This window comes from Trachypithecus francoisi, unplaced genomic scaffold, assembly GCF_009764315.1.
Source record: "Trachypithecus francoisi isolate TF-2019V2 unplaced genomic scaffold, Tfra_2.0 Lachesis_group12, whole genome shotgun sequence".
NCBI lineage: Eukaryota > Metazoa > Chordata > Mammalia > Primates > Cercopithecidae > Trachypithecus > Trachypithecus francoisi.
This window is the reverse complement of record NW_022681457.1, coordinates 111,268,981-111,340,815: the sequence shown is the minus strand read 5'-3', so window position 1 is coordinate 111,340,815 and position 71,835 is coordinate 111,268,981. Positions and strand designations below refer to the sequence as shown.

At 46.3% G+C, this 71,835-nt stretch overlaps 1 protein-coding gene across 1 annotated transcript; it reads left to right on the top strand.

Moving 5' to 3' along the window:
* The first annotated feature begins 18,943 nt into the window (after positions 1–18,943).
* Positions 18,944–55,535, top strand: PDPN (podoplanin). Its single transcript, XM_033228287.1, is given in 7 exon segments — positions 18,944–19,199; positions 19,201–19,471; positions 44,460–44,593; positions 48,023–48,152; positions 51,837–51,875; positions 52,756–52,867; positions 54,323–55,535. Coding segments are annotated over 7 exon segments (711 nt in total). The 5' UTR covers positions 18,944–19,181; the 3' UTR covers positions 54,330–55,535.
* The last annotated feature ends 16,300 nt before the right edge of the window (positions 55,536–71,835 follow it).

Below are 71,835 nucleotides of genomic sequence, written 5' to 3'. Positions count from 1 at the left end.
CTTACCCACCTTCTTCCCCTGAAGCTAGGTGACCAAAATAAACTTGCAGTTTTGCTCCTACCCTTGCCTAGTCGCTGGTTCCTTTGCGCCCGATCTGGTGGTCTTAGAAAAAAACAAAACAAGGCCCATTCTATTCTGTCATTTCATAACCTCTTCCTTGTATGTTACAAGCCGCTAGCCCACCTCTTAGAACCTCTCATTTCCTTTCCATCGTGGAAATCTATCCTCAAAGAAATCACTTCTCAGTGTTCCATCTGCTGTTCTACTACTCCTCAGGGATTGTTCAGGCCCCCTCCCTTTCCTACACATCAAGCTCGGGGATTTGCCCCTGCCCAGGACTGGCAAATTGACTTTACTCACATGCCCTGCGTCAGGAAACTAAAATACCTCTTTGTCTGGGTAGACACTTTCACTGGATGTGTAGAGGCCTTTCCCACAGGGTCTGAGAAGGCCACCTTGGTCATTTCTTCTTCCTTTCTGTCAGACATAATTCCTCGGTTTGGCCTTCCCATCTCTATACAGTCCAATAACAGACCAGCCTTTATTAGTCAAATCACCCAAGCAGTTTCTCAGGTTCTTGGTATTCAGTGGAAACTTCATACCCCTTACTGTCCTCAATCTTCAGGAAAAGTTAAAATGGACCGATGGTCTTTTAAAGACACACCTCACCAAGCTCAGTCTCCAGCTTAAAAAGGACTGGACAGTACTTTTACCTCTTGCCCTTCTCAGAATTAGAGCCTGTCCTCAAGATGCTATAGGGTACAGTCCATTTGAACTTTTTTTTTTTTTTTTTGAGGCGGAGTCTCGCTCTGTCGCCCGGACTGGAGTGCAGTTGCCGGATCTCAGCTCACTGCAAGCTCCGTCTCCCAGGTTTACGCCATTCTCCTGCCTCAGCCTCCCGAGTAGCTGGGACTACAGGCGCCCGCCACCTCGCCCAGCTAGTTTTTTGTATTTTTAGTAGAGACGGGGTTTCACCGTGTTCGCCAGGATGGTCTCGATCTCCTGACCTCGTGATCCGCCCGTCTCGGCCTCCCAAAGTGCTGGGATTACAGGCTTGAGCCACCGCGGCCGGCCCATTTGAACTTTTATATGGACGCACTTTCTTGCCTGGCCCCAGTCCCATTCCAGACACCAGCCCTCTGGGTAATTATCTTCCAGTCCTCCAGCACGTTAGACAGGAAATTCGCCAGGCTGCTAATCTTCTCTTGCCTACTTCAGATTCCCAGCCACATGAAGACACCCTAGCTGGAAGATCAGTTCTTGTTAAGAATCTGATCCCTTAAACTCTACAACCTCGATGGACCAGACCCCACTTAGTCCTCTATAGTACCCCAACTGCTGTCCTTCTGCAGGATCCTCCCCACTGGGTTCACCGTTCCAGAATAGAGCTGTGTCCGTCAGCCAGCCTAATCTTTCCTCTTTCTCCTGGAAGTCGCAAGTACTCTCCCTACTTCCCTTAAACTCACTTGCATTTCTGAAGAACAGTAATAACCCTCGTGAGCCTACTATGTCCCTTCATTCTGTTAGGTCTGTTTGTCCTTACCCTACTTTTTGCAACAGGGTTTTACGCAGTCATCCCCACTACTTGGATTGTGCCCCAAAAACTTGTCATCCCTACTAGCTTCTGTCTAGTTATACTACTATTCACCATTCTCAACTACTCATAAATGCCCTGCTCTTGTTTACACTGCTGGTTTAACTGTTTCTCCAAGCCATCACAGCTGATATCTCCTGGTGCTATCCCCAAACTGCCACTCTTAACTCCCTCTTAGAGTGGATGGTTGATCTTTGCTGGCAGGGCACCCTCCAATACTTTCACCCTGATAAAGTTCTATTCCTTAGTTTTATACTCAATTTTTTTTTTTTTTTGAGATGGAGTCTCGCTCAGTCCCCCAGACTGGAGTGCAGTGGCGCCATCTCGGCTCACTGCAAGCTCCGCCTCCTGGGTTCACGCCATTCTCCTGCCTCAGCCTCCCGAGTAGCTTGGGACTACAGGCTCCCGCCGCCACGCCCGGCTAATTTTTTGCATTTTTAGTAGAGACGGGCTTTCACCGTGTTAGCCAGGATGGTCTCGATCTCCTGACCTCATGATCCTCCTGCCTCGGCCTCCCAAAGTGCTGGGATTACAGGCATGAGCCACCACGCCCGGCCGTTTTATACTCACTCTTATTCTCGTTCCTGTTCTTAAGCTACCCTCTACCTCTCCCCAGCCATCTCCACCACACTATCAATCTCACTCATTCTCTCCTAGCCGTTTCTAGTCCTTCTTTTTTTTTTTTTTTTTTTTTTGAGACGGAGTCTCGCTCTGTCGCCCAGACTGGAGTGCAGTGGCCGGATCTCAGCTCACTGCAAGCTCCGCCTCCTGGGTTTATGCCATTCTCCTGCCTCAGCCTCCCAAGTAGCTGGGACTACAGGCGCCCACCACCTCGCCCGGCTAGTTTTTTTTTTTTTTTTTTTGTATTTTTTAGTAGAGACAGGGTTTCACTGGGTTAGCCAGGATGGTCTCCATCTTCTGACCTCGTGATCCGCCCGTCTCGGCCTCCCAAAGTGCTGGGATTACAGGCTTGAGCCACCGCGCCCGGCCTCTACTCCTTCTTTAACAAACAATTGCTGGCTTTGCATTTCTCTTTCCTCCAAAATCACCAAGGTCCCAATTTACTGCTAAAAAAAAAAAAGGCGGGGGAGGGGGGCTCTGTATATTTTTAAATGAAGAGTGTTGTTTTTATCTAAATCAATCTGGCCTGGTAAATGACAACATAAAAAAACTCAAGGATAGAGCCCAAAAACTCACCAGCCAAGCAAATAATTATGCTGAACCCCTTTGGATACTCTTTTTTTTTTTTTTTTTTTTTTTTGAGACGGAGTCTTGCTCTGTCACCCAAGCTGGAGTGCAGTGGCCAGATCTCAGCTCACTGCAAGCTCCGCCTCCCGGGTTCACGCCATTCTCCTGCCTCAGCCTCCCCACTAGCTGGGACTACAGGCGCCCGCCACCTCGCCCGGCTAGTTTTTTGTATTTTTTAGTAGAGACGGGGTTTCACGGTGTTAGCCAGGATGGTCTCGATCTCCTGACTTTGTGATCCGCCCGCCTCGGCCTCCCAAAGTGCTGGGATTACAGGCTTGAGCCACCGCGCCCGGCCTGGATACTCTCTAATTGGATGTCCTGGGTCCTCCCAATTCTTAGTCCTTTAATACCTATTTTTCTCTTCTTTTATTCAGACCTTGTGTCTTCCGTTTAGTTTCTCAGTTCATACAAAACCGCATCCAGGCCATCACCTATCATTCTATATGACAAACGTTCCTTCTAACAACCCCACAATATCACCCCTTACCCCAAAATCTTTCTTCAGTTTAATCTCTCCCTCTCTAGGTTCCCACGCCACCCCTAATCCCACTTGAAGCAGCCCTGAGAAACATCGCCCATTATCTCTCCATACCACGGCCAAAAATTTTCACCGCCCAACACTTCATTTTGTTTTGTTTTTCTTATTAACATAAGAAGACAGGAGGCCGAGTGCGGTGGCTCACACCTGTAATCCCAGCACTTTGGGAGGCCAAGGCAGGCAGATCACGAGGTCAGGAGATCGAGATCATCCTGGCTAACACGGTGAAATCCCGTCTTTACTAAAAATACAAAAAAATTAGCCGGGCGTGTTGGTGTGCGCCTGTAGTCCCAGCTACTCAGGAGGCTGAGGCAGGAGAATGGCGTTAACCCGGGAGGTAGAGGTTGCAGTGAGCCAAGATTACACCGCTGCACTCCAGCCTGGGCGACAGAGTGAGACTCTATCTCAAAAAAAATCCTTAACCCAGTAACCCGTGGATGGCCCAAATGCATTCAATCTAGTGGCAATTGCTTTGCTAACAGAAGAAAGTAGAAAAATAACTTTTAGAGGAAACCTCATTGTGAGCAGCTCAGTAGTTCAGAACTATCCTAAGTCAAAAAGCAAAAAGGTAGCTTACTAACTCAAAAATCTTATAGTATAGGGCTATTCTGTTAGAAAAAGATGATTTATCATTAACCACTGAAAATTCCCTTAACCCAGCAGGTTTCCTAACAGGGGATTTAAATCTTGATTACCATACAAAGGTCTAACCAGACCTAGGAGGAATCCCCTTCAGGTCAGGAAGATAGATAGTTCCTCCCGGGTGATTGAGGGGAAAAAAAAAATGGGTATTCAGTAATTGATAGGGAAACTCTTGTAGAAGCTGAGTTAGGGAAATTGCCTAATAACTAGTCTGCTCAAATCTGGGAGCTGTTTGCATTCAGCCAAGTATTAAAGTACTTACAGAACCAGGAAAGAACCATCCATATCTATTCTAAGTTAATTTAGACTAAACAAGGTCTTATTAAGAGCAAAGGATAATTGAAATCCCAAACTTGGAAGGTTTTCAACAAAAGTAAAGTTTGCTAAAAGTTAACAGCGTAACATGTATTATCCTAACGTCTAAACTTATGGCCTTAGGCGGTCTAGTCCACAGGCGTGAAGGAAGTCCACTTTAGAAAAGAATGGTTATCTTTAGGAAAAGAAAAAAGAAAAAAGTGGGGGAGGAGAATTTATGTAAAAAGACTATTATATGGCAAATTCTTGTCCTAAAATAACTGGTTGTTAAAAAAAAAAGGATGCTTGTGACAAGTCAGAAAGTTAAGGCATGTCGAAAAATTATCTGTTAAAGTCATGGGAAAAAAACAGGTTATAAAAGGAAATTTATGGAAAAAATGTTGTATAATTTCAAAGTAATTAGGCCTCCTAAATGTAAAACCATTGAAGAAACAGTTTATGTGCAAGGTGTGTAAGGAAAGTAAAATACACTTTTGGTAAAAAGATGATAAAGGAGGCATAAGAATGTGAATTTTTACCTACATTATAAGGTTAAAATATATATATTTTGTTTTAAAAGTCTAAGCAAGTTTTAAAACGTTAATTGTAAAGGAAATTCTGTGTGTAAACATATTAGCTAAAGTTAAAGAGGTATCCAGTTTTTGTGAACTGGACGTTAAAATAAAAGCACAACAGGTTTTTCTTAAAGCACTAATCTACTCTTTTAACAAAAATTATGAAAAGGTTAAAAAGAGTCTATAAAAATCTTACATTATGGTCAGACATTAAAAATTGGATAAATATGTCTACAAGGTTTTATTAAAATTAAGTTTAACATTAATAACACTAATATAAAGGTGAAATTTGGCTTATGGTCAATTTCTTAAAAATTATATACTTGGTTTATCTTCCACTTTCCTTTCCCTCCAAACTAAGTCTTTTAGCACAGGTACCACCCCTAGAATTTCCGGTAAACCAGCACCAGCCTGAAGATCACCTTCTCATCAAAGGGTGGAAAGAAAAAAACTCGAGCCAGCCTGAAAAGGACCCTACCTTGTGCTGCTAAACCCCAAGACTGCTGTTCATATAGCGAAAAAGGGATGGACTCATCCCACCTGAGTCAAAGCACCACCCCTCTCCAAAGTCGTGGACCATAGTGCCAGGGGAAAACCCTACCAAACTGAAGATAAAAGAAATTTAACTCTTTCACCTGTTCTATTACTCTTTCTTTCCTTGCTCTATTGCTGACCATCTAGTTATTAACATAACCAAGTCAATTTCGCCTCAAACTATTGCTTTTTTTTTTTTTTTTTTTTGAGTTGGAGTCTGGCTCTGTCACCCAGGCTGGAGTGCAGTGGTGCGATCTTGGCTCACTGCAAGCTCCGCCTCCCGGTTTCAGGCCATTCTCCTGCCTCAGACTCCCGAGTAGCTGGGACTACAGGCGCCCGCCATCATGCCTGGCTAATTTTTTGTATTTTCAGTAGAGACAGGGTTTCACCATGTTAGCCAGGATGGTCTGGATCTCCTGACCTGGTGATCCGCCTGCCTTGGCCTCCCAAAGTGCTACGATTACAGGCATGAGCCATCGCGCCTGGCCCAAACTATTGCATTTAATGCTTGCCTTGTTATATCCTGTTGGGACTTGCCAAGTCAAAAACAGCTCTCTACTTCAGAAAAGTACCTCTGGCCCTGCTGACTCTCGTCAGACTGGGCGTTAGTAAATTGGAACCATTTAATCCAAGGAGATTTCAATAAAGACCCCATCGTCAACCAGGAGTCTTGCCCCCGATGTAAAGCTTTTATGCCGTAGTTGGTCCAATGTTTTGTGGACCACTAAAGAGCAAGGATAGACTGCCCCAATCAGTTTTTGTAATTTCCTAAAACCATACATTCATTTTACTAAAGGGACAGCTCCCGTCAGCTAAACCAGTGCAATCCTATACAGGCTATTTCAAGCCCCCAAAGTTCTCCTCTTTGCTTTTTTTTTTTTTTTTTTGAGACGGAGTCCTGTTCTGTCGCCCAGGCTGGAATGCAGTGGCTGGATCTCAGCTCACTGCAAGCTCCGCCTCCCGGGTTTACACCATTCTCCTGCCTCAGCCTCCCCAGTAGCTGGGACTACAGGCGCCCGCCACCTCGCCCGGCTAGTTTTTTGTATTTTTTAGTAGAGATGGGGTTTCACCGTGTTAGCCAGGATGGTCTCGATCTCCTGAGCCTGTGATCCACCCGTCTCAGCCTCCCAAAGTGCTGGGATTACAGGCTTGAGCCACTGCGCCCGGCCAGTTCTCCCCTTTTCTAAGCTGGTTCCCTTCTTTCAGCCAGTTTTGTGGCATGAGGGCTGAGTTATCAAGAACAGACCCTGCTGGATTCTTTAAAATGCGTTTCATTGATACCCCCACCGCCTGCACCTGCCTCTAAGCCTTCTCCCAAAATCTCTCACAACAGAACCATTGCTCCTCCTCCATCTAATGACAAGGCCAAGATAGCAATGGTAAAAGTTAAAGACTTAAAACAAACTTCGGCAATTGAGACAGGATACCAAGATGTAAATGCCTGGTTGCAATGGATCAAATATTCCGTCCACACATGAAACAAAAGCAATTGTTATGCCTGTGCGCATGGCAGGCCAGAGGCCCAGACTGTCCCCTTTCCACTAAGGTGGTCCTCCAGTCGACCAGGCGTAGGCTGCATGATAGCTCTTTTCCAGGATTCTACAGCCTGGAGTAATAAGTCATGCCAAGCTCTCTCTCTGTTATATCCTGAAATCTGGCACCCTGTGGGTCAGCCCCTGAGGGCCATCCAGCCTCCATCACCCACCACTAAGTTCCCTTCGTGTCTCTTACGACAGGGAGGAAGCTTAGCGTTCCTTGGGGACCTGAAGGGATGCAGGGAGCTGAAGAATTTTCAAAAGCTCATCAGTCAGCCCTTGTTCATCCCCGAGCCAATGTGGTGATATTGTGGTGGACCTTTCCCGAACACTGCCGAATAACTGGAGTGTCACTTGTGCTTTAGTCCAATTGGCTTTCCCTTTCACCCTGGCATTTCATCCACCAGAGGAAGGAAAAATAAGCATCGTAAAGCAAGAGAAGCCCCTTGTAGGTCTTTCAACTCTTACATCTATTTAGTTACAATTAAAGTCCCACGGGGAATACCAGATCAATTTAAAGCCCAAAATCAAATAGCTGCAGGATTTGAGTCAGTATTTTGGTGGGTAACAATTAATAAAAATGTAAATTGGATAAACTACATCTATTACAACCAACAGCGATTTATTAACTACACTAGAGATGCTGTTAAAGGAATAGCTGAGCAATTGGGGGCCACTAGCCAGATGGCTTGGGAAAATAGAATAGCCTTAGACATGATATTAGCAGAAAGAGGAGGAGTTTGCATCATAATTAAAACTCAATGTTACACCTTCATCCAAAACAACGCCACCCCTAATAAAAGTATAACAAAAGCATTGCAAGTTCTGACTGTTCTATCCAATGAGTTAGCTAGCAACTCCGGGGTAAATGACCTCTTTACAGGATGGCTAAAAAAACGTAGCTAGTAAATGGAAAGGAATAATACCCTCAAACATTTTTTTTTTTGAGACGGAGTCTCGCTGTGTCGCCCCGGCTGGAGTGCAGTGGTGCCATCTCGGCTCACTGCAAGCTCCGCCTCCCAGGTTCACACCATTCTCCTGTCTCAGCCTCCCGAGTAGCTGGGACTACAGGCGCCTTCCACCACGCCTGGCTAATTTTTTGTATTTTTAGTAGAGATGGGGTTTCACCATGTTAGCCAGGATGGTCTCCATCTTCCTGTCCTCATGATCCGCCCACCTGGGCCTCCCAAAGTGCTGGGATTACAGGCGTGAGCCACCGCGCCCAGCCATAGCCTCAATTCTTACTTCCCTGGCAGCTGTAATAGGTGTACTTATTCTTGTCAGGTGCTGTGTCATACCATGCATCAGTAAATAAATGCAGAGGCTCATAAAAACGGCACTCACTAAAACCTCCTTTAACTGCCCTCCACCTTATGCAGAGAAGCTGCTCCTTTTAGAAAAGCAAGCGAAACAACTAAGCCAAGATGTGTTTAAAAAAAAAAAAACGGGCCGGGCGCAGTGGCTCAAGCCTGTAATCCCAGCACTTTGGGAGGCCGAGACGGGCGGATCACGAGGTCAGGAGATCAAGACCATCCTGGCTAACACGTGAAACCCTGTCTTTACTAAAAAAATGCAAAAAACTAGCCAGGCGAGGTGGCGGCGCCTGTAGTCCCATCCACTCCGGAGGCTGAGGCAGGAGAATGGCGTGAACCCGGGAGGCGGAGCTTGCAGTGAGCTGAGGTCGGGCCACTCCACTCCAGCCTGGGCGACAGAGCGAGACTCCGCCTCAAAAAAAAAAAAAAAAAAAAAAAAGAAAAGAAAGCTGTAAGGAAATACAAGGGGAGGGATTGTTAGATGTGAGTTCTACATTTCTTTTCAAAAATTAATATGTCAGTGTGTTCAATTCTTTGCCTTCTACTTTTAACCTTTCTTGTGACAGACTGGATTAAGAAAATGTGACACATATACACCATGGAATACTATGCAGCCATAAAAAAAGATGAGTTTGTGTCCTTTGTAGGGACATGGATGCAGCTGGAAACCATCATTCTCAGCAAACTATGGCAAGAACAGAAAACCAAACACCGCATATTCTCACTCATAGGTGGGAAGTGAACAATGAGATTACTTGGACTCGGGAAGGGGAACATCACACACCGGGGCCTATCACGGGGAGGGGGGAGGGGCGAGGGTTTGCATTGGGAGTTATACCTGATGTAAATGACAAGTTGATGGGTGCTGACGAGTTGATAGGTGCAGCACACCAACATGGCACAAGTATACATATGTAACAAACCTGCACGTTATGCACATGTACCCTAGAACTTAAAGTATAATAAAAAATATATATATTTTGGGGGCTTTGACATTTAGGATAATAAATAAATAAACTTTCTCATAAGGCAACTTTTTTCCATTACCTGCTCCACCCTGAATCATTCTGATCGCCTGCTCCACCCTACATTCCAATCACCTGCCCCACCCTAAGTTATTCCAATTGCCTGCTACCTGCTCTGCCCTGACTCCCACCAAAGCACTCAGTCCGCCATTCTCTTTAAATTAGCCAATCGGGCTGGGCGCGGTGGCTCACGCCTGTAATCTCAGCACTTTGGGAGGCTGAGGTGGGTGGATCACGAGGTCAGGAGATGGAGACCATCCTGGCTAATGCAGTGAAACCCCATCTCTACTAAAAATACAAAAAACTAGCCGGGTGAGGTGGCTGGCACCTGTAGTCCCAGCTACTCGGGAGGCTGAGGCAGGAGAATGGCATAAACCCGGGAGGCGGAGCTTGCAGTGAGCTGAGATTGCGCCACCGCACTCCAGCCTGGGCAACAGAGTGAAACTCCGTCTCAAAAAAAAAAAAAACAGTCTAACTTTATTTTCAATTCAAAATAACTTTATTATTATTTGAAGCAAGGTCTCCTCTGTCGCCCAGGTTGAGTGCAGTGGCATGATCTCAGCTCACTGCAACCTCCATCTCCTAGGCTGAAGCAATTCTCCCACCTCAGCCTCCTGAGTAGCTGGGACCACAGGCGTGCACTACCATGCTTGGACTACTTTTGCATTTTTTGTAGAGACAGGATCTCACCATGCTGCCCAGGCTGGTCCCAAACTCCTGGGCTCAAGTGATCCTCCTGCCTCAACCTCCCAAAGTGTTGGGATGACAGGCATGAACCACGGCGTCTAGCCCAAGATAACTTATTATACACCTTCTTGAGAATCCTAACAGCGTCTGAATTCTAATTCTAACATGGATACATGGATAAGGCAGGGAGCCTTGGCCATGAGCTTGTCTCCTGTTCGAAGTGGTTGCTGCAGCCTCCACGGTTTCTTGTCATTCTGCCTTTGCTTTGGTCTTTCAGGGCTCTCTCGGCAGCAACACATCTGAGTCAAGAGCCAGGCTTTGGAAGAGGTCAAGTCATAAAATTAAAATTGCCACCACTCTCACCGTCTGAATTCAGAATAACCCAGTGTGGGTCAAAATATCCCAAGTGTTTCACACTTAACAGAATACCCACACGTGTGGAAAAGAGAGAACGCTCTCCTGCTGCCCGCCGTAGGGAACTCTGGTTAAGGGAGGCTGCGCATACACCGGTATTTCAAATTGTCCCTTAAATGCCCTTAGAAGGTTTTTGACATCCCTTAGGCAATGCACTATTCTACGATTAAGGAGGACGGAGAAGTTTGTCTTTTTTTTTTTGAGACGGAGTCTCACTCTGTTGCCCAGGCTAGAGTATGGTGGCACTATCTCGGCTCACCGCAACCTCCACCTCCCAGGTTCAAGCGATTCTCCTGCCTCAGCTTCCCGAGCAGCTGGAATTACAGGCATGCGCCACCACACCCGGCTAATTTTGTATTTTTAGTAGAGATGGGGTTTCACCATGTTGTTCAGGCTGGTCTCAAACTCTTAACTTCTGGTGATCCACTCACCTTGGCCTCCCAAAGTGCTGGGATTATAGGCGTGAGCCACCCCACCTGGAATCTCTTGTTGAGGTCCCGAATCTGTTTTAATCACTGTTCAGGAATCTAATTCAAATATTCAGAAGTTTGTCTTTGTATAGCCAAGTGGAAGAAGAAACAACGGGATAGGGAAGTAGATCTGTGTTGAAAAGAACACACATGTTAGAATTTGGAAACTGATGCCCTTTGAACTTTCCTGTGTGTGTGTGTCGCCTGGGAGGGTCATGATGCCTCTAGTGGTCATGCTGCCTTCCCGCTTGGAAGACTGCTGCTCTACTCCGTTGACTTTTATTTTTTCTCAGAACATTCGGCACAACCTCTCCTTACCTTTTTTATTTCTGCTCCTATCATCTGTCTCCCACACAGAATGCAAGAGGCTCAGAAACCAGGACCTGGATGTCTTGTTCCCTGCCATATCCATGGAGTCTAGGACACTGTCTGGCACACAGCTGATATTCAATAGATAGTTGTCAAATAAAAGAATAAGTAATCGGTGTGGTAGCTCCCTGCTGTTGGTGCCAGTAATAAATATGTGATCAGGCTCCTTGGCTCTGCTAAAGAAAACAGTTAAATATCTCCAGTAACATCTTCCAGAAACCCCCTCGTGTCTCTCATCCATCTCCAGAAACCCTAAACAGGCTGCTCCCATGTAAGGAGAGTTCCGCCCTCTCCAGTGCCCAATTCCCCCTCGCTAAAGGCAGCTTCGAGGCAAGAGCTCTGGAAATCGGATGCTAACACAAAAGCTGTTTTCTTCCAACTTTATTAACTTTTAAGCCTTTTCCTGTTTTCCTGTCATGGCCAAACCCACCTCTTGGCAGCCACTGAAGTCTGAATATTTGCATTAGATTCCTGAACAGTGATTAAAACAGATTCAGGACCTCAACAAGAGATTCCAAAATACCAACAAGATCCTGACTATTCCAAAGGGATTGCACCCATTGGAGGGAGGCAGAGTAGGGGCTCACCTAAGGGCCTCATGGCCTCATCTCTGAGGAGGGCACCGTCTGTGCCGGGGAGACAATTCCAGGCTGGGACGGCATGAGGCTTGTGGCGGTGGTGGTTTGCTGTCATCACCTCATCTGGCAGGATGAAGGGAGAAGCTGCTCTCATCAAGCCTCCAGCAGAGTGAGGCTCCTGGGTAGCTGTTACCAGGGTCGCGCGGAGACCTTACCACCATCATTTTCACAAGCCCAGTTTCCACCCAGGGAAATTGAGCGAAAGAAAGGCTGGGACTGGGATCTGCAAGTCCACCACCCTTCCAGAGGGCAGGAAAGTAAATACCAGCCTCCCTCCTGCCCTCCCAGACTGTCCCTGAGTGACTTCCCCGTCTCCCACACTGAAACACATTCATTCAGACTGTTTTCCAAGGAGAGTACTGAGTCTTCATAAGCAAGGGCTCTCTGAACACACCAATGAAAGGAGCTTTCTGTGTGTATTGGTCTGAATTGTAAAAAACATCAACCTCCCCAATGCTTGTCTGTCCATTAAAACTCAGTATTGGCCGGGCGCGGTGGCTCAAGCCTGTAATCCCAGCACTTTGGGAGGCCGAGACGGGCGGATCACGAGGTCAGGAGATCGAGACTATCCTGGCTAACACGGTGAAACCCCGTCTCTACTAAAAAATACAAAAAGCTAGCCGGGCGAGGTGGCGGGCGTCTGTAGTCCCAGCTACTCGGGAGGCTGAGGCAGGAAAATGGCGTAAACCCGGGAGGCGCAGCTTACAGTGAGCTGAGATCTGGCCACTGCACTCCAGCCCGGGCGACAGAGCGAGACTCCGTCTCAAAAAAAAAAAAAAAAAAAAAAACACTCAGTATTTGTCTAAAAAAAAAACAAAAAAAAACCCCACTCCAACTGTATGCTCCCAGCCCGTTAAAGAAAGACCTTGGTGACCATCAGAGATACCTGACTCAAATTTGATGCATGGGTCCAGCCAATTTTTTGTTTTGGATCGAGCGATGGGTACTTTGTAAATAAGCAATGTGCTGTTGTGAAGAAAAATTACCAATGGTCTGAGTGAGTTCCTTTTTTGCATTTCTTTGGTGCAGCGTGGAGCCCAGCATCAGATGTGGAGTAAATAAAATTGGGTGTCTTGCCTTCCCTACAAAGGTCACGTTCACCCTCTTGACCAGGTCGGTGCTCTTGGTTCTCCTGGAGCGTGTGGTGCTCACTTTGTACACATGGTCCAGCAGCCGGGCCCAAGGCTTCCCCAGGATGACATACAACACAGGAGCCTGTTGATCCGCAGAGTTGAATGGTTTCCTTTCTGCTTCATGCAAAAGCCCCATGCTTTTAATAGACCAGTGGAAAACTAAACGTCGCACCTTGTTCCTTGTCCTGAGATGCCGCAGGGTCCCGCCACAGCCACAGAAGATGCAACTGGTGAAGACTCAGCCTTTCCCTACCAAGTGAGTGGGTAGAGCTGCCCACTGAGGGGACATGTGACATCTGTCAGATAAGAGGACAGAGAGAGGGTGACTGGCTCAAGCCAGACTCAGGAGACATCACAGCCAGCAAATCCTGTTTGATCAAACTGAAGTATGAAATGGATGGGACGGGTGCAGTGGCCCAAGCCTGTAATCCCAGCACTCTGGGAGGCTGAGATGGGCAGATCATGAGGTCAAGAGATCGAGACCATCGTGGCCAACATGGTGAAACCCTGTCTCTACTAAATATACAAAAATTAGCTGGATGTGGTGGTGTGTGCCTGTAGTCCCAGCTACTCGGGAGGCTGAAGCAGGAGAATCTCTTGAACCCGGAAGGTGGGGGTTGCAGTGAGCCGAGATTGCACCACTGCACTCCAGCCTGGTGACAGAGCGAGACTCCGTCTCAATAAATAAATAAATAAAAATAAAGTATGAAATGGGTAAAATGTGTCTTCAGCAGTCCCAGGCTTTCTAGTTTTGTGCACTTACTCCTTGGCAGTATACAAGAAACGAGTACCCATGGTACCTCATCGAAATATCCTCCTGGGAAAGGGAGAGAACCCCATATACGTCAGGGTCTGCGAGACTGACTGTGCTGTGTGTCCTTCCCAGGTGTACTGGCAGCCTAAAAGGGATCCTTAGCTATCAGTGAGTTTGCAAGGAGGTTTGCAAGGAGATCTGGGGAGGTGCTGGCAGGGCTCTCTCAGCAGCCCCCCAAAACACAGAAGTCACTTACTTATCTTTGGCTGATTGTACATTACATGTCATTGACTCCATCTCCAGCCTCAGGCTGGGCTGAGGTTCTTTCATGGTGAGGGTCTTCTGGCAGGCTAAGGAAAATTACAAACTTAATTCTCACAAGTATTTATGGAGCAGTGGTAGAGGCAGAGGCCAGAGACAGAGAGAGAGATAACTCCCAAAGCTAAGCTCCTGGCTTTGGGAGCTTAGGATATCATCAAAGGGGGCAGAGAGACAGCATAGCTGGGAACCTTTGGGCTCAATCCTTTAATTACAGTGGGGTGGGGTGAGACAGCCCTATTGTTGGGAAGAGATCCAGTTCTGCAGGGGTACAGGGCAGGGGCTTCAAATGTCAGATATACACAGATTTCCCCAGAAGAATGCCAGCAAGGGTGGGTCCAAGGGGATCAATTTCCAATGCCTCAATGTTCTTAAGTTTTCTTCTATTTTATAATTTTGTTTGTTTGTTTTTGTAGAGACAGGGTCTTGCTATGTTGCCCAAGCTGGTCTTGAACTCCTGGCCTCAAGCAATACTCTTGCCTTGGCCTCCCAAAATGCTGGGATTACAGGCATGAACCACTGCCCTGGCTCCTAAGTTTTCTTTTCTTCTTCTTCTTTTTTTTTTTTTTGAGACGGAGTTTCGCTCTTGTTGCCCAGGCTGGAGTGCAATGGCGTGCTCGGCTCACTGCAACCTCCGCCTCCCAGGTTCAAGTGATTCTTCTGCCTCAGCCTCCCTAGTAGCTGGAATTACAGGCATGTGCCACCACGCCTGGGTAATTTTGTATTTTTAGTAGAGACGGGTTTTCTCCATGTTGGTCAGGCTGGTCTCGAACTCCCAATCTCAGGTGATCTGCTTGCCTCGGCCTCCCGAAGTGCTGAAGTGCTGGGATTACAGCATGAGCCACCGCGCCCAGCCCTCGCTCCTAAGTTTTCTACTGAAACTTCTGGGAGAATGCAGCACTTTCCCAGTAACCCATCCCCCATTTACAAACAAACAAACAAAAAAAGCAGATTCTTATCCATCCTATATCTTATTATGGAGCATTTCCTGGGGTGAAAAAAAATCTCTTTAGTCCCAGGTTGGCAGCGTGAAACTGTGTTTTTCCTTGTGTCATCCAGAAAACCACCAGGATGGCTCATATTAGAAAGGCTAATATTAGTGGCGATGTCAGTTTACAAACGAGGAAGAGACTGTCTCCAGCTGGACCAAAGGTGCTCTCTTCAAAGACAGCAGGTTGAGTTTTCCGCCTTCCACGGCCTGTGTTCACATTTAGCAGGTTTGCAGGAAAGGCTGTCCGTTTACATCAGGGAGCCAAGTGCACGCACAATGGGTAAACATACTTGTAACTTACATCCCATGTTCACTTTGGAACGGGGTTTTAGTTAAAATGAGGTGGCATTTGGTTCTTTACATCAAAATGTGAACTATAGGACACAAAGAGTTCGCATGCAGCCTCTCTTAACTGCTGAAACTGGCTTGAGGTGTGCAGTAGCTTATCAGGAGAGAATGTTTGTAAGGCTGGTCCTCCGTACAGTCAGAGCTGTAGTGGTCTGGGTTATAAATCAGAATTTTGTTCCCACTCAAACCCTTAAGTGTGTTCCTTTTTCCTGGGCCACAGAGCTGCCTTTCCTATCAGAGATTCAGTTGGGGATATCTCAGCTCTGGAACATTGCATATTGATTTTTAAAGTTATTATTATTATTATTATAATAGAGTAAGGGTCTTGCTCTGTTACCCCAGCAGGAATGCAGTGGCATGATCATGGCTTACTGCAGCCTAGACCTCCTGGGCTCAAGTGATCCTCCCAACTCAGCATCCTGAGTAGCTGGGATCACAAGTACGTGTCACCACACCTGGCTAATGTTTTTTTTATTTTTTATAGAAGCAGGGTCTTGCTGTGTTGCCCAGGCTGGTCTCAAACTCCTCGCCTCAAGTGATTCTCTTGCCTCTGACTCTCAAAGCACTGGGATCACAGGTGTGAACTACTGTGGGTTGGGGGGCTGGTGTCCCATTGTGTGTTGAGAAGCATCTTCCTGGCCAGATCAGCCCAGGCATCCTGAAGCAGCTCAGCCAGGTGTTCTTTGGACGATGCAGAGGCCTCGGGAAACACAGATAGCTTGAGGAGACCCTGACGTGTCATCTCCAGCATCCGCCAGGGTGGAAGGTCCCAAACTGGCAGCTCTGGTTCAGCTCCTCATTCCACTGCAGATCCCCCCACTTTTGGGGGTCCTCTTGCTTCCTAAAAGCAATTTACAGATGTTTCCCACCCAGTCCTGTAAGGCACAGGCACAGTACTAATAAAAGGCTCAACTTCTGCTCTGCAATAGAAACGCATGACCGCACAGCTCCCACCTTGTAGGATCCCAGACAATTTGCATAGTGGCCTCTAAACCCACAGTCCTCAAAGCGAGGACCCAGGACCAGTAGCTTCAGCATCACCTGGGAACTTGTTGGAAATGCAAATTCTTGGGCCCCACCCCTTACCTATTGAATCAGCACTGTGGCAGTGCAGCCCAGCAGTCTTGCCTTCCAGGCAAACAAGCCCTCCAGGTGAATCCACTCTCAACCTCACTTGTGTAGGAAATGGGTATCACGTTCCAAAGCCAAGGGTTGTTTTGGGGCTGAACGGAGATAGTGCATGTTTCCTGGCAGGAAGGTAAAGGCCAGTTTGTAGCAGTTGCTGTTATCTCACCAGTAATGCATCATGGTTCACGGCTACGGCTTTCCGAGCTCAAGCTGTTTGCCAAGAATGGAGGCACATACTATCCTTTCCCTCTTCCCCTCAGCTGGGCGGGGTCTCATGCTTCCAGATCCCCTGTGCTTCACTTCAGCTCCTTTAGCTAACGAAGTCTCACTGCCCCTGTTTCTTCTCTCGTGACCTGCTCGCTCTATCTGGTATCCAGGAGGGCAAGTTCTTTCTTACCTCTGGTGTTCAGGTTCCCCCTCCCAAGACCTAGCCTCTCTCCCTAGATTTTCAGACCAACAGCACCCAGACCAATCCACAAACTCCTTCATCCTGGTCCCTCTCCCCACCCCAGGACCCCCAGCTGAATGCAATTCCTTATTACCGCCCACTCCTCCACCCTGATCAAAAGGTCATGTGCCCAACCTTCTAGCTTCTAGACACATCCAGGGGTGCGGGATAGAAGGCAGGTGCCCTTGAATCGTGACCTACCCTCAGCATCCCTCTAAATTAGTTGCATGTAACCCAATCGCCCCCACCTAGGTTTCATTGTGTTTCAATCTTTTTTTTTTTTTTTTGAGACGGAGTCTCGCTCTGTCGCCCAGGCTGGAGTGCAGTGCCCGGATCTCAGCTCACTGCAAACTCCGCCTCCCGGGTTCACGCCATTCTCCTGGCTCAGCCTCCCGAGTAGCTGGGACTACAGGCACCCGCCACCTCGCCCGGCTAGTTTTTTTGTATTTTTTTAGTAGGGACGGGGTTTCACCGTGTTAGCCAGGATGGTCTCGATCTCCTGACGTCGTGATCCGCCCGTCTCAGCCTCCCAAAGTGCTGGGATTACAGGCTTGAGCCACCGCGCCCGGCCGTGTTTCAATCTTTTAAATAAAGCAGGCCATCTTTCTTTCTGAGTGTGACATTGGAGTTACACATATGCAAAATAGATTTGCATCTATTCTCCATCTAACAGGCTCAACAGACAATGCACAGTTCCTCCTGTCAACAGACATTATTGACACTAGAGTCATAAAATGCATCTCCAAGATGGGGAAGTCAGTTCAAGAAAGATTATGTGTATCACTAGTTTTGTCTTTCCATTTCCAACCCCTTGGCTCTACGGGTGTTGCCCCCACCTCTCATCGTCTTGGTTCAGGTGCTCAGCTCCTGTTTGTAGCCCCAGGACACGACGTTACCAGGGAGATCTTTAGAAATGCAGAATCTCTCCCTACCCCACAACAGAATTGCACCTGGGAAACCAGCGCCCCAGGTAGATCCGGCTGAGAAGCTATGATGAAGGGTAAGGTTTACCAAATGTTCCTGGGGACAAGTTCTACTGCGACACTGGTTTAAAATAGGAATTCCCGAAAGGTCTGATTAATGAGTTTGGAGTGGAACCCAGGAAACTGGGTGTTTAAAACAATCTCTCCTGCGATTCTTAGAAAGTAAATTTATAATGGGGAGGAGTCAAAGATAAGCGTCTGAAAACAATTTTCACTCAGTGTGGCGCTTCGAGACAGCCTAACGTTCTTTTGTTAAAAGGAATTTGTGGCATCTGGGAGTGGAGCAGAGACCACTTCCCAAACTCCTGTTCTTCTTCTTCTTATTTTTTTAATTCCAACAATTCAGAAGGAATTAAAGTAAAAGACGTAAGTTCTCTGGTTGCTGATATCTGGTACCTGAGATCAAGGCAAGATTGCTTAAACCAGCAAAGTGAGGATTATGGGCGCAAACTCAGGAATAAAGAGGGTGAGCTCGGCCTGGAAGGGGACACAGCTTTGGCGACCAGATGGGTCACCGCTTGGCCCGGCCTAATCCAACTGCGCACGCCGGTGGGCCACAGCATTGCAGCGCTGGATCTCCGGGTCGGGAGAGGCGGATGGAATTCAGCCTCTGTTTCAAAACTGCCAAAGCCACCCGCTCTGCCAAACTCCCCCACCAGCCAGCTCTGGGGCAGCCCCCCGGAGCCCGCCCGCTCCCGTCCCCGGGACAAGGGCGCAATTGACCAGCGCGGGCCGCCTCCGGCCCACCCAGATGACGGCCAACTTTTTTTTTTTTTTTAAGCCATCAAATTCAATATTTACAGGCACAACCCCATGCTTAGTTCTAAAACTACTGGCCACTCAAGGAACAGTTTACTTCTCACTAATGCCCATAACAAGAAAAACAGACTTGTGCCTTACTCTTAAAAGAAAAAAAAAAAAAAGAATAATAAATACAGGTTTTAAAAAATTTATATATAATTTTTAAAACCCCGTTTGTTGCATGTGGTCCCTTTCCCTCCTGTTGCTGAACAGAAGAAAAGCCTATTTTGCCAGGGCCCACAGTCCTGGCGGCCCCCGCAGCTGCGGCCCTGTAACTTTAAACCTGGCCTGAGATCATCGTTTTGGCGCCGGCCAAACAGAGCCCGAGGGCGGGCCTAGCGCGCCCGGACGGAGACCACCTTGCGGCCGACCCCGCTCCCCCGCCTCCTCGGGAGAGATAAATGCTGACTCCGCTCGGAAAAGTTCTCAGCTGCAAAGTTTGCTGTCCGGCTGCCTGGGGTTTGGGAAGCTCGGGCACCCTCCCGCGCCGTGGCTCCTGCTTCTACCCCGCCGGCCCCCACCGTCGCGCTCCCCAGGCTGGGCCTGTGGCCGCGGCGCTTTTTAATCTTCCCCCAGCGCAGAAACTTGCTGCTCGGCCCCCAGGAGAGCAACTCAACGGGAACGATGTGGAAGGTATCAGCTCTGCTCTTCGTGTTGGGAAGCGCATCGCTCTGGGTCCTGGCAGAAGGAGGTAAGACCCAGCGCAAGTGGCTTCCTGCGGTCGCTGATGGGGACGAGCGAGCAGAGACTTGCTGGAATGCCCGGGCCTGGTATTATTCGAGGTTGTCCAGGGGAGCGCGGGGGAGCTGAGGGTGTGTGCGTGCCAGGCGGCTCAGCGCCGGAGGAGGAGAGGCAGCGGCTTAGCTGGTGCCAGGTCCCAAAGACGCAGCTGCGCGGGTGTGCAGGGAGGAGCCCCGGAATCCACAGGCGGCGAGGTGGGCAGCAGAGGGGGCCTCCCTCCGAGTCGGCAGCGCCAGAGAGATCCGGTGGAAGGTTCACAGTAGGCAGCCCCGCTTGCTGGCAGCAGTGACTGGGGTTTCCTTACCATAGGGCGGTGTGTTGGAGGAATACGCACGCCTCGGGAGAAGCTGGCCCCATAGAATCGGGAGGGACGTTCAGGAGGGCTGGGGCCAAGAGGAGGGTTCCCCCCTCTCCGGTGGCCCTGGTCCCCCTTGAGACTACCTAGTCTGGTGCCCTGCCTGTTGGACGCCCTCAGCACCCCATCACTGGCCTGGAAGACGCCTCCTTTATCCTCTTTAGAGAGGATGGTGTATGTGGAAAGGATCCAAGTGGAGGCTTCCAAGCGGTATGAGTGCATAAAGATTGAGGTTTAAGTGGGTTTGAGCCACGTGTTCATCTTGGGCAACAACAACAGTGGCTGAATGCCTGTTGCTGACTCCTTAGACTTTAAATGTATTGAATCCCATGTTGGGGTGGGGGCGTCCACAGCTTCTATTCTCCGTTGTCCTCTTCTGGAGCCTTACCTCTTCCTGCTGGGTTGATGTGTTGGTGGTCTCCGTTGACATCTGTCAACATTTTGTTTCTTTTCTTCGGTTTTTATTTTTATGTTTCCTCAGTAGAACACATGTTCTGAAGGACCCAGCTTACATCCAGCCTTGATTCCCCACCGCCAAAACAATGCCTGGCACATAGTAGTTGCTCACTAAATGTTGGTTGAAGGAATTGTAAGCTAATTCGTGATCTTTGGGGCTGGAGGTTGCTGAGCTGTGCTGTGAAAAGTAAACATTTTCCAAAAATTGAGGATTAACGTAGGCCTAGGCCCAGAGGAATACTTCTTGGAGAGGGAGTGGTTTGCAGGAGGGGTGCTCCTAACCTGGGCTCCTACAGTTGTCCACACAGACAAAAATACCCAATCTCAGGGAAATGATAGAGTGTATTTACTGCTCTGTGCTGGGCTGTCTGCTTCAAAGGACAGAGCAACTCTTTTTATAGGGGCCATGGGTTATTCGTGGCAGTCCTATCTTTGGAACTTCTCTTTCCACTGGAATATATACAGTTCTGTATTTTCAGTTACATTTCCTTTCTGGCGAGACAATGTGCAAATGACACCGTTTTGTGCTCACCAGGGCAAAGTGGGGGAGTGCCCTCACTTCAGCATGTCAGCCCTGCTAAAGAAAAAGCGGCTGGGTAACATCCTTTGTTTTTGCCCAGGGAAGCTTTAGCTGTGATTCTCTTCAGCCAGCTCCTGAATGTCAAAGGTACTCCTAAAAGATGGCATTAAAACCGAAAAACCATCGTTGGTGCTGGAAACTCCACTACTAAAGAAAGAAGTGGTATGGGGGGCTGGCCGAGTGAGGGTGGGTGCTCAGTTGCCTGGCTGCCAGAGGAGCAGAGTCCCAACAGGGTTTTTGTCTGAGAATAATGAGCGAGGCGACTTGAATATGGATGAATAACATTACTGAGCGAGGCTATGGTTGGCTTTTGTTGGGGAGCTGGGCTGGGGGGTAATTACGGTGATGAATTTTATGATCCTTTTCATAAGATCCTACACCCTACTGGGTTTCCCTCCTCCAGCGTTATAATCTGGTTCAGTTTTATAATCTGGTCCCATGTGTCATCTCTTTGGGTGTTAGTGGATTCAAAGGAGGTCTGTTGTCCACACATCTGGCGTTTTCTTCCTTTGTCAGGCCCCACCCTCATGCTGAACTTTCATCGGGAAGGCACGTTTTTGGGCCCTCTTCGTTGGACAGTTTATTTTGTGAGATTCTGCAAGCTGCTGCTCGCTGCTAACCCACATGTGCTTTTCCGGGACCAATCCACCCAGGATTAATCATGCGGCCAACAAATTTCCCTGTGATTTCCCCGAAACGCTTGCCAGTTTGGAGGCCCTGAAATCCTCATGAGTTGTTAAGAGTTTTTGTTGCACTGAAGGCACTTAATAAAGATCAGGTCTGTTAGAGGCTTTGTGAGGGAGGCCTCTGCATTGCACTGGTGTATAAGATCCAAAATAGCATTGAATATAGAAAAGCATAATTTAAGAAGTGTGTCCAGGCATGAGAAGACTGAATCTGGACGTGGCCGAAGGAACTAAACCCCTGACTTTCTTTGGCTTCTGTAAAATAAGCAGCACGCGAGTGACTCTACACTGTAGAATTATAAGGACCCCAAGCCTTGGTGTGACAGTGGAGGGTCAGACTAAGAGAAAAGGACAAGACCATCCTTCCATTCCCATCGCCCGCCACGTGCTAGGAATGTTTCTAGCTACCTCTTTGGATCCTTGTAACACCTGTAAATTACACGCTCTTATCTTGGAATATACCAGAACTGGGTTTGAAAAATAGGTCTAACTTCAAACCTCAAGCTCTTTTTACTACACTACTCTGCCATTAAAAAAAAAAAGAGAGAGAGAGAAAAAAAGAAGGGCTGGGCACAGTGGCTCATGGCTGTTATCCTAGCACTTTAGGAGGCTGAGGCAGGCAGATCATGAAGTAAGGAGTTCGAGACCAGCCCGGCCAATATAGTGAAACCCCATCTCTACTAAAAATACAAAAATTAGCTGGGCATGGTGGTGTGCGCCTGTAGTCCCAGCTACAGGCTGAGGCAGAAGAATTGCTTGAACCCGGAGGCGGAGGTTGCAGTGAGCCGAGATCATGCCACTGCACTCCAGCCTGGCAACAGAGCAAGACTTCGTCTCAAAAAAATAAATAAATACACAAAAAATAAAGAGGTTGAGCTTGAAATTAAAGGTTAACCTCACTTTAAGCCTCTTAACCATAAAAACAAAATTTTCTAAAGATACGAAAATTCTTTTCCATTACATGCTCCCCATAATATCCTTTTAAGAATGAAATTGTCACAATACATTAAAATAGGATTTATTAATTCATTCTGCAAATAGTTATTAAGTGTTTCCTCAGTTCTTGGTGTGTTACTAGATGCAGAATTTGAACTACATGCACTTTTGAGAGAGGCACACCTCACATTCTAAAGTGTGCCCTGCAGTCCTCACCAGCAAAGCAATGAACATGCACTTTTAAATTCCATCGGCTTATCTGAATATTTGTCATATTTCTGGCTTTGGAGAGCAGGCATGCCAGGTTATAACTTGTGGAAATATGACGGGGGGAGGAGGAGGAGGGAGCAAGAACTCAACTACTCAGGATTACCCTGGTGAAATTCATGTGACGAATCTGAATCGGATCCTGTAGGGCTCTTCCAGGAAGCCTTGCCACTCTTGGTGCCCCAAAACCTCTCAGGGAAATACCCGGTGTGCACGTTTTATTGAAGAGAATCAACTGATGGGGAGGGTGCTGGACACTTCCAAGTAGACAGTTATTGCGATGAGTCTTAGGATTCTCATTTGCTGGGCAAGAGGTAAAGCTCCGTGATGAGGCATTTTATACAGGGACTGTGAGCTAGAGCCCTGGTGGGGAATAACTGTAGTTCTGCCAGTTCCATCCAAGGCAGGAAAACAAGGTGACTGTTTCCGTCCCACATGTCTAACCCCAGCGCCCGTTCACCGGCCCGTTGGCAGCCAGCCAGCTGATGGCAAGTGCCCCTGAGTGTCGGCCGAAAGAGGTAGGAGGGCTCACCCTCCTTTTCATCTGGCTGAGTGTCTTTGACTTGAGAATTGCTCAAAGATGGATTTGTCCTTTGAGGTGGATCAAGCTAAGTGCAGGGGGAAGTACGCAGGTATGGCCAACTCGTTCATGTAGCTTTTTGAGGAGCTGAACGCTGACATTGTGAGGCAATGCTAAATTTAATGAACCAGTTCCCCCCCCCCCCCACCAAACACACACACACATCCGGAGAAAGATGTGCTCTTGACCCCTGTCCAGAGGGGCCAGGCCACAAAGTGTCCCAGGCAGTAGAGGGAAACCAACCCTGAGCCACTGGGGTAATAATCACCATTGTTAATGTTTGCAGCATGTACAAATGCCAGTTATGCAGAGTGTAAATGGGAAGCAGGAACGGGGCATGGGAGAATATTTTTAACATATTGATGAGGACAGGGCACTTCCCACAGTGCATCAGGGTGTCTCCATCCAGGAGAACACAACACAACTCGTATTTAAAAAGCTGCGATACAGCAAATATTGTCCTGCCCAAAAGAGAAGGGAATCCATTTGCCTAGAAGAGGAGAAGAAAGAGAATTTGCTGATGTTTAAACTTTCCCTGCCCAAAGAATTAACTGATTTAACAAATATTTATTATTATATCTATAATTATATATAAATTAACAATATATAATATATAAATATACAATTATATACAAATTCATATATGTAAATGTATATAATTATATATATAAATTCATATGTAATACATATATAATTATATATAAATTCACATACAAATATAATTATATATAAATTTGCATAAATACATAATTATGTTTAAATTCATATATAAATATATATAATTATATATAAATTCATATATATATAAATATATACGTGTGTATATATATTTTTGAGACAGGGTCTCACTCTGTCACCCAGGCTGGAGTCCAGTAGCACTATCTCGGCTCACTGCAGCATTGACCTCCCAAGCTCAAGCGATCTTCCCTCCTCAGCCTCCTGAGTAGCTGGGACCACAGGTGTGCACCACCACACCCGACTGTTTTTGTATTTTTAGTAGAGATGGAGTTTCACCATGTTGCCTAGGCTGGTCTCAAACTCCTGAACCTGCCTTGGCCTCAAAGAGTGCCAAGATTACAGTTGTGAGCCACCGCACCCAGCCAGCAAATATTTATCGAATAGCTACAGTGTAAGTCAGGCAGTGGGGGACAAGGCAAACCCTTACCCTGCTTATAGTTAGTAGGGAAGGTGTCATGTGTGGTGTCTGGGAGTATTCTGATCTCAATCAAGGTGGTTCTATGATGAATCAGAGATCTCTGTTTTGTCACAGTCTGGAAATTTATTCCACCTAACAACTCCATCCTTTGCTTTTGTTGTAAATACAAAAAATAGCATCTTGGAGGTATCTGACTCCTGAGACGGGCATGCCTTGGACAGCAAATATGCATACAAAGCGTTTGAAAACAATTTCCTGTTCTAAATAAACTATTTGGTTTTCTGGCCTCTTGTGAGCTTGGCTAATGGGAAGCAGTTTGTTCGGAGTCAAATCTCCCCATAAGATTAAATGTGAATCTGTAAAGCTAAGGGATCTAGATTCTGAATGGCTGATGTTAATAGTGTTTGGACAAACGGAGGCAAGATGGCGCAGTTCCGAGTTCTTCACCGTCAACTTTCCCACGCCCGGGAAAGACACGGGTCGACTGCGCAGGCGCAACCCGACCTCCGACGGAGAAGAACCGGAGCCCGCCTAGCCACGCCTACCGCCCAGCCCCCGACGCGCCTATGTCCCGCCCACAGCCCGCCCACTCCCGGGCCCAGGACATAAAAGCCACTCCCGGCGGGCGCGCGGAGCGAACTTCCTCGGCCCCTCCTCCTGCGCGGGACCCAGGAACCTCGCCCGAGAACGCCGGAGCGAACTTCCTTGGCCCCTGCTCCTGTGCGGACCTAGGAACCTCGCCCGAGAACGCCGGAGCGACTTCGTCGGCCTCCACCGCCGGAGACCGGTGAACCTCGCTTCCTCCTTCACATTGGCTTGTAAATAAAGTTTTTTTGCCTTGCCTACTTGCCTTTTCTCTGGCATTTGCTCTGGAGGTCGCATTAAAGCAAATCAAATAGCACTAACAATATAATAACAGCTAGCGCTTAGTGTGTGTGAACCCCTTTCTAAGCCCTGTTTCATTCAGTCCTCACAACAGACTACTCGGCTGGAGCTTCTTGTATTTTACAGAGGAATTAAGAGACTCAGTGAGGTTCAGTAGCCCACACACAGACACAGAGCTTGTAAATGGCAGCAGTGAGATGTACACCCAGGCTGCTCAACCCTAGAGCCCACAACTCTAACCACTTAGCTACACAATCAGCTATGCTTGGAATAGCTTGAATCCATGCCACTGAGGACACCCAGAAAAGTGAGAGGTTGACTCCTTCAAGTACTTACTACCTTACAGCAGCAAACCACTTGAATTGATTGAATGATTGATTGAGTGATTGAGATGGAGTCTTGTTCTGTCGCCCAGGCCGGAGTTGTGATCCCAGCTCACTGCAACCTCCCCCCCCCCCAGGTTCCAGCAATTCTCTTGCCTCAGCCTCCCTGGTAGCTGGGATTACAGGCATGTGCCACCACATCTGGCTAATTTTTGTATGTTTAGTAGAGACGGGGTTTCACCATGTTGGCCAGGCTGTCCTTGAACTCCTGACCTCAAGTGATCTACCCGCCTCAGCTTCCCAAAGTGCTGGAATTACAGGCATGAGCCACCGCGCCCGACCACCACTTGCTATTTTTACAAACATGATTTTTTTTTCCAGCTTATATTAACTTTGTTTGTTGCATACATAATGCTGATGATGAGTATACTCAATGCTGGGAGTACCGAATCAAGGATGCTGTCCCTCTCCCCTTAAGCATTTACAGAGCACACACATTAAGTTAGAGAGGAAGCATATGCTGTGATTGCAGCTTGCAGAGAGAGGCAAGACAGGTGTGTGTTTTCTACACATGTAGAAAGAACATACAAGGCAACAGATAAAGTCGTGTCCTGCGTGGCACATGCTGTTGTCTGTTGCTAGGGATTTAGAGATAAGAGAGAATCTTGGAGTTGGGAGGAGCTGGAAAAAGCCTTGTGAGGAAGATGCAGTTTGACTTTGGCTGTGAAAAATGGTGGGGTCGTTGGACCAGGTGGCAGGGACAGTTGGTCTAGGCAGAAGAAATGGCTTGAGCAAATGTGTGGAAATTAGATTGGTCCGGGCTTTTTGTGGGAAGAGTCGTGGGCATTGAGGGCTGGCAAGAGTGGTGAAGGTTGGGGTTAGGAGAGTTGAGTTGGGCAACGGCAGGAAATTGGGGAGACAGATGAGTCCATGCTGAGTGGAAGGGCGGATCTTTTTCTGTAGGCAGAAATAGAGAATGGGAGTGGCTCATGAATGCTGGTTGTCAGAAGATAATTAGTGAGGAAGGAGCCATAGGAGACTGAATCTAGTTTGTGAGACCAGTCTAGGGGCAGGTGCGATGGTGGGGGTGGGGGTCAGGAGGTAAAGAGGCAAAATGTGGTGACAACAGAAAGTGGGGATAAGACCAAATTTCTTTTCTTATCTTTTTCTTTTTTCCTTTCCTGTCCTGTCCTGTCCTGTCATTTCTTTTTGAGATGGAGGCTCACTCTGTTGCCCAGGCTGGAATGCAATGGCATGATCTTGGCTCACTGCAACCTCTGCCTCCTGGGTTCAAGCGATTCTCCTGCCTCAGCCTCCTGAGTAGCTGGGATTACAGGCATCCGCCACCACACCCGGCTAATTTTTGTGTTTTTAGTAGAGATGGGGTTTCATCATATTGGTCAGGCTGGTCTCGAACTCCTGACCTCGTGATCTGCCCACCTCAGCCTCCCAAAGTGCTGGGATTACAGGCGTGAGCCACCGCTCCCAGTGAGACCAAATTTCTAGGAATAAGAGCCAGCAAGACTTACAGTTCAGCATTTCCTGACTTGTTACTAGTCACCTCTTAGAGCACTCACGACTATATTCACACGTTTAAATTGATATTAATTCATATACCATAAAATTAATCCATTTAAAGCAAACAATTCAGTAGTCTTCAGTATAGTCACACAGTTACGCAACCATCACCACTATCAATTTCAGAACATTTTCTTTTTCTTTTTCTTTCTTTCTTTCTTTTTTCTTTTCTTTTTTTTTTTTTTTGAGACAGAGTCTTGCTCCGTTGCCCAGGCTGGAGTGCGGTGGCGTAATCTTGGCTCACTGCAAGCTCCACCTCCCGGGTTCACGCCATTCTCCTGCCTCAGCCTCCGGAGTAACTGAGACTACAGGCACCTGCCATCACGCCCAGCTAATTTTTCTGTACTTTTAGTAGAGACGGGGTTTCATCGTGTTGGCCAGGGTGGTCTCTATCTCCTGACCTCGTGATCCGCCTGCCTCGGCCTCCCAAAGTGCTGGGATTACAGGTGTGAGCCACCGCGCCCGACCAATTTTAGAACATTTTCATCATGCCCCTTTCCCAAAAGCGCCAAACCATCAGCAGTCATTCCCATTTCCTTCTCACCCTAGACCCTGACCACCATCGATCTACTTTCTGTCTCTATGGATTTGCTTATTCTAGATATTTCTTATCACTGGAATCATGCAATATGTGACCTTTTGTGCCTGGCTTCGTTTACTTAGCATGATGCTTACAAGGTTCATCCATGTTACATAGCGTGCACCAGAATTTCGTTCTTTTTAAAAACATTTTTTAGAGATAAGGTCTTGCTCTGTCACCCTGGCTGAATAGCGGTGGCACAATCATAGCTCACTACAGCCTCAGATTCCTGGGCTGAAGCCATCCTCCTGCCTCCGTCTCCCAAGTAGCTGGGACTACAGGCTCATGCCACCACACCAAGTTTGTTCAACTTTTTGAGGAACTGACATTCTGTTTTCCAAAGTGGCTGTGCTATTTACAGTTCCACCAACAATGCATGGTGTTCTGGTTTCTCCACATCCTCACCAACACTGTTTTCTTTCTCTGTGTGTGTGTTTAGGTTGTAGCCATTCTACTGCATATGAAATGACATCTCGTAGTTTCAATTTGTATTTTCCTAATGATTAGTGATGCTGAGCATCTTTGTATGCACTTCTTAGCCAATTATATATCTTTGGAGATATGTTTGTTTAAATCCTTTGCTCACTAAAGTTGGGTTGCTTTTATATTGTTGATTGAAAGCCTCCTTTGATCGAGACCATCCTGGCTAACCCAGTGAAACCCCGTCTCTACTAAAAAAATACAAAAAAAAAAAACTAGCCAGGCGAGGTGGCGGGCGCCTGTAGTCCCAGCTACTCGGGAGGCTGAGGCAGGAGAATGGCCTAAACTCGGGAGGCGGAGCTTGCAGTGAGCTGAGATCCGGCCACTGCGCTCCAGCCTGGGCGACAGAGCGAGACTCCGTCTCAAAAAAAAAAAAAAAGAAAGCCTCCTTTATATATTCTAGATATTAGACCCTTAAATGTATGAATTGCAGACCTTTCTCCCATCCTATGGACTGGGTTGTCTTTTCAATTTCTTGATAGCGACCATTGAGTAACGTTTAAAATTTTGGTGAAGTTAAATGTGTCTGTTTTTTTGCTTGTCCTGTTGGCGGTGTGTCATCTAGGAAGGTATTGCCTAGTCCAAGCTTTACAGGGGTTTACTTTTATAGTTTTAGCTCTGATATTTGGGTCTTTGATTCATTTAGAGTTCATTTTTGTGTGGGCCATGAAGTAGAGGCCCAACTCCATTCTTTTGCATGTGGGTATCGAGTTGTCAAGATACCATTTGTTGAAAAGGTGATTTTTTTTTTTTTTTTTGAGACAGAGTTTCGCTCTTGTTGCCTAGGCTGGAGTGCAATGGCACGGTCTCGGCTCACCGCAACCTCCGCTTCCTGGGTTCAAGCGATTCTCCTGCCTCAGCCTCCAAGTAGCTGGGATTACAGACACGTACCACCATGCCTGGCTAATTTTTGTATTTTTTAGTAGAGTTGGGGTTTCTCCATGTTGGTCAGGCTAGTCTCAAACTCCTGACCTCAGGTGATCTGCCTGCCTCTCCTCCCAAAGTGCTGGGATTACAGGCGTGAGCCACCGTGCCTGGCCGAAAAGATGATTCTTTCTTCACTGAAGAATCTTGGCACCTCTGTCAAAAATCAATTACCCACAAATGTATAGGTTTAATTCTGGATTAAATTGATCTATATGCCTATGCTTCTACCAGTAGCACTGTCTTGATTACTGCAGCTTTATAGTGAGTTTTGAAATGGAAGTATGAGTCTACTTTGTCTTTACCAAGATTGCTTTGGTGATTCTCCTCTCTGTATTTTAATTATTTGTGTACATATCTTGTCCCTTAGAGAAGAGAGTGCTTAAAAGAGCACATGGTAGGTACGTAGTAAACATTTGGCAGGAAGAAGAGGGAGGAAACAGGATAGACGCATAGGAATGACAGAAAGCAGATAATAGAGCATAAAAAATCAGGAGAGATGAGAGATTAGGAACCAACTTGGTAAGGAAAAGGCATTTATATGCCTGGCTCTAGATATGGTGAGTTTGAGGTAAATAGTAAGACATCCAAATTGATGTATCTGATGAATACCTGGGAAGATAGTCATCTAAAAGAGTGTCAGAGCTAAGCCCTGGAGATGAAGTTTATTGCCTGAATTTCCCCTACATTAGAACAAAGGGAGAAAAATGGCAAGGGAAGAACAGAAGAGATCCTCTTAGCCAAAAACAACTACTTTCTAAAAATCTACCAAAGCACACTTCAAGGTCCTAAACCAGGCTTGGGATCGAGGCCAAGGGATGCTAGTGGAAAAGGCCACATTCTGCACATTCCTGCAGGCCTTGTCCTCCTGGGCTCACAGCTGGGCCGTCTGAGCTGCGTGGGGTGGACGGTGAGGTCAGATGCAAAGGGGCTTCTTGTGTCACTCTTGCAAAATCAGGGCCTGCTCAGCTGACAGCCCTGAGTGAATCAGCTCAGATTTCCATTCAGTTTCCGAGCAGATGGCAAGTGCTTCCCAAACACACCCCATTGAGAAGCTCTGCTCCAGGACAGCACTTCTAAAGCAGGTTTTTGTCATTTGGTACTACGTGGCCCTCCCTAGAAGGGGAATGTTCATGACACCAGCCTTAGCTGAGTTCCAGAAAAGTTTATTACAGAGCTGTGATTTCAGTCTACGAAACTGTGAACTCATTTCCTCTTGGACTGAGAATGTTCTGCTTTGGTCAAGAGAAAAACATATCCCCAGGTTGAGTAATCTTGGTTGAAGCTGTAATCAGCAGCCTCTGATGTGAACACTGAGCAGTTCTGAGCCATGTTTGTGCTTGATGAGTGTGTTGATTTCACTGCTATGAACTCTAAAAATGATGAATGCTGGTAGGGAGAAGGTAGTAAATGCCAAAATGTTATCAAATTCTATGCTAGTTTAGAGGAAATTACTTCCTCCTGGCAACTTGGAAGAGCTCTGAAGGGAAGGGGGTTTTACCTGGGCAATGAAGGAGAGGTGGGGTTGGAAGGGCACTGATAGAGCTAAAAGATGAACCTGCAGGTGCCCTTGGCAGCCCCTCCTCAATAATCTACAGAAGCTACCATCTAGGGCAGCTCAGTCTACTCCAGACCTTTCTTTAGGAGTAGAGAGGAATATAACCAGGAGCTTGTCAAGAGTAATTGGTGCCTGTGAAGACACAGTGGTTGGGAACATGGGTTTGAGAGTCTGAATAGACGGTAATGTCTAATCCATGCATTGACACTTGCTCATTTCATGGGCAGTTGACTTAACCTCTCAGCCTCATCATTGTCAGCTAAAAAATGAGATGATACTAGTTTGCGAGACTTCTGTAAAGAACAAGAGAGCGGCCGGTCACAGTGGCTCACGCCTGTAATCGCAGCACTTTCGGAGGCCGAGGTGGGTGGATCACGAGGTCAGGAGATCGAGACCACCCTGGCTAACAACAGCCAGGTGTGGTGGCGGGCGCCTGTAGTCCCAGCTACTCAGGAGGCTGAGGTGGGAGAATGGCGTGAACCCCGGGGGCGGAGCTTGCAGTGAGCTGAGATCGCGCCACTGCACTCCAGCCTTGGTGACAGAGCGAGACTCCGTCTCAAAAAAAAAAAAAAGTTCAAGAGAGCATGCACCTGACACCACAGTTTGCACAGTCTCCTGTAAATCTAACAAATAGCACTCGTTATTAAAACACCTTGTGGATTGCCTTAGAGGTTAAATGCAAAGATCTGTGAAAGACACACATGAGATTTCAGTTCCTTTCCTTCTTGAAAGGGGAGAGAGGATAGATCTGACTGAGAGAGAATGTCATACCTGTATTATGTCGTAAGGATCTTATATCCTGTCCGTTCTTGATAGTGTGGCTGTGAGCAAAACATCAATATTCAATTTGCCTAGTGACTTAATGTGACTCCTTGCTATTGAAAGGAAAATGGAGTCCCTCTCACTGGCCCCTCTTCTTCATTGCCCAGTTCAGCTGCAGAAACCCTGAAAATGCTGCCCTCAACTTTGGGAGGTGACCTAGAGGGGACACCCCCCCGCCCACCAAGAGCCCAAAGCAAACTCTAGGGCGTGGGGTACTGTGCAGACTGCCTCCCAGCTTGAACTCAGGGAACGTGGTTTTACATCTTCACGTGCTGGGTTTCTCCTGATTTCTCCAGAGGAACTAGTGACACGCATCTGATCTCCTCAGCTTTGACATGTTTCTCTTACATTTTACGGAAGAGTCCCATGCCCCCAGTGCTGATAGCACACAGTCAGGTTTCATCTCATCATTGGCCTCAGCCTGCAGGGGCCGACAGGACCTGCCACAGTGAGTGGACATGGCGTTGCTCGTGCGAAATCGAACAGCAGCACAGCCAAGTTTCCCCTCGCAGGTGCTGTGCTATCTTCAGCTACGCCATCTCTTTCATTATGGGGGAAGGTGTTTAACAACTCGGGGGTGAAGCCTGGTGGACAGTGGCAGGGACATAAATACAGAAGATAATTTTAAAGAAGTGTTCTGGCCAGGTGCAGTGGCTCACACCTGTAATCCCAGGACTTTGGGAGGCTGAGGTGGGCAGATCACCTGAGGTCAGGAGTTCGAGAGCAGCCTGGTCATCATGATGAAATCCCATCTCTACTAAAAATAAAAAAAAAATAGCCGGGTGTGGTGGCAGGTGCCTGTCAGCCCAGCTACTTGAGAGGCTGAGGCAGGAGAATCGCTTGAATCCAGGAGGTGGAGGTTGCAGTGAGCCAAGATCGCGCCACTGCATTCCAGCCTGGGTGACAGAGCGAGACCCTGTCTCAGAAAAAATGTTCTACCTGAATGTATAAATGTACTTGTGCTGTCACTCAACAGGCATCTACTAAATACCTACCATGGTGCCAGATTAGCAATCTATGGGGCAGTGTGGACTTTAGTTAGCGCTATGTATGCCTGGAGGAAGATTCAGTGAGGGGACATGTCTGTGGGTGCAGAGTGGCAGGCAGGCCAAAGCCTAGATTAATTCACAGTTCTCTAGATTTTCCAGGGCCAAACTTTTGGTCCAGTAAGCAATTTACCAGGCTCCATGGAAGGGGTGAAGGGGGAAGAAAGTCCACTGGCCGCATCAGTGATTATGCGGATCACACCCAGTGGCCACTGGAAGTCGAGGGCCCACAGCTCTGGGTTAGGGAGTGGCTTTCTTTGTGTAAAGAAGCTTTGGGACTTCAAAAGTTAGTGGTTGCATCAGTAGTCCAGACGAGGTCAGGCGTGTTCAGGGTGGTGTGGCTGTAAGCAAAGCATCAATATTCCAAAGGAAGGCTTCAGCACTAGGTCAGGAGATGGGCCAGGCTATGGGACACACGGGGCAACTCAAAAGGTGTGGTTGAGGCCAGACGCGGTGGCTCACGCCTGTAATCCCAGCACTTTAGGAGGCCGAGACAGGCAGATCACGAGGTCAGGAGATCGAGAACATCCTGGCTAACATGGTGAAACCCCGTCTCTACTAAAAATCCAAAAAAAATTAGCTGGGCGTGGTGGCGGGCTCCTGTAGTCCCAGCTGCTCGGGAAGCTGAGCCAGGAGAACGGTGTGAACCCGGGAGGCGGAGCTTGCAGTGAGCCGAGATCGCGCCACTGCACTCCAGCCTGGGCGACAGAGCGAGACTCCGTCTCATTTAAAAAAAAAAAAAAAAAGGTGTAGTTGAGAGAGGGAAAATTCTAATGCCTTTCTCCTGATTGCGGGAACCTACTTCATGATGACTAAGGGAAGCAACAGCAAACAGCGAAGTTTGGGACATTTTTGAACTGAGCTGAAGGACTGTAGAGAGATGTGAGCACCTCAGTGACTGCAGTAGGTGGTTGGCAGAGGCTGGAAAATGTTGGAGGTTGGCACCTTTCTACGGTTTGGGGTGTGTTTATTTTCAGGCTTTTGGGCTCAGTTTTGAGATGTGATAGAAAAATAATATACAAAAGCCTGTGTCTGGGCAAAGGAACAGAAGTAGGTGTTTTTGTCTTCCAAATAGACATTTTAACATCTCTTCAAAAGCATAACTTTATCTCAAATGTAATTGGCGAGGTGCTGGAATTAATTATTAGTTATCCTAGAGTTTGTTTTATAGGGGAAAATCAGGACTTCCTAGAATATGAATTAAAAAAAATTCTGCTTCTCAGCAGCCACAAGTCATTCCAATACCATTTCATCATCCGTCTACAAAGACATATTTATTTGTGCATTTATTTATTTATTTATTTATTTTAATTTTTTTTTTTTTGAGATGGAGTCTTGCTCTGTGGCCTAGGCCAGAGTGCAGTGGTACGATCTCAGCTCACTGCAAGCTCCGCCTCCAGGGTTCACGCCATTCTCCTGCCTCAGCCTCCCGAGTAGCTGGGACTACAGACGCCCGCCACCACGCCTGGCTAATTTTTTGTATATTTAGTAGAGATGGGGTTTCACCGTGTTGGCCAGGATGGTCTCGATCTCCTGACCTGGTGATCTGCCCACCTCAGCCTCCCAAAATGCTGGGATTATAGGCATGAGCCACCGTGCCCGGCCCACTTGTGCATTTAGACACTTGGGCAGCCCAAGATGCTAGAAAACACTGAGCAACATGAAAGACTCCTTTAATCTGTTGACTAATACCCTAGGTTTCCTTTGAAAATCCCGAGGGTAACTCAGCTTGTATCTGGTTTACTTTAAAAATCAGCGTCATCCTGGCTAACACGGTGAAACCCCGTCTCTACTAAAAATACAAAAACTAGCCGGGCGAGGTGGCGGGCGCCTGTAGTCCCAGCTACTCGGGAGGCTGAGGCAGGAGAATGGCGGGAACCCGGGAGGCGGAGCTTGCAGTGAGCTGAGATCTGGCCACTGCACTCCAGTCCGGGCGACAGAGCGAGACTCCGCCTCAAAAAAAAAAAAAAAAAAAAAATCAGCGTCACCAGTTCGGGATAAAATGCTGTAGAAACTGCTCCAGCAGTCAGATTAGGGAGCTGCAGGTCCGTAGAAATAGGAGTGGAAGAAACTTCTCCCTCACATCAAGATGGAAACGGCACGGGAGCTCTTTAGCTAAATCTTATGTAGAGGACTTAACAAGATGAAGTCCCCATCTAAAGACTCAGCATCGCAAAGGGGTAGCCTTACTTTGTTCAGTAGATCTATTTCTACCCTAAATGTTGTTTGTCAGTAGAACTGTGACAGGTGGTAAAATGCATTCCCACTTTGGGAGGCCAAGGCGGAAGGATTGCTTGAGCCCAGCAGTTTGAGACCAGCCTGGACAACATAGTGAGACCCTGTGGTCTACAAAAAATAAACCAAATTAGCCAGGCATGGTGGTACACACTTATAGTCTCAGCTACTTGGGAGGCTAAGGTGGGAGGATCACTTGAGCCTGGAAAGTCGAGGCTGCAGTGATCCAAGATTGTACCACTGCACTGTAGCCTGGGTGACAGAGGGAGACCCTGTCACAAAAAAAGGATTCTACGGGATTCGCATTTGTTTATTTCTTTTCTTTTTGTTTTTTTGTTTTGTTTGGTTTGGTTTTTGAGACAGTCTTACTCTGTTACCCAGGCTGGAGTGTGTGGCAGGCACTATCTCCGCTCACTACAATCTCTGCCTCCCAGGTTCAGGTGATTCTCTTGTCTCAGCCTCCCAAGTAGCTGGGATTACAGGCACAAACCACCACGCCCAGCTAATTTTTTGTATTTTTAGTAGAGAAAGGGTTTTGCAATGTTGGCCAGACTGGTCTCGAACCTCTGACCTCAGGTGATCTGCCCTCCTCGGCCTCCCTAAAAACTGGGATTACAGGTATGAGCCACCACGCCTGTCCCGCATTTATTTCTGATTGTCAGTGGGTAATGACTTCAAATACTTCCCAGCCATCACCTGCCCAGTTCTTTCCCTCCTCACTGCCACTGTCCTGGTGTAAGCACCAACCCCTCTCCCGTGTCTTGACAACAGAAAGAATCTAAGCTTCTGTCTGCTTCAGCCTGATCCTGGCACCTTCCCTGATACACAGTCCATTCACTTACTTGAGTTAGAGTGGCCTCTGGGACTCAACTGAGGTCACCCGCTCCTCAACATCTCCTGGCTTCTCTTCACACTCCAAATGCATCTGAAACCCCGTCCTTACACAATTCTACAGAACCACTGCTCCACACCTCTCAGCCCCATCTCTGTCCTCCTCAGCCTCTCCACCCGGCCACACTGACCACCCCCCCTCCCGTGCAGCGCCCCATGCTCGTTCTGGGCTTCGGGGTTAGTTAGCACCGGCTGTTCCCCTGTCTGGAACTCACCCATTCACTCAACAGCTGCTTACTGAGTGCCTGGTATGTGCCAGGGATTTCAGGCATTGTGGACATTGAGATGAAGCAGCCTTTATCGAACTTACATTCCATTAGGACAGACAAGTAGCGAGTGGGTAGCAGGGTGCGGATAAGCACTCAGGTATGTGTGCTGTGGAAGTGGGGAGGGGTACTCGCTTAAATGGACAGTCCAAGAAAGTGCCCCCCCTCCTTTTTTTTTTTTTTTTTTTTTGAGATAGAGTCTCGGTCTGTCACTAGCCTGGAGTGCAGTACCGCAATCTCGGCTCACTGCAACCTCCACCTCTAGGGTTCAGGCGATTCTTGTGCCTTAGCCTCCAGGGATTCCCCTGCCTCAGCCTCCTGAGTAGCTGGGACTATGGGTGCATGGGACTACGGGTGCGCAGCACCACGCCTGGCTAATTTTTTGTATTTTAGTAGAGACGAGGTTTCACCATGTTAGCCAGAATGGTCTCGATCTCCTGACCGCGTGATCGCCGGTCTCAGCCTCCCAAAGTACTAGTGGGATTACAGGCATAAGCCGCCATGCCTGGCCAGAAAGTGCCCTTTGAACAGAGATCTGAAGGCATGAGGGAAGCTATCTTATGTGTTCAAGAAGCTATCTTTTTTTTTTTTTTTTTCAGACAGAGTCTTGCTCTGTCACCCAGGCTGAAGTGCAGTGGCACAGTCTCAGCTCACTGCAGCCTCCACCTCCTGGGTTCAAGCGATTCTTGTGCCTCAGCCTCCTGAGTAGCTGGGATTACAGGCATGTACCACCACACCTGGGTAATTTTTGTATTTTTAGTAGAGACAGGGTTTCACCATGTTGGCCAGGCTGGGTTCGAACTCCTGACCTCAAGTGATCTGTCCACCTCAGCCTCCCAAAGTGCTGGGATTAATAGCTTATTTGATGTGTTGCTTATTTGTTTATGGTGACCCCACCCCACTCCAGGAGTACTCAAGTCCTTGAGAGTGGAGACCTTAGCTGTTCACTTCTGTCTCTAGTGCTGAGAACGTGGCCCAGTGCATAGCAGGTGCTTGGTAAATATTTGTGGAAGGAATACAAGTGCTGGGAGCTGAGGCTGTAGAGGTGAACTCACGTTTTTGCTGCTGCCTTAACTCACACAGTTCAGAGGAGAGAGGGCTGCTGCTGCTCAAAGAAACACCTCCTTTTAGAGCAAGTCACACCTTCCTTCTAACCTGCTGTTGCTGAAAGTTTAGATTCATCCAGATTTCTCCTAGGAAGGGGACACACTGGAGGAAGTCAAGACTGTGGTCGTTAAAATAAGACTGGAAGATTCTAACAAGATGGGATTTCATAAGAGGCAGTGAGGGGCCAGGGGAAGCGATGGTTCCTGACTACCAGGAACTTGATTTCTGGGAAAATGAGGATGGCACATGGGCAGAAGGGGAAGGATCTCAAAACCCAGGGAGGGAGGGAGCAGGCATTTTAGCCCAAAGCTGCCAGAGGAGCACATCACGAAAATGCACAACAGCTGCTTTTTAGTTGTATGTGTGAGTCCAGGGATGCAGTCAGAACATTGGGCTTTGTGTCCGCTAATGAATCCCATGAACTTGGCACATCACTGAACTGTTTTTTTTTTTTTTGAGACAGAGTTTCGCTCTTGTCACCCAGGCTGGAGTGCAATGGCACGATCTCAGCTCACTACAGCCTCCGCCTCAGTTCAAGCGATTCTCCTGCCTTAGCCTCCTGAGTAGCTGGGACTACAGGCCTGTGCCACCACGCCCAGCTAATTTTTGTAATTTTAGTAGAATACCGTATTTCACCATGTTGGCCAGGCTGGTCTCCAACTCCCAACTTTAGGTCGCCCACCTGCCTTGGCCTCCCAAAGTGCTGGGATTATAGGCATGAGCCACCGCGTTTGGCCACATCACTTAACTTCCAACCTTGTTAAAGAAACAATAATTCTGACACTTGTTAAAACTGTAAGGAAGACTTTAGTCAAGACCACTGTAATAAGGGGCATTGCAGTAGGGAAGAGAGCTCAGGTTCGCTTCTGGGTAAAAGGAAAAGTGGGGGGTTTGTAGCCCATAAGCAGAATGAGGGGGTCAGTGGGTGGAAATTTCCTAAGAGATGCCCGGGTTGGGGGGATTCTTGCTAAACTGGCCTAACAAGATTCTTTCTGAAGGCAGGCTAAGGGCCTAGCCACCACAGCGCTGCTGTGAAATAAAGTCAGTTGGGAGACACCATGTAAACCCTACATTGTGAGTAGTAAATGTGAGTGAGAGGGTGTTAGGACAATGAGGTATCTTCCACGTTAAGTGGAATTTCCAATGCTGCGTCAGTGCCAGATCTTGAACGACCCCAAATGCACCTGTTTGAATACTTACTTTTCCTCCTTGCCCTAGACACTGAGTTTTATTCTCCCTGGTCACTGATTTAACTCAGCAGCTGTCAGTTGATGTGAGGAGGAATTGGGAGCTTACAGTGAAGAAAGCACGGATTTAGAAACAGGTTCTGGAGAGTCTGCAGACAGAGGGCCATGTGGAGAGGGGACAGTTGGCAGTGTCCAGGCCACTTAACCACTTAAGCTGGGCCTTGTGCTGAGAAGTTTCTCCTGTAACTATGACATACTATTTGTTTGTTTCTTTGTTTTGAGACCATGTCTCGCTCTGTCGCCCAGGCTGGAGTGCAGTGGCACGATCTTGGCTCATTGCAACCTCCGCCTCGTGGGTTCAAACGATTCTCCTGCCTCAGCCTCCTGAGTAACTGGAACTACAGGCATGTGCTACCATGCCTGGCTAATTTTTGTATTTTTAATAGGGACAGCATTTTGCCATGTTCTTCAGGATGGTCTCAAACTCCTGACCTCAAGTGATCTGCCCGCCTTGGCCTACGAAAGTGCTGGGATTACAGGCCTGAGCCACTGCACCCAGCCATGATATAGTATTAGAAAGAGAATATTTGTCTCAATGAGAGCTGGTTTTGAAGCAATGGGGGAAAGAGGATTTATCGGGATGACTGGCCAATCTTTTGGGGGAAAATTATATTTCTCTTTTATTATAATACTTCAAAATAAATGTAAGACAAATAGAAATATTAAACATAAGAACAATACCATAAGGAAAATATAGGTGAATATTTATGTGATCTTGAGGAAGGGTTTGTGAGTGTGACGTGAAAGAGAAAACAAGTTTAAGAAGTTTGACTATTGATACAGCTTGGTCATTTGCAAAAGAAAGATGTAGATGCCAACTAGGAAAAAAAAAATGCCAGCAGCATTTAGGCCAAAGAGTAAATTCTTAAGATACGAAGAGTGTTTACAAGAGGAAATGCCGTGCAGAGAAAAAACTGTCACAAAAGAAGACAAATGGATGAAACGACTCGCTCCACAAATCAAAGAAGTGTAACTAAAAACAGAAGACTGAAAACACTTATTTAAAAGATTGTTATTAAGAATTTGGACTATTATAATACAATTACAATAACAGCCTGATTGAATGTTCCATCTAAACTCTAAAGTACTTTTTTTTTTTTTTTGGTCTCCCAGGCTGGAGTGCAATGGCTCGATCTCTGCTCACTGCAACCTCTGCCTCCCAGTTTCAAGGGATTCTCCCGCCTCAGCCTCCCGTGTAGCTGGGATTACAGGTGTGCACCACCATGCCTGGCTAATTTTTATATTTTTAGTAGAGATGGAGTTTCACCATGTTGGCCGGGCTGGTCTTGAACTCCTGACTCAGGTAATCCACCCGCCTCAGCCTCCCAAAGTGCTGGGATTACAGGCGTGAGCCACCGTACCCAGCCAACTCTGAAGTATTTTTAAAGAAATGGCAGGCCGGGCACAGTGGCTCATGCCTGTGATCCCAGCACTTTGCGAGGCTGAGGTGGGAGGACTGCTTAAACCAGGAGTTCGGGAGCAGCCTGGGCAGTGTACTGAGACTACTTCTTTACAAATATATATATATATATATAAATAAAATGAGACCTCATCTCTATAAATACAAAGGAAAGAGAGAGAGAGAGAAGAAAAGGAAGGAAGGGAAGGGAAAGGGAAGGAAGGCAGGAAGAAGAAGGGAAGAAAAAAGAGAAAGAAGAGAGAAAAGAAAAGAAATTCTGTTTGAAAAAGAAATGCCCACTTTGGGAGGCCGAGGCAGGCGGATCACCTGAGGTCAGGAGTTTGAGACTAGCCTGGCCAACATGGTGAAATGCCATCTCTACTAAAAATATAAAAATTAGCTGGGCATGGTGGTGTACACCTGTAATCCCAGCTACTTGGGAGGCTGAGACGGGAGAATCGCTTGAACCCAGGAGGTAGAGGCTGTAATGAGCCGAAATTGTACCATTGCACTCTAGCCTGGGTGACAAGAGCGAAACTCCATCTCAAAGAAATGTCATCCTGTAATTTGTGCAATCTAAAGAGTTATTAGACATGAATGCAAAGATAAAACTTATTCACAGTCGGTGATTTCATATAAATAAGCATTGCTTAAGTTTATTTGTTCTCAAAATTAAGAACCCCAAGAGACAGATGATTTATCAGATTATCTTTTCCTGGGAAATAGAAACTTCAGCCTAGCTTTTCTTTTTTTTTTTTTCTTTTGAGACAGTCTCACTTTGCCACCTAGGCTGGAGTGCAGTGGCATGATACCGGCTCACTGCAACCTCTCCCCCCCACCCCCCCCACCAAGTTGAAGTGATTCTCCTGCCTCAGCCTCCCGAGTAGTTGGGGTTACAGGCGCCTGGCTACTTTTTGTATTTTTAATAGAGATGGGTTTCACCATCTTGGCCAGGCTGGTCTTGAACTCCTGACCTCATGATCCACCTATCTCCACCTCCCAAAGTGTTGGGATTATAGGCGTGAGCCACCGCACCCAGCCCAGCCTAGCTTTTTAAAAGAATCACAACAACAAATTTCAAAGTAAGTGGATCGGTTGCTGCCGCATTTGGAAACTTCCACTGAGCCATGTTCGGCTGAGGCTGGGTGTGGCAGGAAAGGGTGTTTATGTGAGCATGCGGGTACACCACTCCAGAAGTGAACTTGCAAGCCAGGCTGTGGGTACAGGTTTATGATGGCAAATTCATCACTCTACGCTTGTAGAAACAATTGTGTGTGTGCACATATGTGCATCCTTGTATGTGCATGTGTGCGTATGTATGCCTGTGCACATATATGTGTTGGGGAAAAGAGGATTGGCAAGTGAAGGCATCAGCACATGATTTGAATTTCAGGAGGAAGGGGAAAAGAACATCAGATGCTGGCTGGAGACTCGGCAGCTGGCCTAGTAGGAACTCTTCACCCAGGGAAGTCTTCAGCCAAGATAATAAGAGGGACAATTGGGGATCTCTTGTTAAAGTTCAACTTTCCCATGGAGCAAAAAGAATGCCAGGGCGGTGAGACAAAAGACATGCATCTTAATCCTGACTGTCATTCATAAAACACCTTTGTCCATTCAGAGCGATTTTAGTACTCCGCTCTGTGGGCCAAGAGTAGAAAAGAACAAGAAGGAATTTTTATCAAGTTACGCTTTCAATGAACTGAGCTTTCTATGAAAGAATTCAAACTAACTTCATTGAGCACTTGATTTTTTTAAAGCAAGGATTGTTTTCAGTTAGATACACCAAATAAGTAAGTGATTGTACTGAACAGCTCCAGAAACCATGTTTAAAATTGATGATTTGTTAACTAAATTCAAACCAGGGGAGGAAGAAAATAAAATGGGAAGCTCAATACGTTTTGTAACAAGGACTACTTGTCTGGCAAAGGGATATTTGCCATTGAGCTCACTATAAATACACTAAATGTTTGCCTACACTACAAGTCATGCATTTTTGTAGGAACCAATCACCAAGCCTTACCTCTACCCCTACTCCTGCAAAAGCCACAAAGAGAGGCAAACCATTTGCATGCACGGGAAATACTCAGTTATTGCTAACTGGTAAACCCCCTGCTGTATACTCCCAGATTAAAAAAAAATGTTTAAAATCTTTAGATAGCTCATCCAAAGCCATCTCTACTGGATTAGGACTCTAGAATCAAAGAGCAGGCCTCATAGAACAAGTGAACTTACTTCAGAGGCTTCCTCCCTCTAGGCATCAAAGAAGCTATAATCAAATATTTATTAGCTGTGCCTCTGGCTGGGCTGTCTAAGCAGTGGGAAGAATAAGGTATCTTAAGGCAAGGAATGGATTGCTAATGTAAGTGCTGCCTGGAGACAAACAAACATCTGCTCTTTAATTACACAAAGGAGTCTCCAAGCACCTCCCTCCCCTGGCTTCTGGGATGTGTATGCTTGTTTATTTTGCAACAGTGTTTTAGTCATGGAATTTCCAGAACCACTGGAGTCTAGGGAAGAAGCCCATGGCCAATGAGTCACATTTTTTTTTTTTTTTGAGACGGCGTCTCGCTCTGTCACCCAGGCTGGAGTGCAGTGGCCGGATCTCAGCTCACTGCAAGCTCCGCCTCCCAGGTTTACGCCATTCTCCTGCCTCAGCCTCCCGAATAGCTGGGACTACAGGCGCCCGCCACCTCACCCGGCTAGTTTTTTGTATTTTTTTAGTAGAGATGAGGTTTCACCGTGTTCGCCAGGATGGTCTCGATCTCCTGACCTCGTGATCCGCCCGTCTCGGCCTCCCAAAGTGCTGGGATTACAGGCTTGAGCCACCGCGCTCGGCCGAGTCACATTTTTAATGCATGAAGAGGGTTGTTTGGTGATTTTTAGAGATGATGGTTAAGCATAGTCATGAGTGGTTTGGATCACTGCAACAGAAGTTGAAGAAGAGGATACTGTTGTTATCTGCTCTGTCTCTCATTGTAGAATTCAACCTGGTAGTCCACTCCAATCTGCTGCTCCACCAGAAACCTTTTTTTTTTCCTTTGAGAGGGAGTCGCACTCTGTGGCCAGGCTGGAGTGCAGTGGTGTGATCTGGGCTCACTGCAACCCCTGCCTCCCAGGTTCAAGCGATTCTCCTGCCTCAGCCTCCCAAGTAGCTGTGACTATAGGCGTGCACACCCATGCCCAGCTAATTTTTGTACTTTTAGTAGAGACGGGGTTTCACCATGTTAGCCAGGATGGTCTTGATCTCTTGACCTTGTGATCCGCCCGCCTTGGCCTCCCAGAGTGCTGGGATTACAGGCGTGAGCCACCACGCCTGGCCCAGAAACCCTTTTCATTGGCATGACACTTCATTTGTCCAAATGTTAATGCAGAAAAGCCAGGGCCAGGGGCAGTTCATTAGTTTGGCTGTGTTGTTTTTTTTTGAGATTGAGTTCAGGCTGGAGTGCAGTGATGCAGTCTCAGCTCACTGAAACCTCTGCTTCCTGGGTTCAAGCAATTTTCCTGTCTTAGCCTCCTGAGTAGCTAGGATTACAGGTGCTCACCACCACATCGGGCTGATTTTTGTATTTTTAGTAGAGACAGGGTTTCACCATGTTGGCCAGGCTGGTCTCAAATTCCTGACCTCAAATGATCCACCCACCTTGGCCTCTCAAAGTGTTGTGATTATAGGCGTGAGCCACTGCACCCAGCTAGTTTGGCTCTTGGTGTTACTAAGTGTTCTATTGGCATCTTGGCATCCCTAAGCAGATTACTGACCCTCCCTTTACAATACTCTTACTTTACAGTAATCTCAACGGTAAAGTAAGAGGTAAAACTCCATGTAATCTATGAGGTCTGTGGTCAGAGCCTATGGTTCTAATTGTCGAAGTGAACAGCAGTCTCAAAATTAAATGGAGAGAGTTTGATTTTAAAAAGATGGAAGTTGGATGTGGTGGTGAGCACCTGTAGTCCCCACTGCTTTGGAGACTGAGGCAGGAGGATCGCTTGAGCCCAGGAGTTTGAGGTTATAGTGAACTAGGATTGTGCCACTGCACCCCAGCCTCAGCAACGGAGGGGAGACCCTGTCTCTTAAAAAAAAATTAATTTGAAAAGAAAGGGAAAAGAAGAACAAAATCAGTAAAAAGATGGAGACCCCAGTTTTGCATGGAGTCTGCAAAGGGGTATGTTTAGAAATCTTTGCTGTTGACTCTTAATTTAGAGTTTTTAGGTCTAGATGAATATATTAATTCATCATATGAAATGACACCAGGAAGAATCAGGTTCCTTATTGAAAAGGAAAGATGTACGTCCCCTGTCCAGGCCACCTTGGTGGGGCCCCAGGGAGGGGCTGGCTGCTGTACCTTTTAATGTTTTCATTTTCCTTTGCTTTGCAACGGAGATAACCAGGGTGCTGATGTACCAGAAGTGCTGCAAGGAGAATGGTTTGGTTTCTGGCACCACAGTAAGCCAGAAAAAGGAACCCAAAAATAAAACAAAAATTTCCAAAAGAAATGGAAAAGAAAATAATCCGAATGTAGCCGGCAAGTTCGGTCTGCTTATGCTGTTTCTACCTTAAGCTCTGACTCAATCTTTCTTCTTCAGCCAGCACGGGCCAGCCAGAAGATGACATTGAGACTACAGGTATGGAAGGCGGCATTGCGATGCCAGGTGCTGAAGATGATGTGGTGACACCAGGAACCAGCGAAGACCGCTCTAAGTCTGGCTTGACAACACCGGTCAGTGTCCTGGGAAGAGAGGAATGTTTTCTGTAGGCATGTGATCACATACAAGGTTATGATGTATATTAATTTACTTTATATATAAATATATCTATCTGTAAAATCAGCATGAGCCACCATTCCAAGGAATAGTGATGTGGCTCAACAAAGAAGAATAAGTCCTCACTTAATGTTATTGATAGATTCTTGGAAACTGTGACTTGAAGCAAAATGACTTATAAAGAAACAACATTATTTGAGGACCTGCTACATGTCGTTTTCCCTAAAGTCGCAGTTTCCAAGAATCTATCAACAACGTTAAGTGAGGACTTACTGTCCTTCCTAATTTCATCCATGTAGCTGGTGTGCTGATCGCCGGTGGTTTGAAAGTAGAAGCCAAAGCTTCTCAAATTGGTAAGGAGCCAGGATTTTACATTTTCAATCTGTTACAGCCCAATTTTCAATACAGTGAAACTTTTCTTGGGTGTTGTGGCAATGTCATTGCTATAAAGGGTTCTAAATATGTCTTCTTGGCCAGGCGTGGTCACTCACACCTGTAATCCCAGCACTTTGGGAGGCTGAGGCAGGTGGATCACCTGAGGTCAGCAGTTCGAGACCAGCCTGACCAAGATGATGAAACCCCATCTCTACTAAAAATACAAAAATTAGCCAGGCATGGTGGCATGTACCTGTGATCCCAGCTGCTCGGGAGGCTGAGACTGGAGAATAGCTTGAACCCAGGAGGTGGAGGTTGCAGTGAGCCGAGATTGCGCCACTGCACTCCAGCCTGGGTAACAAGAGTGAAACTCCTCCTCAAAAAATAAATAAATAAGTAAGTAAGTAAGTAAGTAAGTCTCCATTTCTTTTCTCACTATAGACTTGTAATAAACAGGACTAGAAAATAAGTAAGTCTCAATTTCTTTTCTCACTAAGACTTGTAATAACCAGGACTAGAACCAGTCCACAGACCACATGATTATAGACTACTGAGCCTCTCAACCAACACATTCTTAACCTGATGAATTTTAGTTAACTCATATGTGTTGCATACCTGTCATAGACAAGACAAGATGCCAGGCACTGGGAGGGATTGAGGAGGTCAATGAGCCACATCCTCGACCTTTGAGGGACTCTATGATTTCTTTGGTAACAGAACAGAGGTTCCTGCCTGCCTGTCTGACCTGTGCACCAGCATCTCCTTCACTTTCTCTATTTCTGCCATCTTGGCCTTTCTGACCTTTGAACACACCAAGCTTATTCCAACTTAGGCTTTTGTTTTCTCCGCCCAGAACACTCGCCAGATCTTTCCATGAGTGATTTTTTCTTATAATTCTCAAGTCTGATGCCATCTCAAACAGCCTATAGTAATCTCACCCCTACATCTGTTGGAAGTAAAGCTCAGAGTCAGAAAACGAACACTTAAAAGACTTTTCACCAAGGCAAATTTATTTCTGTAGAAGGGTGTTTCTCGCAGGACTGGTTGTCACAAGAGCACACTGAACAAAGGAGGGAAAGGGTTTTTTTTATTCTTAATGCGGTTTGTCCCTACTACTATGTCCGTTGGCTGGAGTTGGGGACAGCACAATTTAAACTGAGCCCAACTGGCTAACTTGAACGACAGTTTTGGCGGGAAGAGTCATTACAGTGGGAGGAGGGGTAAATTAGAGAATGGCTGACTTTTTCTTACAATTCTTTTTTTTTTTGAGACGAAGTCTCGCTCTGTCGCCCAGGCTGGAGTGCAGTGGCGCGATCTTGGCTCACTGCAAGCTCCGCCTCCCGGGTTCACGCCATTCTCCTGCCTCAGCCTCCAGGGTAGCTGGGACTACAGGCGCCTGCCACCACGCCCGGCTAATTTTTTGTATTTTTAGTAGAGACGGGGTTTCACTGTGTTAGCCAGGATGGTCTTGATCTCCTGACCTCGTGATCCGCCTGCCTCGACCTCCCAAAGTGCTGGGATTACAGGCGTGAGCAACCGCACCTGGCCTTCTTACAATTCTTAAGGTTGATGCCGTCTCAAACAGCCTAAAGTAGTCTCATCCCCCGGCATCAGAAGTCACCCTCTAGCCCTTAGGTCAGCAAACTACCCGCCAGATTTGGCCACCCACTGTGTTTGTAAATGAAGTTTTATTGGAACACAGCAATGCCCATTCAGTTGAGAATTATCTGGCTGCTTTCCTATTGTAAGAGTGGAGTTGATTAGTTAGGACAGAGACTGTGTGGCCTGTACAGCTGAAATATTTACCCATCTGGCCCTTTACAGAATAAGTTTTCCAAAGGCTAGCCTAAGTCTACTCTAGACAAGGCTAGCTTATATTTCTTTCAAAGCACTCAAAATCATATCAAACCACCTTTGTACTTGTTTACCTACTAAGTGTTCATACTCTGCTTCCCCGCCCCAGAATGCCAGCTTCAAGAGAGCAGAGAATTTATATTATTCACATTGTAATCCTGGGGCTTGGAACTGTGCTGGGCCCATAGGAGGTGCTCATTAGCGTATGTTTTATATTGTGGTTAAAAAAATAGCATGAAATTTATCATCTCAACCATTTTTAAGTGTACAATTCAGTAGTGTTAAGTATATTCACATCATTAAACCGATCTCCAGAACTTTTCATCCTGTAAAACTGAAACTCTACCCATGAAAGAATAACTCCTCATTCTTCCCTTCCCCGAGCCCTTGGCAGCCAATATTCTACTTTCTATCTTATGAATTTGACTCCTCTGGGCACCTCATGTAAGTGGAATCATTCAGTACTTGTCTTTTGTGAGTGGTTTATTTCACTTAGCTTAATGTCCTCAAGGTTCATCCATGCTATGGCATGTGTCAGAATGTTTGTCCTCTTTAAAGCTGAATAGGCCGGGCATGGTGGCTCACGCCTGTAATCCCAACACTTTGGGAGGTCGAAGTGGGCAGATCACCTGAGGTCAGGAGTTCGAGACCAGCCTGACCAACATGGAGAAACCCCATCTCTACTAAATGTACAAAATTAGCCGGGTGTGGTGGCGCATGCCTGTAATCCCAGCTACTCAGGAGGCTGAGGCAAGAGGATTCCATGAACCTGGGAGGTGGAGTTTGCGGTGAGCCAAGATTGTACCATTGCTCTCCAGCCTGGGCAATAAGTGAAACTACATCTTAAAAAAATAAAAATTAAAAATTAAAAAATAAAGCTGAATCATGTTCTGTTGCATGTATAGACCATATTGTAGACACTTGGGTTGCTACCACTTTCTGGCTATTGTGAGTAATGCTGCTATGAACATGTGTGTACAACTGTCTCTTCAAGACCTAATTGTTTCTGTTCATATGCTTGTTTCTACTTGCAATTCATGCCAACATGCGTTCCATATTTTTATGCCACCTTAACTCCTTTTACCTTACAAGGCAGGCTATATATTTTAAGACAGTAGGCTTTATTTCCTGTTTTTTCTCATTTACACCTACAATAGGTAGCAACAAGTGTCAACCGTGTAACAGACATTCACATCGAGGATCTGCCAACCCCGGAAAGCACAGTCCACGCCCAAGAACAAAGTCCGAGTACCACAGCCCCAAATGTGGCAACCAGTCACTCCACAGGTAAGAAAACCAGCCACCTCCACAGTGACTGATCTACTTCTGCATAATCGGTGCATTCCAAAGTTCACCAGCAAATATAATAACCAACAGGGGGCATACTGGTCTGCAAGAATGACTTCTGAACCAAGTTTTCTATGGTAGGTTCAGAATTCGATTTGAGTTGATACATTTGGTTTCGTGCGTTGCTGAATATATCTCTCTACCTGGAATAACTAGTGATAACACCGGCACAGGGTGAGTTAAGTAACTACTGAGGTTGCATGGCGGACCCCAAGCTGATAGAATGTGACGCGAAGAACTTTCTGTTGACACCCAAGGGCACAACACTCAGCCACCCTCTGTAGATCTTCATAGATTCTATAGGAATACTTACCACCTTACATTGAGTTCATGTCTGTATGCATGGCGCAAGAATCTGTTCCCAACCCATCTTGCCAGGATTTGGGTTGTACTTGTGGCTCACAGTTGGCACCTACAGCCCTGTGACTGGAACACCTTGGAGAAAAATGGAGGAGTTTTTTGAGTCTTTGCTATTATTCTATCTAGACCATCACTGATGAGAATGAGGAAAAATGTTTGTCCATTTAAGAAATAGAAAGAGATCACTTCCTATTTCTAGAGATTTCTTGAGAAGTTCAATTGTTTGGGGTTTTTAAAAACTGCTGGCCGGGTGCAGTGGCTCACGCCTGTAATCCCAGCACTTTGGGAGGCCGAGGTGAGTGGATCACAAGGTCAGGAGATCGAGACCATCCTGGCTAACATGGTGAAACCCCGTCTCTACTAAAAACACAAAAAATTAGCCGGGCGTGGTGGCGGGTACCTGTAGTCCCAGCTACTCGGGAGGCTGAGGCAGGAAAATGGCGTGAACCCAGGAGGCAGAGCTTGCAGTGAGCCGAGATTGTGCCACTGCACCAGCCTGGGCGACAGAGCGAGACTCCGTCTCAAAACAAAAAAAAAAAAGCCTGATTTTATAGTGGATAAGGGTGGGAGAGAAAATGAATGAATCCTTTGAAAACCTCAGTGAGTGCTGGCTAACTTGAGAAATTTTATGTGGATCATTTAATCTAGATAGGTCTTCCATAGAAAGATCATGTCTAAACCAGTGGTTTCCCAAACTAGTCGCAAATCAGAACTCTACCTAGAAAGCTCTTCTCTGTTGTCCCTTTTGCATTTCCAGGGTCAGTCACCAATCTGGTTTTAAAAACTGTGGTTCTTTTTAGGAGTTAAAAAAATGCTTAATTTTTGTACCCCCATGTTTACAGCAGCATTATTCACAATAGCTAAAATATAGAAACGACTCAAGTGGCCATGGATAGTTGGACAGATAAGCAAAATGTGATGTATATGATGGTGTATTATTCAGCCTTGAAAAGGAAAATGCAGACACATAATATAACATGGAGGAACCTTGAGGACATTATACAAAGTGAAATAAACCAGTACAAAAAAAATACTATATGTCTCTACTTATATGAGACCCCTTGAATAGTCAAATTCATGGAGACATAAAGTAGAGTGGTGGTTGCCAGGGGTTGGGGAAAGAGGAGAATGAGGAGCTACTGTTTAGTGGGTAGAGTTCCAGTTTTGCCAGATGAAAGGGGTTCAGGAGGTAGATGGTGGTGATGACTGCACAACAGTATGAATGTACTTAATACCACTGAACTGTACATTTAAAAATGGTTAATTTAGTACATTTTATGCTGTATGTGTTTTACCACAGTGTGTGGGGGAGGGGGAAAGCCTTATAAAGGGCTTTGAGATAAAACCCGAAACTCACTCCAAGCTGTTAAAGAAATGATTAACATTTAAACACTAGAGAAAGCCAAATAGAGCTAAGCAAAGAAAGCATAATCAATATAAACGATCATTGGAAAACATTTCAAAAGTTTGGAGAATTGCTCATCTGTAATATGGGTTGACAGCTATATATTAGCAGCAGAAAATTGTGCCATCCATGTTGAATATTCTATCATACTTCATACCCCTCTTCTATTCCTTTAAAAAAAATTCTCAGTTGCCTGGGAAAGAACTCATGTTACTGTTTCTTCCTGTCCCCTGCCCCACCCTGTCACAAAATTGCCCCTCCCTGTCACAAAAAATTGTGACGTAGAGCACATTCCTACTTAATACATCATTATCCCAAGGCATTTCCACAAGCGAGCCAAAATGTCATTAGCACGCAGTTTTGAAGGAGTAATTTTATTAGGGCAGCAGATGTTCAGTTTTGCTGTGAAACACCCGAATACGATGATGTGCACACGTGTGATGCATGCTCATGATCACAGTCAGTGCCATTGGGAGGGAGATGGGAAAGATGGCACTATAAGCTCTAATTTAATAATAACAAATCTTCCACAAACTTTAGTAATATATTTTTTAACCAATGGTGTCTTTGATAATGGTATATTAAGAGCCAGGAGTCAGCAGCCACATGGTAGGCAAATGACAAGCAAATGATTGACTTATCTCTGCAGGCAGTTGACTTCTAGCAGTGACATTTGGGGAACTGATTTGATGGCGTCTTTGTTCTGGGAAAGCTCAAACCCAGCCGTGTTCTATATAGTGGGGTAGCACAGTCAGCACAAGCTCTTACGTACTGTACACCCATGGGCTCAGCTTGTGCTGGGAGTGCCGGCTTCTGGGACCTGTACCCTGGGGCCATCTTGAAGGAGGCACCTTGTGCTGAGGAGAGCCTTGGTACAAAAGGGATGTTTTTCAAACCCAACCATTAGAAAAAGTAGGCATCTTTTACATGATAGTTGGCTAGTTTTACCACTGATTAGGGAAGCTTCTGGATATCTGGGGTATTTTGCAAGCTGTGAACTAAGATTTCAGGGCAGGGCCTGATTGATGATTAACTTCTCCAATTTCTTATTAAATCAAGGCATCTTGACTTTTTCTCCATCTGCAAACTAGTCAATAGCCACCACCCAGAGGAGTAAAGGACTCGTTATATAAAGAGGTCAAGAAGAAAAACGAAACATTTTTATTTTTAAATAGGTTATTGCATAAAATTATTCAAAAGAAACTCACAATGACAAATATTCATATTGTAACTATTAGACTAGGTTTGACTGCAGATAGAAACCCTAAAATAACAGTGGCCTAAACACAAAGGGTGTATTCGCTCATGAAACTTAGCTGGGCCTGTTGTTGCCTTGTAAAAATCTGGATTTTGCTACCAAAGCAGCAGCAGGAAATAGATACTAATCACAGTCTTGGTCACATCTTCCCAAACTAGAGTATTATCTCACAATGAGATCTCTTCACAGTCTGTCCTTTCACAGTCTGTCCTTTCTCTGTGATCTTGACATTGGACTAAGAATCCACAGCTCTGGATTCTTCTGCTACCTTAACCTCTGATACTTCTTGATCATTTATTTAAGATCTGTGTGGCTCAGTTACCTTTACTCTGCTTTCTAAATTAGATGAGACAAAATTAATACATGGAAAAGTGCTATGAACCCATTGGTGTGAATAAGGATTCATAAATTAGATAATAATAGTTGCAACGTGTCACATCGAGACTTGCTTAAAAATCCCCTGATCCAATTTATTTAAGAAACCATCCTGTTGGTTTATGTTTTGCTACTTTCCACTTGGGTAAGTTCACCTTTTGCCAATTGTTAAATTATAGTTATTAAGCCCTAATAATTCTACATTATTATATCTTTCTCTTTCCAGAGAAAGTGGATGGAGACACACAGACAACAGTTGAGAAAGGTAGGCTAGATTTTGGCATCAAAACACTCTTACTGGAGTTTTAAAAAAATTTCTTTGAAGCTAATTGTTGAGACGAATTGCATTCTTTTCTGGATTGCAGTCAATGCGAGCAGAATAGAAAACCTTCGAGAACAGATTCCAAGCTTTTCTTTTTTAAGAGAGAAAAGGGAATTCCTTGTATTTGAAAATAAGCAAACCCCAGATGAGTCTATTCCCTTAATGTCAGATATGGGGAATGGTGTCACATCACAGTTTATCGTTACTAAGGATGAAAATAGGGGCTAACTTAATAGCCATACGTGAACACTACCCAAAAATGAACACTTAAGCCAATGTGAGTGTTACGTTGATAGATCCTCAGACCCAGAAATCTTCCCATTCGTAAAACAGGATTAGGCTAGCCCAGATTTTCTGCTTTTGGAAGAAATGCTCTGTACTTAAACAACATAGAGGCCGGGCGCGGTGGCTCAAGCCTGTAATCCCAGCACTTTGGGAGGCCGAGACGGGCGGATCACAAGGTCAGGAGATCGAGACCATCCTGGCTAACACGGTGAAACCCCGTCTCTACTAAAAAGTACAAAAAAAACTAGCCGGGCGAGGTGGCAGGCGCCTGTAGTCCCAGCTACTCGGGAGGCTGAGGCAGGAGAATGGCATGAACCCGGGAGGCGGAGCTTGCAGTGAGCTGAGATCCGGCCACTGCACTCCAGCTTGGGCGACAGAGCAAGACTCCGTCTCAAAAAAAAAAAAAAAAAAAAAAACACAACACAGAGCATTATTTGCTATGTACAGTAGGGCAGTGGCTTTGTTTATATATTACATATTTTATCACCAATGTGTTTTTTATCTGGGGCTCATGCTTTTTTTTCTCTCTCTCATTCAGATGGTTTGGCGACAGTGACCCTGGTTGGAATCATTGTTGGGGTCTTACTAGCCATTGGCTTCATTGGTGGGATCATCGTTGTGGTTATGCGAAAAATGTCGGGAAGGTACTCGTAAGTAGATAACTTATACCCATGTGATAGGTAAATGAAGGCTATCATGTCTAGAACTCAAGTCTTTGAACTAATAGAAATCTCTAATGTAAGCTGCGTGTGGTGGCTCATGCCTGTAGTCTCAGCTGCTGGGCACCTGTAGATCAGCCTGGGCAACACAGTAAACCCCTGTCTCAAAAAAATAATCTCTGGTATAACGGTCATGTTCCAAAGTTCCTTACTTGGGGCTTTGAGTGCAGTGGCTCACACCTGGAATCCCAGGGCTTTGAGAGGCTGAAGCAGGAGGTTCAGTTGTGCCCAGGAGTTGGAGGCTGCAGTGAGCTATGATTATGCTACTGTACTCCAGCCTGGGTGACAGAGCAAGACTCTGTCTCTTAAAAATGAGAAGAAGCCCCTTAATCTTGAGAAAGGCTACATCTGAAGTTTCCTCAGAAGAACAAATGTCTACTTAAGCCTTATAAATTTCCAAAAGAAGAGAGTTAGAGCCAGAGATGGCTTGTAAGCTCACTTCTGCTGAGATCTGATCACGTTTGATCTCGTCTTAATTTTCCAACTAACTGAACTTGGAAGAAAACCCAAACCAAGTTTTAACCTGATGCCTAATCAGCCTGCCTCCAGCCGTCAGAGATAGGTGGCTTCTAGAAAACCACCTGTCACAGAGTTAGCAGCCCATTCTGATGAGGAGTTCCACTGAAGGAGGGGGTCTTTTTCATTGAGATCTCCTGCTCTTGCCCTGCATGCACCCACACACATGGTCATGGACTCCTAGCTTTGACTATTGATGAAGGGAAGAAGTTTTTTCTCCTTACTAAACTTCCTTAAGAATTCAGAATATCTACACTCATGGCCAGAGGAAACCTTTTTCTTTTTCTTCTTTCTTTTTTTTTGGAGACAGTCTTGCTCTGCCACCAGGCTAGATGGTTCACTGCAACCTCTGCCTCCTGGGCTCAAGCGATTCCCATGCCTCAGCCTCTCAAGTAGCTGGGACTACAGGCATGCACCGCCACACCCGGCTAATTTTGTGTATTTTTTAGTAAGAGATAGGATTTCACCATGTTGGCCAGGATGGTCTCGATCTCCTGACCTCTTGAGCCACTCACCTCAGCCTCCCAAAGTGCTGGGATTACAGGTGTGAACCACCGTACCTGGCCAGAAACGTTTTTCTTATATGTGTTGGGGGGATGATATATGATGGAGGGGAGGGGAGAGGACAAGTGGTAACACACCTGGAGGGTTGAGGGATACAGGTGACAACACAGCTGTCGACCCAGCATGTTTGGAAAAGCCAGGGAGTCTGACCCTGCTGTGTGAGGACGAAGGGATGCAGGAGGAATGTCAGGAACGAGAGATGACCAGGTATCAGAACTGGGAGGATTTAGAGCAAAGGGGGCTCGCGGGGTTACTAGTCACAATGCCAATAAGAGACACAACTGTCGCCTTTCTCTATTCTCACAGGCCCTAAAGAGCTGAAGGGTTACACCCTGCTGCCAACATGCTTAAAAAAGACCGTTTCTGACTCTGTGCCCTGTCCCTGAGTTCGTGGGAGAACATGACCCGTGGAGCACTTGCCCAGCCCACTCGGAATCCACGGTGACCTCTCCGCTTGCCAAAGTAACTGAAGGAAAGACCGTTCACCAGACTTGGCTCCTCTAAACATTTGCCTTTCAAACATGTTTTTGAATATACATTCTCTAAAAGATGATTTGAAAGACAAAATTCGTAGAAAATGGAGCAAAACTGTATAAGCTGATTTGTAACTAAGACTGGACCGTTGGATTGATGTTAGATGCTGTAACCTTGTGTCTCCGTCTGACCATTCTTGTTATTGTTAAAATGCAGAGGAATCTGGAAATATTTATATCCACGGAGTCCTTGGATCCAGTGCCACGTCAGTAAATAGCACCGGCGTTTTACAATTGCTGATCTGCTGAAATGTACCACACATTCTGGTCTTGTTTGTTCTATCTTTTAAAGCATGATCTGGTGTGAATAATCAAGTAGAAAATCTAAACTTGGATAACACGTGATGAGCAACTGCCTTTAGCTGGTCCAGATTAATCATTTCAAAGACATCCATTTTAGATCACAAGCAGGAAGTCTATAGTCTCAAAGGCACTTTGTATCTCCCGAGTAGGCCACCAGGCAGCCCCTAGAGTTGCTTTACCCAAATCTTTCTCCAGCCATGACTTGGTGACTCCAAGCTTGCTCCCACCTGCCCCCTCCACTTCCCTCAGATGATGGGGAGCCAGGGCTAAGGGGGCAGCCTTCTCTCTTCCCAGTGATGCATATCCTTCGGATTGGCTGCTTTGTTCTGGAATATGGATATCTCAGCCTGGGTGCCGAGGAAGCTGCTGGATGCTTCATGGTGCTAGTGGCTCAAGTGTTTTTAAAACTAAGAGCCACGTTGGCCCCCCTGCAGAAAGAAATCCTATGTGAGCTTCTCATATGAGAAATAAAATCTGCCAGTTTTATAACAACATTCACTTTCTGCCTCTGAGGAAAGATACAGGGAACAAAAATCATTTTGTACAATCTTAATTTTAAAAGCAGCTGGACTTAAATACCTGGTTTAAAAATAGAAGCTATCCCCAGTCCTCATGACATACCACAAATATCTGTGGGGTCCTATTGAAAAGAAATAAAGGAGGCCAAGGGTCATTCTGTCTCAGCACCATCCAGCCTGGCACTTCTTCCCATATATCCGTTGTTTTTTTTTTTTTTCTAAACAAAGTTTTTATACTGAGCAGATGCTGTATCGTGATTGCGGTTGTGCAATTCTGGTATCCACTAAATTTGTAAGCATTCGTAAAACAGGAAAAAGTAAACTATCAGTCAGAAGCACAGCCCATTCCTCCCATTTTTTGCAATAATGTGTGGATGTTATTTTAAACAGTGTGTCTATGTGTTCCCAAATCCAGCTGGCCCCACCGGCTCAGATTCCACATATATATATATATATATATATTTTTTGAAACGTAGTCTGCAACCTCCGCCTCCCGGCAATTGTACATGTGTCAGGACATCAAAAAGCAATTCTCCTGCCTCAGCCTCCCAAGTAGCTGGGACTACAGTTGCCCGCCACCACACGCGGCTAAGTTTTGTATTTTTAGTAGAGACGGGGTTTCATCGTGTTCGGGGTTTCACCGTGTTGGCGAGGATGGTCTCGATCTCTTGACCTCGTGATCTGCCCGCCTCGGCCCCCCGAAGTGTTGGGATTACAGGTGTGAGCCACCGTGCCCTTCCTCAGATTCCATATTTGAACATCAGCTGTTTGAGAGAAGGGGAGTGAGAAGAGCTGGATGAGTTTAAATAACTTTCACTTTCGTTGTTCAGATTCCTGAACAGGAGTTGGGATAATGGCCATCTTCTCTTTCCTATCCTTTCTTCCCCCCTCACTGTGAAAAATAACAGTCCACCCCAAGTCATACACTGGACCCAGTGCCTGCAGGGACAGGACTGTGGGTTTCTTGGTCACACCTGTGTTGGTGCTCAATGCAGTGTAGACATGTTTTCAAATAAAACAGATGATTGTGTACAACAATGAGTCAGACCTTTGTTGGAAAACAGACAAGTCTGGGCCACACTTGGGAACATCTCCAGATAAGATTACAACTTAGGTAAACGCCTGCCTGTTGTCTTGCTTGAGAGTGGATTATAGATGGCCAGAGGAAAGAATTCCACAGGAAGAAAACACGCCTACACCTTTCAGCTAGGTCTGCCAAAGTAGGTCAAGCAGAAGCATGGGCAGGGGAGACACATGGCACCTGGGGGCTTTCGCCCTCTCTGGTCCCAAAGGGTTAATGAGGTTTTGCCTGATTCTTTTTTTTTTTTTTTTGAGACGGAGTGTCTCTGTCACCCAGGCTGGAGTGCAGTGGCGCCATCGCAGCTCACTGCAACCTCCGCCTCCTGAGTAGCTGGGACTATCCACCACGCCCACCTAATTTTTGTTTTTTTTTTTTTTTTTTTTTGAGGCGGAGTCTCGCTCTGCCACCCAGGCTGGAGTGCAGTGGCCGGATCTCAGCTCACTGCAAGCTCTGCCTCCCGGGTTTACGCCATTCTCCTGCCTCAGCCTCCCGAGTAGCTGGGACTACAGGCGCCCGCCTCGTCGCCCGGCTAGTTTTTTGTATTTTTTAAGTAGAGACAGGGTTTCACCGTATTAGCCAGGATGGTCTCGATCTCCTGACCTCGTGATCCGCCCGTCTCGGCCTCCCAAAGTGCTGGGATTACAGGCTTGAGCCACCGTGCCCGGCCTAATTTTTGTATTTTTAATAGAGACGGGCTCTCACCACATTGGCCAGGATGGTCTTGATCTCCCTGCCTCCGCCCTCCCAAAGTGCTGGGACTAGAGGTGTGAGCCACTGAGTCTGGCCGCCTGATTCTTAATTTCTCAGCACTGGAGAGTAAAAGCAGGTGAGGGAGCAATTTCATTTTGCCCCTGCTAGTCCTCCCTAGAAACCTGACCTCAGGAGAGATGAATCCCTGTTGCTGTGCGACGCCCAACGGTTCCTTGCTCACCCTGACCCTGTCTGGAGATTGCCCTGGCCAGCTCCTGCGTGGGTGCTGCAGATCTGCTCCTCCTGACCCCACCTCACCGCTCCATATGGATTTCATCCTTCTGATGTGTGTCCCCTCCCTGCCAACTCCATCCCCACTTGTAAGGGTCAGGTGCTAGGAGCAGGAGCGCAGTTAGCCCCATGATGTCCTCAAAATAAATACTCACTTTTGTTAAATCAAGATTGTTGAATTGTCCGTTGTCAGCAATCCTGGGTGCCCATTTGAGTTCCAAACGAGGAACCGTATCGTATGCCTGTAGTCCCAGCTCTTCAGTAGGCTGTGGTGGGAGGATCGTTTGAGCCCAGGAATTCAAGACCACCCTGGACAACAAAGTGAGAGCCCCATCTCTTAAAAAATGGACCAGGTTTCTAGTCCCGTTCTGCTCCTCTACACCTGTAACCCTTCAGGGAAGTCATTTAACTTCGTTGGGCTGCAGTTTCTAATAAGAACTTTCATGAGATTGTCAGAAAGCATCCCTTTTCTAGCAGAAAACTAACCATGTCTACCTAGTTCAACAGATTGAAAGAGAATGGACCCTCAACTATGTTACATGTAAATTTACATTCCATTGCATGCCACCCCCAGGAGACGACTAGAAACTGGTGGAGGTGCCAAGGCCCTGGAAGTTTAGGGAAACAACTCTTTTTTTTTTTTTTTTTTTTTTTTTTGAGGCGGAGTCTCGCTCTGTCGCCCGGACTGGAGTGCAGTGGCCGGATCTCAGCTCACTGCAAGCTCCGCCTCCCGGGTTTACGCCATTCTCCTGCCTCAGCCTCCCGAGTAGCTGGGACTACAGGCGCCCGCCACCTCGCCCGGCTAGTTTTTGTATTTTTAGTAGAGACGGGGTTTCACCGTGTTAGCCAGGATGGTCTCGAGCTCCTGACCTCGTGATCCGCCCGTCTCGGCCTCCCAAAGTGCTGGGATTACAGGCTTGAGCCACCGCGCCCGGCCAAGGGAAACAACTCTTACCAGAGGTATCTGGGAGCAGGGGGTGCTGAAGCTAACTCTTTGCATGGTATAAAGGCCTTGTTTTTAACCCTTATTTTTTCCTCTCAACCTGGTAAAATCAGTGAAAAAGCAGGGTTTAGTTCTGCTTCATGTGCCACCTTCAAGGCTCGGCATTCATGAACAGGAAAGAGCAAGGAACTGTTCATCCCTTGCTGTCTCTATTTTTATTTTTTTTTATATTTTTTGAGACGGAATCTCACTCTGTCTCCCAGGCTGGAGTGCAGTGGCGCGATCTCAGCTCACTGCAAGCTCCGTCTCCCGGGCTCACACCATTCTCCTGCCTCAGCCTTCCGAGTAGCTGGGACTACAGGTGCCTGCCACCACGTCCGGCTAAGTTTTTGTATTTTTAGTAGAGATGGGGTTTCACCATGTTAGCCAGGATGGTCTCGATCTCCTGACCTCGTGATGCGCCCGCCTCGGCCTCCCAAAGTGCTGGGATTACAGGCATAAGTCATCATGGCCGGCCTCTATTTTTATGTTAATTCAGATTTATTTAATATTCAGGGCACGGGGCAGTTTGTGACATGCTTCGATTGAGGAATGATGCATGTTTTGATTTTAAAACTTTTGCCAATTAAAAGTCCATTGAAGGTGGAAAAAATTCTCCCCAAACTAGCTGCATATTAACACATACAGTAAAAATAGAATCATCCCCTTGTGTGCACTGGAGGACTCGTTACCTGAAACTTTGCCTTTCTCTTTGCTCTTCCTGAAGCTTAAAATTGGATTAGAACATATAGTAGATCCTGGATTTTTCAACTCAGTAAATATAAATGATGTAAGTGTGGCTATTGGTCAACACTGCAGAATGAGTCTCAGACCACACCCACTGGTGTGAATGGGAGTTTTTTTTTTTTTTTTGGCCCAGGGGTCCAGCATACAGGTACGTACCTGGTATAGGCAAAGCCAGCTTGAAAGCACTGAACACTATTTCTCAGCAGTTTTTCTTACTCTGAGATTATTTTATCAGATGCTGACTCAAAGCACGGCGTGTTCTATTTCTGCATCCAAGGGCTCCGGGCCATAGTACAGACAGTCCTATGCGTGGTTCTGAGACCTTGCTCCTCCTCCCATTTTTTCTTTCCTACCTCCTTCTCTACTGCTGCCTCTGCCTTTCCACTGATGCAGATCTTTGAGAAAATAATCACGTGCCGGTCACATACCAGGGCGATCAGCAAATGTTTCTGAAGTTATGGCTTCTCTGGGTGCTGCTGAAGTAGTCAAAGAAATCATCTGAAATATGTGCTTGAATAAAAGCACTTACGGTCCTACGCATGTAACCTCAGGAAGGTGTGCAAGTGTCCTGACCATAGCAGGAGGTGGACCCCTTCCTCTTGCTCCTGTTCTCACCCTGCCAAGGAGCATCTGTAGGTGAGGCTGGATCTGTTGATGGCCCAGCACTCACTGGACAGGGGGTACATGGTGTGGGTGCTTGTCCAGCAAGATCAAGAAACAAATGACACTCCCTTGGGTATAACTGCTGAAGGACTCTCATGGGACAGGAGTAATCTGTTCATTCCTTTATTTATTCATTCAAACATTTATGTTGGGGCCTGTCCCAGGTGCTGGGAATCCTGTGAATGAAACCAACAAAAATTCCTGCCCACATAGAGCTTACATTCTAATGCTGGAGAATACAAAAAATAAGTAAATCATAGAGTGTAAAAATGAGAGACAATGGAGAAAAACAGAGCAAGGAGAGGAAGTTCAAGTTTGGAGGAGCTGCAGCATGGAGTCTGGGGTGGGAGAAGGCCTCTCTGAGAGTTAAGCCATGTTCCTGAAGTGGCGGAGTGGGAGTGATCCTGATGGGTACCTGAGAGAAAAGTATTTTTGGCAAAGGGCGTAGCAAAGGCCTGAGGCAGGAGTACCCTTGGCATGTTTTAGGGAATGCAGGGAAGCTCAGAAGGCTGGAGCAGTCAGCGCAGGGGACCGTGGTAGGAGATGATGTCACAGAGGTGGAGCACCCTTGGAAATGGGGAGCCATGGGAAGCTTTTGAGCAGAGGAGTGATGTGATCTGACATATATTAAATAAAAAATCCTCATCTCTTTGGGAACTGGCCAGTGTGAGAATCCAAGCAAGAGATGATGGTGGTTCAGACCAGGATGATAGCAGTGGACGTGGTGTAAGGTGGTCTGGTTCTAGTGATAATTTGAATGAAGTCAACAGAGTTATCTGATAGATTGGATGTGGGATATGAGAAAAACGGGAGGGTCAAGATGACGCCAAGGATTTTGACTTGGGCAACTGGGATAATGGAGTTGCTCTCGGTTAATAGGGCAAGGCTGTGGATGCTACAGGCTTGAGAGAGCAGAGCTGGAGTTCTGTGTTGAACATGCGGAATTTGAGCTGTGTACAGATATCCAGCTAGGGGTATGAAGAAGGCAGTTGGGCACACGAGTCTAGAGCTTAAATGAGCGATGACTGGAGACATAATTTGGGAGTTGCTAGAACCTAACAACCGTGATGCTGATGATGAGCTCACCATGGGCGTGAGTATAAATAGAAAAAGGCAAGTCCAAGAACTGAGCTCTGGTGTACCTCAAGGTTAAGAGGCAGGGATATGCAGAGAGATCACTGGAGTCTTCCACCATGGATTGGATGAAATACATTTCAGGATTAGCCATTCCTGTTCTCTTCTGTACCGTCTAACAGTCTTCTGGTTAATAATCCAGCTCCCCAAGTAGCTTCATACTGGAACGAGGGTGCCCTGGACAATGGGCACAAATATTCCCACCATTGGAAAAGAATATTATTAGTTGAAAATTACTAACTTGGCATTTGGGGTTATAATCAGTTTCTTATGAGTTGACTGGCTTGAGTTGGGTCCTAGGACCTGCTCAACCCTGGATACTGTTACGCAATTAGGATTTTAAAACTATAAATCTGCAGGCCAGAATGATGACCATATCAAAATACTCCTGCATGTTGGGCGCCCAACTCTCTTCCCTAGACAACACTTCTATTGTTAAGTCCCAATTATAATGGTTCCTACGTGACCTCTCAGTTTAGCATCTATCCGCTGCACTGAGTTACTCTGATCAAGCTTCCAAATGACCTTCTGTGTGTCAATTCCAGGCCTTCTTCTTGGTCTTGTCTTCATTCATCCTTTGCAGTCATCGGCCCTGTTTTTGGTTCCCTTCTTGAAGTCATCTTCTCTCGCTTGGTTTGCATGACATACTCCCATAGTGGTTGCCCTTCCCGGTTCTCTGCAAGCTGTTCCACTGGCTCTTGTCTTCCTTTCCCCCTTTGCTCACAGGCACGCTTCAGGCTTACTTTTCGCTTCTCTGTGGTCTCTCCCTTGGAAAGCTCATCTACTCTCACAACTTCAAATGGCATAAGCTCCAGAAGGGCAGGCATCTGTTTGGTTCTTGGCTACATCCTTAGCCCCTGCAGCAGTAACTGGCACATAACAGTGCCTCCCCCTTTACATGTGCACCACCAGCCTCCTAATTCAGATCCTCAAGCAAAATCTTATCACAATTACAAACTTAAATGCCCACATCCCCTCCTCCAATCTGATCTGCGTTCTACCAATGGGATCTTCCTAAAATGTACTTTTTTTTTTTTTGCACATGCCGCCACATTCTAAAAATGCTCCAGTGATTTCCTACAACATAACTTAATGGTCAAGGACTTCTACGCTTTTTTTTTTTTTTTTTTTTTTCCCTTAAGATACAGGGTCTATGTTCCCCAGGCTGGATTTGATCAAACTCCTGGGCTCAAGCAATCCTCCCATCTCAGCGTCCTGAGCAGCTGTGACCGCAAGCCTGCACCACAGCACCCAGTGGCTTATACACTCCCATCCAAGTACCAGCCAGGTCTGACCCTGCTTAGCTTCCGAGGCGTGTCCCGGGTGGTATGGCCATAGATGCTGGCAGCTTCTATACTTTATCATGGGACTGATAACACATTTGTACATCCAGTGTATTAGAGTGAAAAGAGCATGGCTCTAGACCCTGGCTGTTGCAGCTTTAGTTCCAGGCTGTCCTACTGCCAGTGTGGAGGAAATTGCTTAACGTTTTTACGTCATTACACTCTTGATTGAAAGGAACCAAGACTCAGAAGGAAAGCATCCTTATGCAATGCTCTGTGTTACATGTATACACGTGAAAACATGGGAAACAAATCCTATGGCAACCCCCAAGCAGGTGCCTAGCTCAGCCTTCAGGAACTGAGAGTTTTCTACACAGCACTGGATTCTGGATTGTCTTGACCCCTCTACCACTGTTCTGGACAGTTTTCCTGTGCCCCTGTGAGTCTGTTCTCCACTTTTCCTGCCCTGACTCTGTGACCTGCGAGGCTGACTTGAATACACTACATCAACCAAGCTCTCTTGCTCTCAAGGTTCTGGCTGGGTTTGGCCAATGGAAGGCACTGAGAGGTGATCAAGGGCACCAGAAGAGACAGGCTGAAGTATTTATTCTTCCAGCTTCTTCTCTGCAAGGCCACATGCTGCCAGTCATTGTGTTTTTCTTTTTTCTTTTTTAAAGAAAGAAAAAAAAGTCATTGTGTTTTTCTTTTTTCTTTTTTAAAGAAAGAAAAAAAAGTCATTGTGTTTTTCTTTTTTCGAGATGGAGTCTCGCTTTGTCATCCAGGCTGGAGAACAGTGGCACGATCTCGGCCCACTGCAACCTCCACCTCCGGGTTCAAGCAATTCTCCTGCCTCAGTCTCCCGAGTAGCTGGGACTACAGGCATTTGCCACTATGCCAAGCTAATTTTTTGTAATTTTAGTAGGGACGGGGTTTCGCCATGTTGGCCAGGTTGGTCTCGAACTCCTGGCCTCAAGTGATCCACCTGCCTTGGCCTCCTGAAGGACTGGAATTACAGGCCTGAGCCACCACGCCCGGTCCAGTCATTGTGCTTTTCTACCAAAAACCCCCACTCCTGTTGGGTGACCCTTTGCCCTTACCATACGTCTCACCGGGTTCCAGGAACCAACTCCTCCTTTTGCGTCTTTAAACCTAGGGATGCTAAGGGCTTCTCACAGTCGCTAACCTTCAGGTGCTTCATTGTCCCTTTTTAGTTTCCTTAACCCTGTGTTGCCACTGGTAAAGAGTTCCTTCATCCAACTCTCTGCCATCACTCTTTTGAGGGTGCCATGTGTTTCCTGCCAGCACCCTGACTGATAAAACCACATGGGCAAGTGTTGGTGGCCAATATTAGGGTGACCTAGCCCCTCGTTTTTCTTCCCTTTGTGATTCCTGCCACTGCCAACCAATGCATTTATTTTCTGCTCTGAGCATCTATTCTCTACTTCCTGGTTTCTGCTTCTTGATAAAGTCCACTGACTCACCCCTTAAACTGCACGTGGTCTGGTAAGGTCCCACCCTGCTGCTCCCATGGTCTCTCTTTGTGTATTCTCTCAGCATTAGCCCTGGCTACCAGCACACTGATTCACTCCACATTTCCAGGACTTCTGATGTCTAAGGAAATCGGGTTGGCCTGGCTAGTCACCACGGCCTCTGTTGGCCAGAGCTTCCTGTGCCAGGCCTTAGGTCACTGCTTACCGCAGATACCCACGCTGCTCCCGCAAGTCCTTGTCCGTTCCTTGTTGACAGGTGGTAGTTATGGAAAGAAGAATGCCCAAAAAGGTGTGGAAAATCATACTCACATCACAAAGTTTTTTTTATCAGTTTTAAAGTAAATAATGAATGTTTAATGCCTATGTGAAAACACAGAGACTATTCTGTAATTAACACAATTATTCCAAAAACCACTTCTTGCTTTTGTTATTATAGTCAGTTATTCTTACATCATCCCTGTGAAGCAGTCAGGGCAGAAATTATTTCCAATTTACAGATGAAGAAATTGAAGTTCAAATAGTTGCCTAAAACTACAGTTCCCCAATGTCCGAAGTACAACCAGGATGCAGGTGTCTTGACTTGTTCTCCATCCCTCTTTTGTTTAGTCCACTTGTCTTTTCCTTTTCTTTCCTTTTCTTTTCTTTCAATTTTTTTTTTTGAGACAGAGTTTCACTCTTTTTGCCCAGGCTGGAGTGCAGTGGCTCAATCTTGGCTCATCGCAACCTCTGCCTCCTGGGTTCAAGCGATTCTCCTGCCTCAGTCTCCTGAGTAGCTGGGATGACAGGTGTATGCCACCAGGCCCGGCTAATTTTGTATTTTTAGTAGAGACGGGGTTTCACCATGCTGGTCAGGCTGGTCTTGAACTCCTGACCTCAGGTGATCCGCCCGCCTCAGCCTCCCAAAGTGCTGGGATTACAGGTGTGAGTCACCGCACCCGGCCAATCTATTGTTTTTGTTTGTTTGTTTGTTTGTTTGTTTTTGAGATGGAGTCTCGCGCTGTGGCCAGCCTGTAGTGCAGTGGCCTGTGGTCTCAGCTCACTGCAAGCTCCACCTCCTGGGTTTACACCATTCTCCTGCCTCAGCCTCCCGAGTAGCTGGGACTACAGGCACCCGCCACCACACCCGGCTAATTTTTTTGTATTTTTAGTAGAGATGGGGTTTCACCGTGTTGACCAGGATGGTCTCGATCTCCTGACCTCGTGATCTGCTCGCCTCGGCCTGTATAGGCCTGTATAGGCAAGCCTGTAATCCCAGCACTTTGGGAGGCCGAGACGGGCGGATCACGAGGTCAGGAGATCAAGACTATCCTGGCCAACACGGTGAAACCCCGTCTCTACTAAAAAAATACAAAAAAAACTAGCCGGGCATGGTGGCAGGCACCTGTAGTCCCAGCTACTCGGGAGGCTGAGGCAGGAGAATGGCGTAAACCCGGGAGGCGGAGCTTTCCGTAAGCTGAGATCTGGCCACTGCACTCCAGCCTAGGCCACAGAGCAAGACTCCGTCTCCAAAAAAAAAAAATATTTAAACATATAGAAAATTACAGAGAGTAATGAAAAAGCCTCCTATACCCCACCATCTGGCACTAGCAAATCTTAACATTTTCATATATTTTCCATATAATTTTGTTTTAGAAATAAAAACTTACTCATGTTGTCCCTCAGGGACCCTCCTGACATCAGTTCCTCTCTTCCTTCCTTCCCAGAGGCACCATTCTCCTGAACTGGATGCGTTTCGTATGGAACGTGCACATTTTCTACTATTCTTTTTTTTTTTTTTTTTTTTTTTTTTTTGAGATGGAGTCTCGCTCTGTCGCCCAGGCTGGAGTGCAGTGGCCAGATCTCAGCTCACTGCAAGCTCCGCCTCCTGGGTTCACACCATTCTCCTGCCTCAGCCTCCCGAGTAGCTGGGACTACAGGCGCCCGCCACCTCGCCCGGCTAGTTTTTTGTATTTTTTAGTAGAGACAGGGTTTCACCATGTTAGCCAGGATGGTCTCAATCTCCCGACCTCGTGATCCGCCCGTCTCGGCCTCCCAAAGTGCTGGGATTACAGGCTTGAGCCACCGCGCCCGGCCCCATTTTCTACTATTCTTATTTTGTATGTATATATTGATAAGATATAGCATGAAAGTGCATGTTTTCAACTTTTATATACACAAACTTATTCTCTGCAGCTTGCTTTCTGTATTCACAGTATTGTTTTAGATTTATCCTTATGGATGCAAAGAATTCTGATGCATCTACATAGCTGGTGTCATTTTTAAGTCACCATTTACTTATGTTTTTCCAGTCAATGGATATTTACAATGTTTCTAGATTTTTGAGTTACAAACAATGTTTTGACAAAGGCGGTCATAATGAAAGAAGTTTTATTTTCCTAGAGAGCAGGATTTTGCCCCCTAGGAAAAATAAAAATAAAAATGAGTTAATTTTTTGGATGTTTAAATATCCAGTTCAGGTAAAATGACTCATGCCTGTAATCTCAGCACTTTGGGAGGCTGAGGCAGGAGGATCAATCACTTGAGGCTCAGAAATGGAGGTTACAGTGAGCTGTGATCGCACCACTGCACTCCAGCCTGGGGGACAGAGTGAGGCCCTGTCTCTAATAAATAAATAAATGAATGAATAGTAAATATTCAGACATGACTATGAATTACCTGGCATTTTTCTTAGAAAAGTGATGCTCAGGCTGAGGCAGGCAAATTGTTTGAACCTAGAAGTTTGAGACCAGACTGGGCAACATAGCGAAACCGTCTCTACAAAGAGTTAGCCAGGTGTGGTGGCTCATGCATGTAATTCCAGCTGCTTGTGAGACTGAGGCATGAGAATCTATTGAATCTAGGAAGCGGAGGTTTCAGTGAGCCAAGATTGCGCCACTGCACTTCAGCCTCGGCAACAAACCAAAACCCTGTCTCAAAAAAAAAAAAAAAAAAAAAAAAAAAAATAGAAAGAAAAAGAAAAGTGATGCTCATATAGAAAGGTGCTTTAAATTAATTGGATTTAAGTGGTCAATAACTTCACAATGATCCTTGTCTCTATCCATCTATTTTCCCTCAGATGACTACCTGATCTGACTTTTTTCTATATGAAAGCATGTGAATAAAATGTTATTATTTCTTTTCAAAATGATAGAAATGTCTCATCTACATTCCATGAAAACATTTGTGGAGCTAGTTACTTATTTCTAATGGGATCATTACTTAGTGCAAAGTCAGCAGTTTTTATAGTATAAGGTGATTTTGTTGTTGTTGCTAAGTACAAGGTGATTTATCAGATGTTGGAAGAGATTTGCTTAATATATAAAAGAAAAAGAACGAAGATGTGAAATTGGCCCTGAGAGAAATTCTTCTGGTCACCAGAGTCCAAAAAGATTTATGAGAAATATGTCAAAAATGGAGGGATTTCATAATAGGCACCTTCTCTGAAATGAAAAAGAATTGCTAGGCACACAAAATTAATTCAACATCTTTCTCTCCCCTTCCTCTCTCTCTCTCTTCCTTCTTCCTTCCTTCCTTTCTTTTCTTTCTTCTTTCTTCTTTCTTTTCTTTCTTTCTTTCTTTCTTTCTTTCTTTCTTCTTTCTTTCTTTCTTTCTTTCTTTCTTTTCTTCCTCTTTCTTTCTTCTTTCTTTCTTTTCTTTTTTTCTTTTCTTTCTCTCTCTTTCTCTCTTTCTTTCTTTCTTTCTTTCTTCTTTCTTTCTTTCTTTCTCTTTCTCTCTCTCTCTCTTTTTTTTTGTTGTTGACAGAGTCTTGCTCTGTTGCCCAGGCTGGCGTGCAGTGTTGAGATCTCTGCTCACTGCAACCTCTGCCTCCCAGGTTCAAGCGATTCTTGTGCCTCAGCCTCCCAAATAGCTGGGATTACAGGCATGCACCACCACGCCTGGCTAATTTTTGTATTTTTAGTAGAGACAGGGTTTTGCCATGTTGACCAGGCTGGTCTCAAACTCCTGACCTAAAGGGATCCGCCTGCCTCGGCCTCCCAAAGTGCTGGGATTACAGGCGAGAGCCACCATGCCTGGCCTTTTCTTTTTTCAAATAGGAAAGGAATATTCTTGATGTTGATTGGGAATTTCTCCACATAACATTTTATTCATTTTATTTTACTTACTTTTTATTGGTGAATGGTAGATGTACATAGTTTTGCAGTACATTGAATACATTGATCTTTGAATACATCATTGAATATATTCATATAATGTGTAAAGATCAAGTTAAGGTAACTAGGATATCCATCCCCTTGACACATATCATTTGATCACCATCACTTTCAGAAAGTAACTGGAGCCAACCCCACTTGTAATGGGTTGAATGGTGGTGCCCAGAAAGACAGGTCCGAGTCTGTACCCCTGATCCCTGGGAAGTTGACCTTATTTGAAAAAAGGGCCTTTACAAATGCAATTAAGAATTTTGAGGTGAGATCATCCTGGCTTAACCAGGTGGGCTCTAAGTCCAATAACAAGTGTTCTCATAAGAAGAGGAGACACAAACAGGAGAGGAGAAACACAGGGAGGAGGCCACACTAGGACAGAGGCAGACTGGAGTGATGCTGCCACAAGCCAAGGAACACCTGGCACCCGTAGAAGCTGGAGGAGGTCAGAAGCCCCCCCTAGAACCTTCACAAGGAGATGGCTCTGCTGACACCTTGATTCCAAACTCGATGCGAAAATGTGTTCCTGTTGTTTCAAGCCACCCAATTTGTGGTCATTTGTCACGGCTGCCCTAGGAAATGAATGTGCCTTCCAAGCAACCATCTGTGAGGGCAGCTTCCCGCTACCCATCCAGCCCATCCCAGATGGAAAGCAGCACTGACCTTTGCACTCTGACCCTGCGCCATTCCCTGGATCCTTCCAAACAATGGATTGGCAGCCACCGTGCTTCCTTTGTGGCAGACAGATGTTACCAGACCCTTCCATACTGTCATTCCAATTTGTCACTCATGCTGGAGGAATCCATGGTGAAAGAAATGTGGCCGAGAACAATAGGCAGAGCCCACCCTTGCATGACGAGCGGAACACACAGGCAGACCTCGCTGCGTTAATTCCTCCACTCCATGATGACTAATCCTGAATAACTTCCTTACCCAACATTCACCTTCAGTGGCCAGAAACGCTTTAATGTATTAAATTCCAATATCCATTTAGTGAGCATTCAACAGATATTCACTAAGTGTCTCCTCTAAGTTAGGCGCTATGCCATAGATGTTAACATTGAGATGAAAGTACTCTAGGCCGGGCGCAGTGGCTCGTGCCTGTAATCCCAACACTTTGGGAGGCCAAGGTGGGCGAATCACCTGAGGTCAGGAGTTCGAGATCAGCCTGGCTAACATGGTGAAACCCTGTCTCTACTAAAAATACAAAAAGCAGGCAGGCAAGGTGGTGGGCACCTGTAATCCCAGCTACTCGGGAGGCTGAGGCAGGAGAATCACTTGAACCCAGGAGGCAGAGGTTGTAGTGAGCTGAGATCATGCCCCTGCACTCTAACCCTGGGCAACAGGGTGAGACTGGATCTCAAAAAAAAAAAAAGACCGTAATAATCCATAAAGCATGCCAGTAAAAATATTCCTATGGGTCTGTTGCTAAAGGAGAAATTGTTTGGTCTGGGAGTATTGTTCATTATGGAGCACATTAGTGCGACTAACGTACATTATTGATGCTGTTTGCAGATTACACTCAGGCAGCCAACCACGCAGCAGCATAATTTCAAAATCAAGGGCTTCTTTGCCACCTGCCCACCTCCTGTTTTTTTGCCCCTCTCCCCAGACTCCTAGTCTCTGCCCTGTTCCCATGGGGTCTACCCTCAGCAGGCTGCCAACTGATCTCCCAAGAAGAAAAAAACATGCAGTAGAAGCAGTCAAGTGTGAGAAGACCTGATGTGCAGTTCACATACAGAATATTACCTGTTTCTTTATCTATAAAACAGAAATAATAACACAGTCCAGTCTAGCTCAGAAGACTGCATCTGGAGCAAACAGATAGTGTTTGTAAATGTTTTGTGTATTATAAAGCAACACACAGCAGCTACATGAGCTACTGTTTGGCAACCATCACGTCCAGGCACCATGCATTCTCTACACACATTGCATCTGATTCTTATAGCAATCCTGAAATGTGGGTATCATTTTTGTCCTTCCTCAGGTGAGGAAACCAAGAGCTGGAATGGTTGAATTACCAAGGCCACCCAGCAGCAGGTAGAGGGGCTGGGCCTTCAACTATGCCACTGTGTCCCCAATATAAGGTATTATATCCGCAGAGGCTCACTCAGATGAAATACTACGTCTAGTCTAGAGAAATATATTGTTTTAAAAATCCAAGAATCAAAGGAATATCACCAATGGTGGAATTTCAGGCACTGGGACAGGTAGTAAAATATCTTTTTAAAAGAGGTCTTGCTGGACGCGGTGACTCACGCCTGTAATCCCAGCTTTGGGAGGATGAGGCAGGTGGATCACGAGGTCAGGAGATCGAGACCATCCTGGCTAACATGGTGAAACCCCGTCTCTACTAAAAATACAAAAAATTAGCCGGGCATGGTGGCGGATGCCTGTAGTTCCAGCTACTCGGGAGGCTGAGGCAGGAGAATGGCGTGAACCTGGGAGGCGGAGCTTGCAGTGAGCCCAGATCGTGCCACTGCACTCCAGCCTGGGTGACAGAGCGAGACTCTGTCTCAAAGAAAAAAAAAAAGAGGCCCTGGCGGACGTGGTGGCTCATGCCTGTAATACCAGCAATTTGGGAGGCCGAGGTCAGAAGTTCGAGATTAGCCTGACCAACATGGTGAAATCCTGTCTCTACTAAAAATGCAAAAATTAGCCAGGTGTGGTGGAGCATGCCTGTAATCCCAGCTACTCAGGAGGCTGACACAGGAGAACTGCTTGAACCCGGGAGGCAGAAGTTGCAGTGAGTCGAGATCGCACCACTGCACTCCAGCCTGGTGACAGAGTGAGACTCTGTCTCACAAAAAAAAAAAAAAAAAAAAAAAAATGGAAAGAAAAGAAAAAAGTAAAAGAGACCTTGCCAGAGTCACCGATTTTATGGCATGGAAGTGGCTACCTGCCCTCTGTATACACTTGATGTCTATGTCAGACCTGGGATATGGTTTAACGCAGTCTTACTTTTTATTGCAGCCCAGTCCACCGCTGCCACCTCTCCTGTTTATGAAAGTCAAGTCATTGCTATAGTGAATGTGTATTGTGCAGCCATAAAGCTTCAGGTGGGTACCACAGCAGGACACACAGAGGAGTGTCCCTGCTCATCACTCACACCCCAGCACACAGCAGCTATCCAGAGCATATATCTATAGCATGCCATGCACACTTGGTCTCTTAAAGTCGGATGGAGCTTTTAGACTGCCTTTAGAATGTTCCAATTTTTCTTATTTAGTGGGTGTGGCATGGTTCTTCCAGGCAAGGGTCTGAAAAAGAGCATGGCAGGTGGTAAGGAGGGGACAAGAGAAATTCTGGGGAGGAGGGCTCACTTTGCTAGGTTTGGGCTCAGATTCTATTCCCAAAATCATCCATTCCCAGCTCAGTGCCCAAAATCATGATAATCCATATTTTCCAAGTCTCCAGGAGACTTGCAAGAAGCAAAACACAAACTTATTGAGCTTTGACATGTGCCCTGGGCTAAACTAGGTAAGAATGTCAAGTTTGATTAGCCAAGCATGGTGGCTCAAGCCTGTAGTCCCAGCTACTTGGGAGGCAGAGCTGGGGAGATCACTTGAGCCCAGGAGTTTCAGGCTACAGTGAGCTATGATGGTGCTACTGCACCCCAGCCTGGGCAATAGAGCAAGACCCCACCTCTAAAAAAAATTTAAATTTGATTATACTAATCAAAAACTTGGTTTTTTTAAATTGAGACAGGGTTTCACTTTGTGACTTAGGCTGGAGTGCAGTGGCGCAATCTCAGCTCACTGCAACCATTGCATCCCAGGCTTAGAAGATCGTCTAACCTCAGTCTCCTGAGTAGCTGGGACTGCAGGCATGCATCACCATGCCAGGCTAATATTTCTATTTTTTGTAGGGATGGAGTTTTCTCATGTTGCCCAAGCTCTGATTAAAAAAAAAAAAAAAAAAAAAAAAAAAAAAAACGTTTGACCACATGTCCCTAGGAGTAA